This window comes from Corapipo altera, unplaced genomic scaffold, assembly GCF_003945725.1.
Source record: "Corapipo altera isolate COAL_440 unplaced genomic scaffold, ASM394572v1 180, whole genome shotgun sequence".
In the NCBI taxonomy this organism is placed as follows: domain Eukaryota; kingdom Metazoa; phylum Chordata; class Aves; order Passeriformes; family Pipridae; genus Corapipo; species Corapipo altera.
Genome location: NW_020884915.1, coordinates 6,408,011 through 6,480,099, shown reverse-complemented (window position 1 = coordinate 6,480,099; position 72,089 = coordinate 6,408,011).

The following is a 72,089-nucleotide window of genomic DNA, read 5'->3' as shown; positions in this document are numbered from 1 at the left end:
CTACAACCACTAAAAGACATGATTGTGAATTTTAAAATGAGGATGTGTTACTAGTTTGTTTTTTTTTTAAAAAGCACAAGGAGGACTAATACCCACCTAGGTTTTCTACAACATAAACTATCTGGTTTTTCTGCTTGGAAATGCTATCTAGGACTTTTGCCATTTGCCTGGATCCTGAGTCAGTGGTGTGTGGTTGCACAAAGGATGCCAGTCTGATCAAGAACTGCCTAAACAAGAGCTTGACTGCCTTGGTTTAACCTCCAGAGCTCACAAAGGAACCTCTGAGGTTGGATTTTGTAAGAGAAAAGCAGATTTATGGCACAGGTTGTTTTGTTCTTTCTCTCCTGCTCTGAGTCCTTCTGCCTTGCCTAAAAAGTCACACCAACTGAACTGGGCAAGAGTGGAAAGCAACCTACCCCATATAGCTAAATTGGCTGAAATTACCTTTCACACAGAGTTCTGATTCATTCTTGGTAGGAATTTGCTCACAGACATTTTCTTTATGGTCTCATGGAGCCCGTGTACCCAACCTGGTCAGCTCCCAAAGCTTTAATGATGGGAATGGCTTACCCTGCTTTTGCCATCATGGCCACCTAGAAAAATATGTCTGATAATAGCTAAAACAGGGTATTTTTTACTTATGAGCTGTTTTATAAGAAAAAAAAGTCAAATAATACCTTTATAGGCACCTGTGTGGTTCCAGTGATATGAAAAAGGTTTGAGCTGTTGAAACAGATTTTGGAATCAGCCAATGGGATATTTGGCAACAGCTTTTAGTTTGGTTTCAGATTAGAAGGGTTTTCTTTAGACAAACATAAGTGATATACTGCCATTGTCCTCTATCTCTCTGACATTGCTTTTTCTAAGCTCCCTTTTGCTGGGGACTGAATCTTCCTTAGTGCATCTTTTCTTAATAATAGAGTAGATTTATGTAAGAATATGAGGCTTTTGGCCAATTTGTTCAATTAATATTTGAGTGGAGGTTGTTTTGTTGTTTCGTTGGTTTTTCTTCAAACATTTGACACACATCCTATCAAGTTTCTGTAGCACAGTTTATTTCATTGGCAGGCAGCAGCACTTGCTCACCAGTCCTCTGCTTTTCATGAACTCTGCATTCTGCACATAGTGAAGGCTGACAAATATAAATGAGGAAGTTGTTTGATTGTGGAGTTGCAGTACTGGCATAAATAATGTATATGGAGGGAGGGAGGAACTAAGAATGTGTGCTATATGGAAGTAAAAGGCATGGTTTTCTCTTGAAAGCAAGAAATGGAAATATGTTCATGTACCTGCTGCATCAACAGAGGAGTGAGTGGCAGGTGGAGGGAGGTGACTGTGCCCCTCCACTCTGCTCCAGGGAGATCCTACCTGGAATGCTGCATCCAGGGCTGGGGCCCAAAATAGGAAGGAGCCACCAAGGCCACAAAGATGCTCCTGTGAAGACAGGCTGAGAGCTGGGCTTGTTCAGCCTGGAGAAGAGAAGGCTGTGGGGAGACTTTGGAGCCCCTTCCAAACCTAAAGGAGCTCCAAGAGAGCTGGAGAGGGAGTTCTGACAGGCCATGTAGTGATAGGACAGGGGGAAATGGCTTCAAACTGTCAGAGGGCAGGTATAAATTAGATATTAGGGAGAAATTATTCCCTGTGAGTGTAGTGAGGCCCTGGCACAGGTTGCCCAGAGAAGCTGTGGCTGCCCCATCCCTGGAAGTGTCCAAGGCCAGGTTGGACGGGGCTTGGAGCAACCTGGGCTGGTGGAAGGTGTCCCTGCCCATGGCAGGGGGTTGGAACTGGATGACCCTTAAGGTCCCTTTCAGCCCAAACCATTCTATGATTCTCTGACTCTGCATATATTGTAACAGCAGCTGTTGTGCCAACACAACTTCTAGGAGGGTTTCGATGTCCCCAACAACAGCTGAACTAAATGAAGACCTTACATGTCAAATGCAGTGGAATATCTGGGGAATGTGCAACTGAAATCCTTATCCCTGCCCTCTTCTCTTGCTCATCTTCACCAATTTGTCTGTCAGCTCCCAGGTTTGTGCAATATGAAGCACATATTGCCACTCTCACCTGTGGAGCTGGGCTGCTGCTGCTCTGGTGAGTCCTGTCCCTTTTTCCATCTAGCCAAGGTAGACTCAGAGCAGGGGGTGAAGCTCAGACACCAGCCTGGGCTGTAGAAGCCAATTCCCTGGCACTGGAGTGTGCTGAGGAAGAGAGCACAGATGGGTGAAGGGGTGGGTGGGGGTAAGGATGCTCGAGCTTGACTGCTGTGCAGGAGGAAGAACTGCAGCACCAGCTCCATCTGCCAGTGCTGTGTGGGTGTTCACACAATAGCATTCAGTCATCAGAGCTGAACTACACACCTACACCAAGGGCTGTGTGATAGAACAGATTATGTGAGGGTGGATTAGAGGATTGAGTATATGAGGAATTCAGAGCCAGATTTTTTTAGATTTGCTTTGTGTTGCAGCTAATCTTTGTCCAAAAAATAAAATCCATAATGGAGCCACAAAGAAACTCAGCCTGAAATCACCTCATCTAGGTTTGCTGGATTTCAGATGTTGAAAGCTGGGATCTGGGATGTAATTGTGTAGCATTACATGACACATCAGGTGTCCTAAATCCCCTTGAATTATAGGCATATAATTCAGGAGGTGCCTCAGGTGCCCTGTGAAGAAAGGATAGGCATGTCTAGAGAGCAGTTCAGATCCCATTGACGAGGCTGTGGGAAAAGGCTCCACAGCCAAGTGGCTGCATATGGGAGGAAAGTGGCCCCAAGGTGTTTCAAAGCAACAGAAGGTGTAAACCAAATAATTCGTCTGCACTAGAAACTAAAACCTTTGACAGGGCTTGCACTTAAAAATTGTGTCCGTGGGAGCTTGTCCATTTTTTGCAGTGATATCACTTTTCCTCATAAAATACATTACCTTCCCCTGCACACTTTGCCTCCCTTGCTCCTTCGAGCTCTCAGATAGGTGAGTAATCCTGTTGACTTCCAAGCTCTTTACTTGGAAATACTCAAAAGCTTTGCCTGGTCAGAGTCCAAACGTCCTTCCAACCTGCAAGCAGTCATGGAAAAAGTGCTGGTTGAATAGGAAAAAATGTGCTAAAAGATATTTAAAACCTCCCCTCTCCAAATATCAGTTGGCAAGTGCAGTGGGGCAAAGGGACCGTTCTGAACCCCAACTCTTTAGTCTCCCCAATTTACAGTCCCCAGTGTAGGCCAGTTGTGCAGAAGGAAGGCCATCACTTGTTTGCCACTGAGCAGAGCTATAGCCCAGCACTAACAGTGCTCTGAAAAACAGGCAGCTCCACAGAATGAAATGGTGTGTTTTCATATGCAGGCTGGGTTTAGTTGGTTTATGGCAGGTCATACTTGTCATATCAGTCTGATATTCTCTTGTTCTAGTAAGCCCTATCTACAAAGTAATGAATTCTGTGACCCTTATTCAGGTAATTACTTTTTAATTTTAGTTTTCAAGGATTTTTAATCTGAGGCAGAGTCTGGCCTGTCTGTCCCTTGGAGAACACATGCTTTGGCCCAGGCAGTTACACTCAGGGCTGCTAATTTTCCCTCTGGGACTCTCTCTCATGGAAGGTTTCATTTTCCTGTGGCAGGTTAAATCACTTTAGCTGCTTCTCATAGATGTTCACTACCTGTTTCATAGACAGCAAAACACTTTTGTTACCAAAGGAATAGCCTTTGGGAATCCAGAGACCTTGATCTGTCATAGTACAAGCTCATTTCTTTTTCCTTTCCTGCTTTCATTGTATGTTCTAGATCCTGCTTAGTAACCTTCCCTATCTAAAAGTTGCTCTTCACAAAGGTAGGAGAGATACTGCTGGAGTTCTCAGTTACAGACTTTACAGCTCCATCAGAAGAAAGGGTTTTGTTTTCACATAGTCCCCTAGAGTTACCACTTAGTGTTATTATGGTCTTTGCTCAGGGTAACACCAGTTTGACAGCTTCCCATTTATTAATGTTGTTAAATATGTTAATAAACATGACATTTATTATTATCATAACATTCTTCAATTACATTGGTGCAGACTTATCCAGCAAAAGCAAACCTGAGCCAAATACATCTTTAAAACGTCTGCACACATGCCAATGCCAGCCAAGGGTGTGACATTTTCGGGGGTTTATTTTTACAGTTTTTAAGAACACTTCACACTGGCAAAAGCTTTCAGGGAAACCCAGCTTATACTGGCACCAAGTGATTTTTGCTCATACAGCTTGCCTTGTTTGCAGAGCTGTTGAGGCCAGACCAGAAAAGCACTCTCTGGCCAGCACAAGCTGAACGTGTACCAGGGCACACAGAGCCTGGGCAGCTGCAGCGGTGTCGTGTCAACCCACAAACCAGGGCTTGATCAGGCAGCACTAATGGGCAGCTAGAGCCCCTTAACTGACTCTTATTTACCCCCAGTAAACCCCTTCTTGGTTCTCATTAGGAGGGTTCACCAGTATAGCCAGTTATTGGCACACTTTTCCTGCCTCCTGTTTTTAAAAGGTTCAGTTTCTTAACAGTCAGCTCCCCAAAATGTTGCACCAGTCTGTGCTCTTTCCCAACAGAGGGCACGCCACAGGAAACCAAACAATTGCTAATAGGCCTGTTTGTCTTGCATGACCTGATTCTAACTTCATAAACAAGGAAATTCCTTGCTGTTTTTTCTTGGTATCTCCTTGGTGCCGTCTGAGAAGCACAAAGGAAGCAGAGAGGACCAAAGGATTTAGGTGAAGAAGAAATGTCTGGTCTGGGAGAACAGCAGAAATCCATAAAGAAGGGTTTTCCATTTGATGGGGGGCATTTCTAAATCCCTTGTTGTGGAGATGCAGGGAGACATGCTGTAACATCTCTGCCTGTTGTGATGGAAAAAGGCACCATTCTTTGGCTTGGAAAATGTGCCATTTTTCTTTGGTATGGCTGCAGTTATTGTTCCCCATTTTCTGCACTGTTTTGGGGTGAGAGTGGTCTATCCCTTCTCTGAGGTCAGGCAGCACAAGAATCATCCCTTTCCTGAAACACTTTTGAGATGTGTTACTGTGATTGCACAAAGATCTTGCACTGAAGTGTTCCTGGGACATTTTTATCTCTGAGGTGCTGGTTTAGGTCTCTAAGCAGCTACTGGACTATGAGGTTCTGAGGTCTTGCCTTCAGTGAGACCAGCATCTCTCAAAAAGCACGTGAATCTGTAATTCCTGTGGCAATGTAACCTCCTGCCACACTCCCCACACATTCCTCTGGGAATGTGCAAACCCCACATGACAGACCCTGCAGATATTTCCACCTGGAGAACAGCAAGAACTTGCATAAACTTTCTTGCATTTTACATCCCCATCTTTCATTGCGAGATATTGAATTGTGACATCAAAGAGTTAATGTGGACAGAAATGTTTGATCTCATTCTACTTGAACTTATTACATTTTGAATTCTGATACCGTTACAGTGAAGCTGTAAATTTATCTTGAGGTAAGCCAGCAGAAAGGCACTATTTTCTAGTTAGTAGCAGCCATTCTGTTCCTTAAAAGAAATTTGGGACAGATGTGTCTGTCTTATTATTTCAATGAATGCAGGGAGAAAATGTATTTTATTTCTTATTAAATAAATTTGCCTGTTCATCTCAGTATGTGGGACTGTCAAAGTTTATAAATTTGGCAGTATTTTAACATGATCATTCTGTTTTTCTTTAAACCAAGTTATTAAATTGATATATTTTTATAAAAAGCAGAGGGTGATGGAAATTTTTTTTCCAGCTTCTGACATTTGATTTACTGTTAGGGGGTTTTAAGTAACACTGTATCTTAAATCAGAAAGATAAAAACTCTTCCAAAGACTGCTGAAAACCAACCAGATGGGTACTGGGATCCACTGGGTAGTTTGCTGCAATGCTGGTAAAATGGGATGTGTTTAGATTTTACTACTGGGATTTTTTGGTGCTAATGCATTTTCAGAGTTTCACTGCCCATGCTTTTCTCTGGGCAGCTCTCACCTGGCTGCAGGGGAACCAGAGACCAGCCATTCTGCTGATATTTTTCCAAACCTCACTCTCACTTCTGCCAGGGTGGCTTTAAATTTGCAGTCACCATAAAGACCCTTCACACCATTTCCAGCAGTGGTTAGTCTGCTGTAAGGGCAAATAGGGTGCAGTCCTGACTCTGAAAAGTTCCCTTTTTCATCACAAAAGGCCCCAGTTCCTACAGAAACTGTGAAGTCAGAGTTCCCATGCTGGGGTGGATGTTTTTAGCCATGAAGTCCCCCCATTTCCAACCAAAGCTCTCTCTTGCAGAAAACACTTGGCTTTGAGTCTGTTGTGACAAGTGGCTGTGACTGGGTGAGGAGCTATGAAAGCAAATCTTCAGACCAAGAGCTTAAAGAGGGACACGCTTCTTTTATCCCAGTCTTTGCAATTATGATGAGAGTGTAACTTTTTGACAAATGTAACCAGGTGTTTCTGTGGGGAAAGGGTGGAAATTGAGAGAAAATGGTTATTAATTTATGGAAAGAAAGATGCAGACATGGTAAAATGATGAAATCTGTTTTCAGTGAGCAGCAGGTCGACCCTTCTACAAGGAAAAGCAGTAGCTCCTTGCTGCTCTGCAGGACTGCACATGCCTCCCACAAAAGAAGGAGCAACACAAAAGGCAAAATTAAATCAGTGCATCAAGATTTTCATTTGTTCCATTGCTTATTGCAGACAGATCTGTTTAGTTATATCCTCTGCTACTTTATGTCCTTGATTCTCCACTAGCCTTCAACAGACTGGAAGGACCACTAATATGGGGGAGTTACTGAGTGCCTCCATGTGCATGGCTGGGAATGGAATCAGACCCACAATCTGAATATCATTTAAATCAGATGTTGCTAAGAGTTTGCCCAAAAGAGGTCTCTCTTCCCACTTTTCATGGATCAACGAGTTTGAGCTTAGATAAAATTTTTAAAGGAATTTCACACTGATGGGCAAGGTCAATATTTCAGCATTTGCTGTAATCCCAAAACAGGACAGGGTTTGCAATTGCTGAAATTTTCCATGAGCAAAACCATTTAAAAATTGCTAATTCAGTGACCTGGAAATGTTCCTTTGGGCATTTCTAATCAAAAGGTGGTGTTTCACAGGGTGGGAAAAAAGGTCCTCAGTGCATCATGAGTTGTGGTCTGGGCAAAGAACATGTCCCTGAGCTACAGCTGGACAAGCAGGAGAATCTAGTTCTGTTCCTTGAGAAGTAAGCCAGGCAAATTAAATTAGAGCTAAGTAGAGATAAGTACTGGGACCATGGTAAATCACTGCTACCTGTGAAATGCAATGTGTGTTCAGGAGGGAATATCAAGTTATATTTTAGCCTGAACTGGTGGTCTGTACCTTGCTATTAAATGCCCTCTCTTCTGCTGTCTTGTGATAGAGCAACATCTTGCAGAGGCCACTGGACGAAGTTTATCCCAGCACAAGCACTGCTTAAATACTTTCTAATGTTTATCTCATATCTGCCCTCTGTAAAGTGGGAATAATACCATTTGCCCAGCTGTGTGATATTCATTGACATCCTGTAGCAAAAGATGATCTGAAAAGTGTGCCAGATTTTTTTCCTTTTTCCCTCTAGTAAATGAGACATTTCTTTCTCATTATAGGACTTTTTAGCAAGGCCTGTTGCAATAGGGCAAGAGATAAGGTTTTAAACTAAAACTAATTTAGTTTATGTATAAAGAAGAAGTTTTTTACAATGAGGGTGATGAAACACTGGCATAGGTTGTCCAGAGAAGTGCTGGATGCCCCATCCCTGGAAAGACTGAACCTCAGGTTGGATGGTGCTCTGAGCAATGTGGTCCAGTTGAAGCTGTGCCAGCTCGTTGCAGGGGGTTGGATGAGATGACCTTTAAGGAGCCCTTCCAACCCAAACTGTTCTAGGATCTCCTTCAGCTGGGTAGCTCGTGTCCCCCAGGACAGGTAAGGTGAAACTAAACCTTAGGTCTATAAAACATGGACAGGAGCAGGTACAGAATGTCATGGTGTGGACAGTGATGAGAGCTGACTGCTCCTCGGAGCAGGGCAACGGTGAAGAGCATCATCTGTGCAGGGTCAGATGTGCTGTTGGACTCCCTGGAGCAGAGAGAGGAGGGACAGTGTGTCTGGGCCACCCTGTCCATGATCCATGATTGCTTCATGCCACACATACCCACAGCCAGCACTTGTTCAGTCACAAAAACAAAGAGCATTTCTGGGAAGAGGAGACCCAACTATTATCAACCCACTTCACTTTTAAGTGGCTGGCCATGCCATGCTGGTAATTTAAATGAAGAAAGAGTGATGATAGTTTAGCAGTGAGAACAACAGTTTTTCCACCTCTTATCTGGAGATAATGGTGCAACATTGCAGGGGTTTTTTCACCCTCTTCCCAGCACCTGTCCTTATTTGTTGAACAATTTATAGCTCCATCTGAAGTATTATCCTGCTAACAGTAGGAGGTATTTGCAGTGCAGCACAACATAATCCTCCCCTCAGAGATTAAGACTATTACCTCATTGATGCTCCTAGTCTCTGCCAGCCTTGGCATACCAATGTACAGCATGAATGCAGGTTTGCTGCATAATAGCTCACTATGCTACCAGCTAAGCCACTGAATGCTTCTACAGTCATTCCTTTTATTAGGAGAATGACATGACAGTAATAATGGGTAATGAATTCTGTTAATGAGATGACTTATTTCAAAAGTAAATAAAGCTCAGGTGTCACGTGAATGAAACATTTGAAATATCTGCAAATGTGATTTAGTCAAATGTTCCAGGGAAGAAAAAAAAACCACACAAACTCTCCTTTGAGGCAGCTGTGACTGAGTGGGTAGGACTGCACAAGCAGGGAAGGAGAGCAGTGAAGCTGTGCATGCACTTTAACATTGTCCCTGGCACAGGGGGTTGATAACACCATCACTCATGGTCCAGTGCAGGTGCATTTGGCCACGCTGAGGGTGTGTAACCTCTCACACACTGTGGCTGTGCTCCCATTCCCATGTGTGTTGGGGTGGGAGCAGCTCCCAGCAGGGGCTGCCTCGGGCTGCAGCCACTGGAACAAGGTCCCTGCAGCTCGGTGTCATCCAGTGATGGCTTTCTCTGGGTTTATCACAAGAAGCTCTTGACTTGGTTGAGCTAAAGCCAAGGGAAATGCAAATATCCACTGGTGTTTCTATTAAATTATATTTACTCCTTTTCCAAGTTTTTCTTCTTCCTATGAAGAAACAACTTCCACATCTTTTCATGTAACACAGAAATATTCATGTAATCTTCCTCTCCTTGTGTTCTCAAGTGATTGAACTGTGTTTTGCTTCATTTTTGCAAACCAATTCACTGTCAAGCACAAACCAGGTTTGTAGTTTGGTTTATCGTACACAAAAATGTTACCAACAACATCAGCATCACACAGAGATGCAAACAGACATCACTGAGGATGTGGGGGGAATGCTAGTATTAGAACTGTCAGACAGCCTCTGTGAAACTCAAGGTTTCCTTATTGCCCGTAAAAGCATTAAAGCATCAAAGAAAGAGACTACTTGGTGTCTACAGGCATATTTATCTTCACTAAGATTTTTTGCCCTGATGTGGACTCTGACTACTGCACATCTTTAATACATTTATCCTCACAGTATGCCTGTGAGACGCAGGAGAGCTACTATTTGCATTTTCCAGAAATTCTGACATTCTGTGAAACAGAAAGCTGAAACCCCGGAGGGGAAAGCAGGCAGGCCCATCTCCTGCAGGCAGGACAGCAGGAACCTCCTTCACGAGCTCAGCTGCCCAGGGAGCCGTGCCCTGGCTCTGCCTTGGCCTCCTCCTGCCACTTGCTCCAGCACAAGGACACAAAGCCCAGGGCTCTGCGAGGTGCAGTGTCCTGTGTCCCATGGTAACAGTGCCAGCGGGCTTGTTCGCCCATCTAGCATGTTCTGCTGATGGAGGGAAGATTTTAAAAAGAAAGGAATGAATGAAGAGTCCACTGATAGGTCCCATGGCTTTAGCTCTCTTCTTCTGTGGTGCACAGGGAATGACATGGATGTTCACCACCCGACCACTTCTGAGGGGCCTTGAGAGAAACCAGACTGTGCCAGTCCCTGTGGGTAGAGGCCAGGCAGCCATGGCACTGCAGAGGGTGTCATCCCAAACCCTGGGTACCTGTCCCTGTGTACCTGACCCAGCCCAGCCTCCCCCCAGCACAACTGCACCACCAGAAGCACCCAAGGCAGCTGCTTTGGTCAGCTTTGGGTATGGCTCCATAGGCTTCCTTCCCTGGGGACTCAGGGGACACTGTGGCTCTCACCTCAAGAGAGAGAGAAGCAAATGAAAGTCTGGTGCTTATATGGGAGAGGGAAAGGGGGAGAGGGAAGGTACAGAGAGATGTGAAAGTGGAAGAAGGTTTGGGTGTGTGACCTGATACATTTTTCAGCCAAGCCCTATGGAGTTGCTAAGCTGGAGCAAGAGTCTCACACAAAATAATCACAAAATCTGGGCTATCCTTTGCATTTCAGCATCGCTCCTTTCTGAACCGAGGAGGGAAATGTCCCAAGAGTATGGCAAAGGGGAATCAGCCTCCCTGGGAGGGCACCCTAACCAGGAGGGCATCTAGACGATGGTGAGACAACTCCATCAGGGCAAAGCTGGCAGGGCTGGCACATGCTGTGGCCTGAGCAGTGGTGCCAGCCCCGCACCAGCCTTCCCAGAGCACTCCAGGGGGATCCAGGCTGGAGAAGCTGCCCTGCTGTTTGGTTGTTTAGGCTGTGGTTGCAGAAGAAAAGAAAAGCAAAACCATGGGTTGATTTATATCTCTTGGTTATTGTAACTCATTCCCAAAAGAAACAAACAAACAGCTCCAAACATTCTAGAACTTAACCATTTTAAAAATGGCCAAGCGCTTATATCATTTTCAGTAATTAAAACATGGACAAAAATTAAAAGCTCCCCTGGCTCTTTTCATTTGATGATTTTCAAGCCTTTTTTTTCCCCCTTGCATACTCCCTGCATATTTCATTCCTCACAATCCTGTCCCCATTAGTGGTGATGACAAAGCTCCCATTGCTCCCCATGTGTGGGAGAATCACACTGTAAGTATGGATTTAATCACCAACCTTCAAAGTGACTAAAAAGGCAGATAGATGGGATTCCTGGGGAGATTTTCAAAAGTGAATTTTGACATCCTGACTCTTTTGAGAAACGTTGCTGCTCTTTTCTGAAGCGTTTTGTAGAGCCTGCCCTTCTGGGGCTAATTTCAGGTACCCCGAGGTACAGCTGCGTAACCGGTTCCAGCTCCCCGCGGGAGCTCTGGGCAGCCTGGGCACCCCTGGGCTGGCACCTCGGAGCTGCTGCCAGGCTCCAGAACCAGCTGCCGGGCTGCTGACTGCCAGGGTGGGAACATTCCACCCTGCTGCACTTTCCCACCTAGGCAGCAAAGGCACGGGGAGCCCTCTGGAAATGCTGACTCGGGATTTCTGGGGGGGAAGTGGCTGAGACTGCCTCGCATTCCGCGTCGGAAAGAGCAGATCAGAACTTGGCCGTTGTTCTCTCTTAAGCATCTCTAATTAAAACCAATAATGGGGTTAATTAAAATGCATGAAAGGCAGGATGTTCAGCACTGAGCCAACATTTCTTTCTCAGCTTGTGCTTGGTATGTGCAGGTGAGTCCCTTCATTAGCCCCTGGCCAGGGCCTTCCAGACCACATATGCCTGGCCAGGGGTATTGCTCTGTGCTCACAGCAACAAAATTAACATCACAGCTATTCATTTTCTTGATATTGTGCTGGTTTTTTTAAACCAGTGGCAGGTATTTTCAATCTTCTTTTATTTTTATGCATAGAAAGGAAAAGTTGTGAATAATATCTGCACAAAAGAACAGAAAACAGCTCCCTTATACTCATAAAAATTTTATTTTTATTTTAATTTACACATTTAGGAAGCTTATCTCTGAATACCAAATGAACCCACCTACTTTAGTTTGCTCATTAAGTATAATTTTATATGCATGAAGTAGTATTTTTTAGGCAATATTAGTATTGGCAGTTGGGTTCTGAATCCATATCTTTGCCTAAGGAAGTCAATGGAAAAATGTTCATTTATTTCAGTGACAGTAAGGTTGGACCTCAGTGAATAGTTATCTATCTGTGCATGAAAACACAGCAATGCCTGTAAGGAGATGTACAGATACTACTCCGTTCACACTTTTAGGCAATCTGAAGAAGCACTCTTCTTCCAGCTAAATTATAGGAGCACCTTACACGATACCAAATAACTTTCCAGAACAAATAGAACAGAAATATTAAGGCACCAGTGTATCTACTTATTAAGAAAAATAGCATTGCATGAAAACAATAATTGTGTTTCGAGAGGTGAATTTTGTTACACAGATTAAGGTCTAAAAATTAATGGCTTGTGCTGGTTTCTGTGCTGTCAGGGCTGGGGAAGGGCAAAATCCCTATTGCAGCTTGGCTGTGCTGACAGAAGTCCTGACCACTGATGCAAGTTCAGTGGTCAGGGTGTGCTTTTATCAGCCTGTGTTTTATTCCACTTGGTGGTAGTTTTACTCTGCTGGTCAAAAGTAAACTACTGCCTTTGTGCATATTAGCAGGGCTAATTATCAGGGCTTGGCTGAAGGAAGTACCAGAAAGTTAATATGCAAATACAGAAGGGATTATTTATTTCTTGTACACATTCCAAGGCACCAGTGCAGCCTGTACCGGCAGGAGCTGGGAGCTGCACAGACTCCCAGCACATCAAGCACTGGCTTCCAGTCCAGTTTCAGCCAGAGTTCAGTTTGCAGCACTCGTGCTCCTAATAAGCCCATGAATTAGAGACAAATGCAAATTCTTCCATAATTATGGATTACCTTAGTTTATTAGCTATTTATGTGTGCCTTGATAGTACCTGTATGAACAGAGAGCTGCGTGGTAGCTGTTTAAATGTCAGTCCCCTCCCGTTGACAGAGTGGTGTTTTTCATAAACAGTTTGGAAGTTTCTTCTTTTCTTTTTTCTTTTCTTTTTTTTTAATGGCTCAATGTTGATTGTATCAGCAAAGCTATTATGCTGAGCCCCTGCAGTAATTTGTCAAATAATCATCTCCTGACACATATTTTTTTTTCCCTACGAAGGTGCTAATGATTACAAGGATGATTAATAAGTGAACTCAGCTGTTATTGCCGGGAAGTTTTGGTACACTCAAGGAATCGTGACCTGTGTAAAAAAACAACGTTGGGAACAACAGAAGTTGGTCGTACTTCCCAGGAGGAATGTCCGACCTGCAGTCGTGTTTCCTTTCCCCTGCCATGCTTTTTTATGAGATCTTGGGACAGTAACCTCACGTGGGTCATCCGTGGGTCAGCTGCTCATCTCTGCTGTTGTTCCAAGCAGCTTCCTGAGCCACTGCAGGAAGGACTGGGTGACTTCTTTAAGGACTAGCACTCTTTATAAAATAAATATAAAATCACATCTCCGTTTTGCACAAGCGGCGAGTTACGAGGACTCCAGCAGCTGTATATTTGTTGAACACCCACCTCCTGTGAGTAGAAATTGCACCTTACTGAGGAGAAATAAAATACAGTCCACCAGAGACTTTGCTGTAAGGTGGAGCTGCTTGTGTATGGGCAAGTAATGACTTGCGTTTTCAGCTGCTCCTTAGTAAGAGCCTTAGTAATTGGAATCAGTTATTCAAAACATCTCTAAATGTGATTTAAATGGCAAGGATTTAATAACATAGAAAGAAGTCATTACAGAGGTTCAAGCAGGGGAGAAGGGAATTCCGTTTTTCAGAGCAGAGGGAGAAAAATAAAGCAATTACTTGATCTAAAGGCCAGAAACAGGACTCCTGCTGTCACAGAGAAATCAAATCTGTCAGCAATTAGTGGGATCTTAGGAGGCAAAGAACCCTTCAGTGTTGAACAGTGAATAAGGGGTTAGCAATTATATGAACTGATAAAAGTGTTCTGGTTTTCAAACAGCAGGTTAACAAGGCTTACTTTTTTCATAACTTCATGCAGATGTGATGAGTCACACTTTGTGACATTTTTCAGGGGGACTGTATGAAAAGGTAAGGAAATAACAAAGTACATTGCGTTGCTTTTGCATTTAAGATGCTGCTGACTTACTTATTGCAAAATAACCCGTGGCACAAGGATGGGACCTGCCTCAATGTCTGTCACTTCTCACCAGGCCAGGCAATCTCTTACTGATCTCTGCCTTTAAAAGCACTGTTTGTCTTCCATATGTGAGCACTTGTGTGACCAAAAAAACCTAAACATGAATATAGTCAGGTCTCATTCCATTTGACATCAAAAATACTCAGAAATCCCAGCGAAAGGTATTTATGCCCTGCAAGATTGATTCCTGAGCAGGGGAGCTCACACAGGGAAACGGAAGCAGACGTGATTATGCCCTTTTAGTCTCGACTCCAGCTAATGCTTTAAACACTGTATAGACATTACATGATTAATTTGCACAAGAAAGAGAATATTTATAGGAAACCAAAAGATGAGGGGACTTTGTATGTCAGAGAAGCTGAGGCAGAACTAGAACTGATCTCATGCTTTTATTGACTTCAATAGGGAACTTTAAGCAACAAGAAGCAGAAAGGGACTAGAAACTAGATATACACCCTATACCTTGAATAATGTATAGGGAAACAGTGTGCTTTGAAGAGTTCATCTTCATCCTAGCCTATCCTATTTTGTTCACAGGCACCAAAGCCCTTCAGAGCAGGAAAACAAAGGAGCTCTGGCAGTTTCAAAAGGCTTTCTCTCTCAAAACAGAGGGATGAAGTGTGTCTAGACTGAGATGCAAAATCCTTCTGGAATGTCTAAAGAAATTAGGGCTATTGAGATTAGCAGGGAAAGCCTTTCAGTGGGATCAACATTCAGAGAGAGCATTGCTTTGCAATCATCTCTGAGTGCCCAGTTCATCCACGGAAGAAAAAGCTTCATTGGCTTTATGTTGGCTGCTTGGTACATGAGGAGTCAGACTCCTACAGGCACAGACGGAGGGTTTCTGGGCTCCTCCAGACTACAGAAGAAATGGGAGTAGTTTGTGCCCTGCCACTGAGTTGTACTGCTCCTTTTTCCCAGTCCAAGACAGAAAGCAACCCGAACACTGGCTGCAGAAAACACGTGGTCCGAGGTGCAGCTGGGACTGCTCCATCCTGGCACCACATTCCTCACACCACACAGGGAGGCACCATGCCCACCTCTCATGATTTTTAAAAATATGATGCAGTGCAGAGCTGTGCTGGCATTGCATTGTGTATCAGCATATTGTTGGGTGCTGTCACAAAGGTAAATCAGAAGTTAAAGAAAACCAACCAAACTGAAACCCTGGTCCAGATCAAGATTTCTCTTACCTAAGAATCTTACAGAGGCATCCTTTGCAGATTGGGGAGTGGGGGAAATAATAGAAATTTCTGTTGAGAAGCTGATATCAGCTTCCAAAAGACATGAAAATCTTGTATCAAATCAACATGGGGCAGATGCCTCAAGGAAGCATCAGATCACCCCTGTATTCTAGTCACCTTGGAGAAAGAATGTTTCAAAACAAATTCAGATATATACTCAGAAAATTACTAAAAATCTCATGAACTTAATTGATTTTCCAAGTGATTTTTAATTTAGATTTTTCATTATATGTATTTTAGGTCCTAGGAGGGTTTGGAAACCACTTAATACTGAAGAATATAACAAAGAAAAAAAATGAAGCACTAGAGGATGAACCTCCATCATTATGTGAATACATATTTCTTTTTAAAATAATTCAAACTCTTTGAAAGAAAGTACAAATTTCAGGAGTTTGTGTGCTGTGCAGTGTTCTAAACCCCCTCCATTTTCCAAGTTGCATTGCAGATGAATTTATGTGAGCCCTTTTTTTGCACCTGGCAGGATGGGGGATGTACGTGGGAGAGAACATTTTTCCTAACCCTTAACCCATCACCCTGTTTTTCTCTCCTGTGCACTTGAAGGATTTCTTGAGCTCAGTATCACACTATCTGTGAAGAACTCCTCTCCTGATCCCTTGTGCCTTCTCTGGGATGAAGAAAAGCTTCCAAGGAGATTCACTTGCAAGGGAATCCATCAGGTTGCTCTGAGCTGGGTAAATCCTCTGGATACCATATCAAAACACTCGAGATAGTTCCCATTTCATCACCTTTTGAACCCAATCCTGCCTTGCTCTCTGACCCACACACTTTTGGTTCCTGGTGCTTGCATTGACACGTGATTACCTGTGAGCTCAGCAGCGATCCACGTGCTCCTTATCCTGCCAGATCAGGCTTGAGTTTGGGTGTTGCACAATCTCACATTAAGGAATTACTAAATAGCAAGTGCCTGTTTGAAAACAAAAGCATAAATCCCATGGAGGAGATTTTTACATCAATCTCTTTGCTGCAATGAGAAGCGATGAAAGAGTGATCATCAAAAAGAGAGGTAAAAAGAAGAAGAGGCCAAATCTTGGCCTGTGTGATGAACCTGGATGGGGTATAATGATGTGTTTGACACCTCCTGTTTTGCTTCCAGCAACTGGCAGTGAAATGTGTCTTCTAAATCCAAGTGCATGGAAACTGTCCACTCCCAAGGGAAGATCCCTGAGTGCTGAGAGCTGCTCTCTGGTGTGAAGGCTGGGAGGAGGGTTCTCCATGGGCTGTTGCAATGTCAGGAGCTGATGTCTACAGTTTCAGCAGAATTTTCTCAGTTTCTGGTCCATATCTTAGAATTTCTAGGATGCATCCTGTCTTATTTTGGAGTCATGTATCCAAAATGAGCAAGAATGAGATTCAAATTTCAGTTTGAAGTTTTGAGTTTCCTGCTTTTCTCAGAGCAGAGATCTGCAGGATTGAGTCATGAAGGAGCTGCCAGAAGCTAGAAATCTTGCTGGCAATCCAGCTGTCTCTACCTTCTTGTCTGGGGAAAATTAGTAGTTTCTAGGGAAAATCTTTGATGGAAACCAGCATGACTTCACATTTCTTTGAACTTCTTTCATTTGGCTTCAGGACCGAACGTGGCACAAACCCCACACTTGCTGCATTGCTTTCTGGTCATGGACAATTTTCAGATTTTTATGGTGGTACAGCTGTCATGGCTGCTAAGAGGAGTTAACTGCTCTGTAGGACACACAGTACCCCTTCCATGGATCAGAGAGTGCCTATGGATGCCCCAGCCATTCCTAGAGCATGCTACCCAAAAGCCTTTCCAAAACCAGCTCCCTTAAACTCAGTTCACTGATTTTTTTAGTGTACAAGGCAGCACCCATCTGTCGTTTCCCATGAAAATTTGTGTAGGTAGAGGGAGGAGAATTTATATTTGCTAAGATATTATCTTCCTTTTCTTCTTGAAAGAGAAGTGAAATGGATATACTTACACTAAATAATCTTATGCCAAATTCCATCCAATCTAGGGATGAATCAATTTGAGTCAGTGCCTTGGGAACTGCAGGCATGGGGAGGACTGTCGTGGAAGCAGGGCTGTGCTGGGACAGACTGTTTGGTAAATAGTTTCCTGTGGGTCCTGCTGGTGCTGGGTGGATGCAGGGGGTGCCTGGGCTCCCTTCAGGGAACCTTCGACATCCTCACGGGGGCCGTTTTCTCAATGGCTCTCCAGATTTCGGTGATTGAGATCTTATCTTGGGCAACTTTCCTCCTCCAATATCCACAAACACTTTGCAAAACAGCACACGAGGTATCCGTAGCTATTTACCACTTGGTAAACTGATTGCATCAGACTGGAGGAGGAAATTTGTTTCCTTGTGAAATATGATCTCATACAAATCCCTGGGATGGCAGGCATTGCAGTGCACCGAGCGTGGCATTGCCACCCCCAACAGAGGCTCCAGTTTTAGCTCAATTATGCTGCAGTTTGCCTTCAATAAAAAGGATTTTTCACAGATGAAAGCTTAAGTGTAGGAAACTGGGGAGACCCACTTTGTCCCCCCCCAGCTCACTGAGCTTTGTGGGGAATTTGAAGGGGGAGTTCCTCCTCAGGAACCAGGGGAGAGGAATTCCTTTCAGGTAAGTCAGCAGCAAAGTTGCAAAATAACCTGTGCTGTACAGAGAGAGGCCTCTCCATTTCAAGAATTCCTATTTGCTTTGTTGCAAACCTTACCCTGATTGCGGGTTTGAGGGATGATTTAAAAAAAAAAACAAACAACAAAACAAACTAACACACTTTCCCTGCATGTTCCGAAAATGCAATTTGCTGAATTTTACTGTCCTTGCCAGTTCCCTACCCTTGACTGGATTTAATTTGCCAACAAAGAGCATCGTGGTCCTGCTGACCCCAACATATTTGGCCAGTTTGCATCCGAAAGCAGAGGCAGAATCCGAGGGCTTTGTGCCTTTCTCAGTGGCATTGTTGGGCGAGAGAGTCACTCGAGGGCTGGAGCTGGAAGCAGCGTGTTCGGCACCCAGCCGGCTGCGGCTCTCGAGCCGTGAAAGGCGGCACTCGGGGTTCATTACCCGGCGCGGTGCAGGGGCTTTGTGTGCTGCGGGATCCCGGCCGCCTCCTGGCTCCGGGACAAGGCCTGGGTTTCTGCCTGGATGCTCAGGTCTCGCTTTCTTTCCATTGTCCAGAAATAAAGGGCACTCAGCACGTAGGGAGGAAGAAAGGAGCGTAATTTGTAAAGGAAATATTTCCACCGGCTAAAGTTTAAATTGACAACGTTGGTATTTAGCTGCTTCACTCTAGAAATCGTATTTATTATCTTATAAAACGTTTTAAATAATGCTAGTCCCTTCCTTTCATAGATTTTTATGTATTTTCATCATTTGCTGTTGACTTGACTGCCTCACTCAAAAAATAAGTTACAATTTTCTACATAAACATGATCAAAAACAGAAATATATTGCTTTTTGAAAAGGAAAGGAAGAGTGTTGCTATAATTATTTTGAGCTTGCTAGATTTAAAAAGGTCAGCTATTTTTGTGAGCTTTTAAATGAGTGATAAAACAATGGTTTTAACCTAGATTGTTTTAGAGTGATATTGAGAGCCCTCGTTCATATGAAAAACAAGATAAAAATAGTTTCAAAAATTATTTCAGATTTTTTTTTTTTTTAATGCAGAAGACAAAAGAGGTGTTTTTAATGAATGTTAACTTGTTGAAGAACATTAAAACCTACTGAAATGTCAGCAGCCATACTAGAGTCACAGCCACCGTTGGTTCCAGACAAGGTCCCAGCCAGAAGGCAGCAAGGGCATCACCCTCCTCAGGGAACGGCAGATCCAGGAGCCTCTGGGGGAGGTACCCACATACCAGAGCAGGGCAGGCACACAGCCACCTGCAAAGCAAAGGCAGACAGTCCTCACAGAAGCAACATTTATAATATATACCTCTTATTAACAAGTCAAGTATTTTAAATTAATACTTTGCCAGCTCATTTGTTTTCATTCGTGAAGAAACTGTTCCGCGTCTGTGTTCACGTAAATCACCTTTTTTTGATGGGTTCCTGATGCCACAGGGCTTGTTCCTGTGGAAAAGAATCCCCCTTGGCTCCAGGGGGCTTTGGTCGGGTCTCCACGTTTTCGGTTTCGAACCCAGAGCCCATCCATCAATCTGAGCCTTTGTTCCGGGGCTGAGGGGACGTGCTGGGGACACATCGGCAGCCGCGCCTGAGACAACAGCCAAGCAGGTGGTAATTACTGTGATTAACCACTGTCGCTTCCCTTCGGATCCTAGGACAACCTCTTTATCGCAGTGCCTTCCCTGGGCACTCAGTGCAAGCCCGTAACTCTGTTATGAGGGTCTTTGCAGTTTGTAAACCCCTTCTCTGCTCTGGATGCATTTACTTGTGGATTTATACAGCACCTAGAATGGCCTGGTAGAAGCCTCATCAAATATCTGCTAAATTATATCAGCCACTACAGCTGTAATTTGATATTTTCTAAGCAGTACCTGCAGTTACATTTTTCATCAGTTCAGACACTTGTTGCACAGACAGAAAGAAATTTAACCACAAGCACTGATCTTCCTCTCTGTTAACCTCAGGGCTTCCAGCTTAGCTCCTCCCTGCTTCTAAATCACGGTTTATTGGTATTTTTACAAGAGAAGATTAATGGACTAAATGGGCACAGGTAATTCTGCATTGTTCGAAGTCTCTTCAAATAGCACCTGCTGTAAATTCTTTAGTGCTTGTTATCTCTGCAGCAAATCTCGGTCTTTAAACAGTTTGTTCAGTGGAGGAAGGGGTGCGAAGGGTCACAGTGCCCCGGGAGCTTTGCAAAAGCATCTCTGAGGCTTTATGAATGCTGTGCTGTTGGCTGGGAGGTTTTTTTCCAAGGTTCTCAGCCGTACTGGGCACGGTGCACCTCTCTGAGCCAGGGCACCTCTCGGAGAGAGCTCGGGTTGCTGCTCCAGGGATCACCGGGGCTGCGGGAGAAGCGCCCGTGCTGATGGTTTGAGACATTAACTTTTGCTTTGTAATTCCGGCGTGTTCCTTACGTTCAGCTCTCAGCTGAGCTTTGTTCCAATAGCCTGGGGGGGATGTGACTTCACCCAGATATAAAGCACACAGGCACAAAAAGAAAATGCTTGAAAAATTGCAATGACATGGTTGTGTTGGTAGCTTGTGATTTTCTGAAATGGAATGTGCCCAGACAATGAAAATTGAGCCAAGATACCATATTTTCCAAGCAACCTTTTTAGCCTTCAAAGAGACTCCTTGCAGAAGCTGCACACCAGTAAGGTACCTTTGTGATGCAATCATTTTTTGCAGTCCTAAGAGGAGAAATGCCCAATATAGTGGCTCACAATGCATCAGGTGGATGAGCTTATGATGCAGCAGGTTGAGATGGATGGCAAGAAACAGAGATGGAAAAGCCAAGCAGCAGAAGGCACAGCACTGCACTGCTGGGTGGGTGCAGGAGAAGGGCTGCCTCTCCAGCATGGCACACAGGGAGGGTCTGGCCAGGGAGCTGTGCCCCATGCAGCCATGGATGCCTCTGGAATTCATCCGGGGATTTGGGGATGCAAATTAGCTGTGCCAGTGCAGAAAATACAGGACTTCTGTGCCTAACTAGTTGCAGGTGGAAAACCACGGGCAACGTTTCAAGAAGTGGCTTTGAAAGTTGGCCCGTTGCGACCATAAACAAGGAACTAAAGAGCTTTACAGTCTGTACTTGCAGCTTTTAATTTTCTCTCCCTGTTCACAGATATCCGAGTATCTCGCACGCTCGCAGACAAGCATTTTGATTGTTCAGCCCTGGTTTTACATTTAATAGCCTTGCTACCTTCTCCCCACAGCGATCACATTCTGCTCCCACATGTGGAACAGTTTAGGTTTCCCTTTTGCACAGAGGTGGAAGGCAGTGGGGTTTTCAGGGTGAGCAGGATGGGCTCTGTGGGAAGGCCACCAGGAGCCCAGGGCCACCACGACGAGCATGGCACGGCAGGGAAGGCATCGTGGAGAAACCACTGCATCCTGGAAACAAGATTTCTGCCTGTTCCACAGCTATTTTCCTGCCTGGTGGCTCCAGTCATTACCCACCCATGCAATTGTAGAGACTTGTATTTGCACATAAGGACAAGGACTCATTATCATCATCATCTCCATATTGTTGTTTTACATAACAGCTGCAGTAGAGCAAGTGCACTGTGGTCAATAGTTTCATTTATAATAAAGCAATAAATTAGGAATATTTTTCCCATGACAATAAGTTTTATGCCAAGATTTTATGTAGCTTAAAGCAAGTTGTCAATTAGGCTACTTAAATTAATTTTTGGCAGCAGTTAATTGGAGCCTAGAGTCTTTTGTCTTTAAACAGCTAATCCTAAACAAGAAAATACAATGATTAAATGTTTCTTAAACAATATTATTCACAGAATTTAAAATATAGCATTTAATTAAGATTTGGACTTGTTAATATTTTTTTTTATTATTTCTTTAGAGAGATTAATTTAAATTTCTTCAAGTAGAATTGCTACCATGACTCTGATTAAACTGGCTTACTGCAAGGCTACGGTCCGAGACCCTCCAACACTTCTACAGCTCTTATAGCCAAAGGCAAATTATTTGGATTACTTCCTGAAGAGACATATATTGTCCTTCCAGAGAAGCAGGACATTCCCATTTGGAACTCTGGAAGTCTAAGAGCTGTGTTCACAGGATAAAAATGCTGTATTGTTATACTCAGGTACTGGTAAATATGCTAAAGAAATAAAAGACTTCAATAAGGTTTCTCAGCGTGGTCGGCTTCTGGGCAGGAAACCAAAACTTCTTAAAAAGAGAAATCACAGAGTTTTACTTCAAAAAGGCCCTTAACAGAAAATTCAGTCCAAGGCTATTATTAGACTAATGTGCTTCATGTCAGTGAAAATGGAGAGCTAGAGATCTCCCAGTCTTGATATAAAATTTTTCCAGTTCTGGAAATCTCCTGTATTCCTGATTAAATGTACCATATGGTATCATGAATTGCAGAGAAATGAGTCCTGATAGAGTAATACTCCTGATTGAATCTCTTCTTTCTATCCACTATCAGTTATGGAGAGCGAATTAAGGCACAGTTCTTTGGAATGTTACACAGGAGTTAAGATTAGATAATTGTACAGCTTCCTATTATGAAGTCCTGGAAGCTAATTTGTAATTAATGAATTAATTAAAGAGCAAAAAATGCATTTTAAATGATAAATGTATCTGGTCACCTTTTCTCTCATAATTCTGGTCTTCTGTGCCTCCTTTACTGACAGGAATACACACAAAACCATGAAGTCACGGATTCATGGAATCATGGAATGGTTTGGGTTGGAAAGCACATTAAAGATCATCTAGTCCTGACCCCTCTGCCATGGGCAGGGACACCTTCCACTGGAACAGTTTGCTCAAAGCCCTGTCCAACCTGGCCTTGAACTCTTCCAGAGATGGGGCAACCACAACTCCTCTGGGCAACCACAGCTCCTCTGGGCAATCTCTTCCAGTGCCTCATCACTCTCACAGTGAAGAATTTCTGCCTGATATCAAATCTAAACCTGCCTTCTTCCAGTTTAAAACCATTACCCCTTGCTAGACTCCCTGATAAAGACTTCAGATATTTAGGAATATTCTGTTAGTTAAATACCCTGCACACACACAGTCCCAGAAAACCAGCCCCTTCTGAAAAGCAAGGCACAGTCATGGAGAGCCTTGCCACCTGGCCCTCCCATTCCTGCTGCCACTATCCATGTGAAAGGAAGGTCCATTGCTACAGAACCCATGGACCAGGACAGGACAAGGAAGCAGCCTGGAGTAATCCAAGCTGAACTGCTTGGATTTGAAGCCGAGAAATCGCTGTTAGGAAACCATCTTAATGACTTCTTTTGCCAGAGATCTGCAGTACTGCCAGTCCCAGAATTCAGTCCCATGTGTTCAGAAAGTCCCTCCTCATTTATGGGTTTTCAGACAAAGAAATGTTCAGATTCCTTACTTAATGTCTTAATGTGTTTGAGCTCTTGAACTCTGCATTCTTGACCACTTCTTTGAAGCCAAGTAGCTGGAAAACTCTTCCCTTCACTTGAAAATAAAATAAAATTCAAATGCATTTACAGGACTTTAGCAACTGGGTCTTCAAGAAAACCATCAAAATTCATGAGTCATCCTAAAACCACAGGGGAAGCTGAGAATGCTGCTCAGGGTCATGTGTCTCACAGAGAAAGAGCATTACTTTTGAAATGGAATAGCTGAGCCTGCTTGGGTTTTGAAAATTGATAGGAGGGCTTCTCTATTACAATGGTGTTTTCATATGTCTCAGTATGATCCAGCACAGAAGTACTAAATGAATATACAACACTCCCCCCCCAAAAAAAAAAAGAGGTGGGAATGACCAAAATCAATGGGACTGTTTTCATTGTCCAAATTGATTGAAACATAGAAGTCTTTTTTTCTCTTTTAAAGCCAATTTCACTTATGTTATGAAAAACTGATTTTTGATTTGAGACCAAATTATTTAACTTTTAATGAAAACCCACACGTTGAAAAGATGGTCATCAAATATAGACTCAAAATATAGCATCAAGATCAAATGTTTACTCGTGGGCAACTGCTGAAAACCCCCTGAACTACATAAATTAAAAACAGATGCTTTAAATTAAAACACATAAATTACCGATGCTGATATTACTATAAATTTCAATGATGAAAATACATCAGTCAGGACTTTAAGGGAGATTGTAAAGGTTACATATAGGAGTATTTTCCATTATTAAACAAAGTGTCACCTGAAGAAGTTCCCTGGAAGAATGTGGGAGGACCAGAGTAAAGTATCTCAGGTTATTGTGACATGGTTCAACTACTATTTCTGCTTTTATTCTGAGTCAATGTTGGCTATTTTAGGCAGTTCTTTGTTTAGTTTCTGGTGTGTATTCAGCCTGAACATAGAGCCCTGTGCAGCTCACTCTGTTTCCAGCTGGACATGTACTTTGTCCCCATGCCCTACACAGAGAACACAGCTGGAACCAGTAACATCTCTGCAAATCAACTGAACTTTTAAGTTCAGGCCCTGTATCAGGCTTCAGGCTGCTCAGGGCCTTTCTAACACTAGTGTAATTTGGTATTATTTCCACTAAATAATGATCAAATCTTGTATATATGCATGGAAACTTTCCATGTCCTCAGGATACCACACTAGTTAAAAACATCATTTATTTGGAGTAAACAGTGAAAACAAAAGCTATATTTATAGCTCATTATTTTAGAAGGGTGACATTTACCTCCAGCTGGAATATTGGAATTTTGCATTAAGCAGCTTTGGGTTTGAACAGTCTGAAACAGTGCAGCAGTGTTGAAAACCATATATGAGTATGATAAACAGATGTTATAAAAATAAAAAATATGTGTATACATGTAGAGCTGAACTATGTGAGTGCACAAACAGAGAGATATATTCTCACACATACATGCATGTGAATGTGGACATTTTCTTAACTACACACATATGAACAACATTTTATTAAGAGAACCCAAATTTTCATATATTTATTCTAGCTGTTTATATGAAGTCTTCTTTGGTTTCTTTTAAAACCTATTTCAGACTTTTCTGTTATGACTGCCCAATATTTGTATTTAATACACTGTATCTAGTAAACTGTTTCTCATCTAGGATTTTACCAGATACAGATGAAGCCTTGCTTAAAGAGAACAAAAATCAACCCATAAAAAATGCACCTTGTAAATACCATAAAGTATTTGTTCATGAGTTTCTTTGAAATCTCTGTTTGTATTATTATTTTTAACAATGATACAATCAGTGGAAACACAGTATCAACAACTGGCATAGCTGGAGGTGGAAGAGGCAAAAATTACAGAGATTTGCTGATATTTTTCCATGCTGTAATATTTGGAGAACATTTGAGTCACTCACAATCCTTTATTTATAAACTGACTGCACAATCTTTTTCTGATACTCCCCTGCCCCCCCCCCCCAACAATTTCTATTTCTGCATGAAGGAAGATATTTTTTATTGCAAATTGACATTAGCTTCTTGATGACTGAACTGCCTGAAGATGTTTTGTTGGTTTTGGACATCCAGCTACCATTAATTTATCATGGGATTGGGCATCAAACCCTACAGGTGTCTTTGGAAGTATTGAAAAAACTGTGTTGCAGAAACAATAATTTATACACAGGGGTGTTTTTGTTCATTTGAAACATTACCTGTAAACAGTAAAATCAGTTTCTTTGGCAGTGAAAATTCTGCTCTCTGTCTCTAAAGGCAGAACTAAAATGCCCTAGAATGGCTTGCACAGCCCAGATGAATGTCCGTGATGCTTTTCTTTGTGTAGAAAGGGGAGCCTAAAAAAAGCTTCCTACGTCAGGAAACTCTACCAAATTATCTTCAATGATAGGATTTCATCAGCCTCCCATATATTATGAAGAATTACTTCTTCTGTAAATCAGAGCTTCCAGAAAATGACCAAGCTAGAGACCCCCCAGTTTTCCTGGTCATTTTTCCCCCATAGATAATCACAAACACTGTTGAAAAAACATCTTTGCTGTAACTGAAGTTCACCCAGCTATAACTTCAAAGTCTTTCTTTTCATTCCAAAACACGTAGAAAAATGCCCAAGCCACAAAATTTTGAGCCTTCCTCACGCCCTGCCTGCACTTCACCCTCGTGGTGACCACCATCCTCCACATTTTCAGCTGAACAACCTTTTCAAAATAAGACCATGTATTTTCCTAATCCACATTTTGTCATTCTTCCTTTCAAGCTTATGCAGCAATTTGAAGCTGAGCTAACCTTCCTATGACCTTGAAAAGGTAAGTGAAACCCCTGTGTTAACAATTCTTCTCTCCCCTTATTTGGGTAAACTGGGAGCCCTGAGAGCCTTTTATTGACTTTCACTACAGTTTTCACCCTTGGCAGTACAACTGAACCTGCCCTGACCTTTTCTGACCAAGCGCCTTTGTCCAACAAACTGTTCAAAGCATCTTGCAGCCAGATGTGAGCCCCCACACCCTGAATGGATGGGCTTGACTGTACAGATCTCCTGCTGCCTCCCCTGGCTGCTCGCAGGGCCAGGATCGCCCCCAGCTCGCTGCCAGCTGGCCTGATCGGGAGATAAGAGCCACTGGCCCGGTTAAGAAAATGACACCTGATCGTGGGGCTGGGCTTGTTCCCATGAGCTGCACCCTCTCTGAAGGCTCAGTTGCCTCTTGAAGCAGCTGCTCCACGCTGGAGGAAATAAAAGCAGCACCTTCCACAGGCCACGAGAGGAACACGCAACACGCGCCGCTCCTCCCGCCCGCCCTCCTCGCAGGTTCCTCAGAGGTTGCATTTGTGACCACCCTGGCTACAAAGGGGTGCACTGAGGATGGGAAGAGACTCCTGAAGGAATGGATCTGTATAATGCAATCTGCCCATCTGCCTGTCACTGAATAAAATAATCTTCTTTCTCCATGGACAGTCATCTCTCAGCCTGCCTGACAACTTCTCACAAACGTCTCACCCATCATTCCATATTTTTCTATCTCAAAGACTGTCCATATAAACCCCTCTTGTCTTGTGATATATGTAGCACTGATCTGCCTAGAGCTTGGCTACTTGGGCAGCTAATTTTGATCTCATGGCTGTCAGAATGCAGACCAAACAAGGTGAATAGAGTTAAACACAACGAAACAAACCCACTCCCTCTGCCTTAGAACTCAACAGAGCTTCCACTGACTTCTGTAGGCTTTGGATTAGATATTCAGGATTGTGATTAGCTCTTGTCATATCTGAGGTTCTTTGAATCACACTTTACTTCTTGTGTTCATTGTATTATTTTGTCCTAGTTTTCTATGAGCAAGTACAGTTGGTCTCGTTTTCTGTTCACCAACCTTTTCAACCACTTTCCAGTCCTTGCAGTTCTATGGATGTATTTAGATCATGAGCTCTAACAAAGTACTGCTTTCAGTCCTATTTTGATCCCATTTTGATCTTATTTTGGCTCATTTCTCAATACACTTAAGACATCCCTCTGTCTGTCAACAACAAATAGTTTTTGTTTTTCTCTGGCTCAGTGTTGAAAATCATTGCTCATTGCAAACACAGCACTTTTGACTTTGTATTCATTCTGAGGTTCTCCTTATACTTAGCTGCCATCTCTGTCTCCCTGCTCCACTTGACTATATCCAACATCTGGAGAGCAGATCTACCCCTGAAGTCAATCTGACTCACATTATCTGGAAATAGCCTGGTTCCATTATAACAAGACCTTCACTGCCCCATTGCCTTCATGGCTGAAAGACAACTCAGCCAATGGGGGCATGGATTAATGTCCCGAGGGGGAAATGTGCAGACCTTCCAACCAGCCTTTTCTTCTCTGTGTAAAGAACCATCAGCAACCAAAGCTTCCTTGTAATTCTTCAATTAAGCGTTCAGGATTAATTTTTATTGCCTCCCAAAAATGAGACTCAAGCAATAATGAACCCACTCTAAAAATGCTTGTTTAGTAATAAATCCACCAAAAGAGAAAGGGTTGCTACCAAAGAAAGGGTTGCTACCAGGTTTGATCTACAAGTCACCCAAACTCCTGCCGGTACATCCTGACATATTCTCACCTGGCAAAAATAACAGTGGGTATTTTTAAGCTTAAATATTCGCATACCTATGAGGTTTTCAGCCAGCTCTCCAGGATGTAATATTGCTGATAGCCCTTGAAAAAAACTAACCAAAATATGAAACCTTCTTTCTCACCCCTCCGACCCCCGTCAACACTGTTCATTTGGATCAGGTGTTTTTGAAGTTTGCACATGGCAGTCTCATTTGCATTTAATGTCCTTCAGATTACTTCCTTTTTGTTGTGCTAAACACCTCTCTCAGTTGAGTCTAATTTGATGAGGTCATGCTGTGACTCCTGACCCTTTGGGTTCTAAATGAAACCATCTGACAAAAAAAAAGTAAGTGGAGTGAGTCTTTCGCCTGTTCGTGGACATTTGATATTTGCAGATGTGCAGCAAGTTTTACAGATGACTCTTTTGCCAGGCTAGCACATGATTGGAGAGGTGCAAATAAGTGAATTCCTAGAGAGAATAAAGCATTCCAAAAATAAATAGGTCATGGTAATCCAGTCTTCACCACCGTACTAGTACTAGCTAAAATAAAAATAAATCATGAGTAAATACGACCATTATCTCAGCCAAGGGAATCCTAAATTCCTGAAAAGCTTTCCTACCCCCAAAATTACTTAATATCTCGGTGTTTTCTTCAAATGTTTGTGGATGGAAACACCTGCATGGCTTGGCACGGAGACCCTGGGATTGTTTGGTGGCTCAGGGGCAGCCCCTCGTGCACATGGGAACCCTCCACCTGCTCTGGGTTGATGTGCTGCAGCACTTATTGAAAGGGTGAAGAGGTGCATATTTATTTCCAGTTGTCTCCAGCATGTGTTGTAGAGGAGGTCAGCCTGGATGATCCCACAGTCCTCATGTGGCCTTAAAAGTCTGGATGTGTTACCGTGGCTTTGAAATGCTCTCAAGCACTGATCACTTCATTCCAGGCTAATTTTGTGTAGAGGGAACCACTGGAACTTTAACACATATGGTCAAATAAAGAGCCAAAATGCTATTCCAGACTTCTTTGGCCTCAAAATAGATCTGTTTTTTTCACTAGAGTATTATGATATAAGCCTGGAAGAGGAAATAAGAAAGCATGGAAATTTTTTCAGGATACTTTATCAATGTTCTGCTGCTCATCACCCTTTACTCTGAGAGGCTGGAAGTGGGACCGTGCCTGAATAATATTTGGAGATTAGCCAAAATACTCTGAGACTCCCAGAAAGTCCTCATCAGTGAACATTAGCTGAGGCCATACATCTCTTTTGATTTGTAACTCTTCCTGTGCCAACCCTCCCCACTTCCACATACACGTGTAATTTCCCCTCTGAACTCTCTGGCTAATTATACAGCTGCCTGTGGTGTGCATGCCCTCCATGGAAACACTACTGCAGAGTTATCTGAGTGTAGTAAATCATCTGGAGATACACTGTAATTAAGTAGGAATATGCAAAGCATCAGACAGATTATCTTTGAAATGCATCAAAGTACATTATATTATAAAAAAAAAAAAATTAGGAAAAACTGCAGGTCATATATTCACTAAACTCCTCTACCTTATATGAAAATGAGTCATTTTCCACCATACCCTGGGGGTGAGGAGGCTGTCAGAGGAAGAAATAAAAGACACTGCTAGTTAAGAAGAGCAGACCATGCCAAATAACTAATTAAAATTTAGATTTTTTTGTGTAGAGAGCAGGTGCATACGGTAAAAGCTATTCTAGAACTGGACTAACTTTTACCTCACTTTTTCTTTAAATGTTATTTTACAAACCTGAGTAAGTGCCTCAAAGACTGAATGTCTTATTGAACCAAAGTCTTACCTGTACATACATAAAAATGGAGCACTCAGCAATGCACCCTGATATTCAAGGAACATAATTTCAATTAATCTGACAGCTTCTGAAAGAACAGGTTAAAAAAATCAATTTTCAAATAATTTTTAAAATCGTATCATTGATCAAATTATGTCAAAATACTCAGGACTAAGATACAGATATATGAATATCTTTAGTTACATCTTAGGACAGCCTTGATTCTTGCAGTCTTTTCAATTGTGCAATTCATTAACTGTGCACCTAAGAGGGGAATTTATTATCATTGCTGTGTTCACTGTGATAGTTCTGTGAAACTTTACCCACCTGAATCTGAGTTATGTTTTTAATTTTTATGGCAATTGAACAGACCAGCAGCCAAAACAGTTATTTTGCAGTAAAGCTGTTGTGAAGGGACAGGAGCAGTGGTGGGAATCACAGCCAAGCAGCCATGGCAGTCCTGGTACTCACCACCTTCCCAGCACTTACAGGATGTGAACTGTTTGGGACAAATCCATTTCTAGTCACACATCCCAAAATCCTCAAAAAAACCTGGGAAGAGATTTACTCCCACTGCCTTCAGCAGGAATCACAGGAGGAGCTGTACCAGGCTCTGAGAGGCTGAAAACCCCAAAGGAGAAGCTGAAGGACTCAGCAGCTCCAACACCCATCCCTTGGATATCCACAGTTCATGGCCAACCCTGAGGAGCAGCTCAGTCCTGGGGACACCTGGGAAAGGACAACGTTTCAGTGTCAGTGTTTCAGCTTAGAAAGGTGGGAATCTAAACCTGCATCTCAGCACATTCTGGAATTCAGTGTGAAAATGCATATTCATCAGGATTAGAGCAAATTTGGGCCTAAAGAAAGAGTGGGATTTTCCTTGTGCTTTGTGTGCGGTGAGAGGTGGGCCAGGAACACATTCCTGCCTGCTGGCAAATGAGAGCCTGCTGCTACCTAAACCACTGGGGGCTTTTTCCAAAAATGATTTTTCCTTATATTACTTGAAGATTACTCCTGTAATCCTGTTTGTGAAGCTGAAAGAAACTATAATGTGCTTCCTACAAATATTCATCTGAATCCTTAAACGAATTTTTTTCACTATGCTTATAATGCCTTTGGTGTTTACTTTTTCAAGGAATTCCTAGAAATTCATAGACAGGCTCTGAAAGAAACACTTTTGTAGTAAACATGCTGGGATACTATTTTTTGTCTGTGTTTTCATAATTATTGTTGGTGATACAGATGTCTTCAGAGCTGCCAATCCAGTTGTGAGCCCATTAAGGCAGATCAAATTATAATGACAATAACTGTACCAGGAACCTGATCCTGTGTACAATACTCTCAATTACATGTGTGGCTCTTCCCCATGGAGGCAAATATCAGCTGCCTTTGTAACACCCCCAGTTCTGGGTTGAAGGGGACATAAGACAATGAAGATTGTAAGTGAGAGAACAATGCACAGCACAAATATTCCTTTAGCTTTCAAATTTTACATCATGAAGTAATGTCAGATCAAATTGTCTCAACAGATCTTCTGTATCTCCATGACTTGAAATATTGAGGTCTTCATGCAGGTAAGGGGTAGGAGAAACTCTGTTGCTGGTGTATTGTGCCAAGCACAAAAAAAAGCACAGGGAGTGGAGAGCCAAGGAATTAATAAAACTTGTACAAATCAAGGCATACATTATATGAACAAAACCTGGCATAATTTTGTTAAGTCGGGTTCTACTCAATAATATACTGGGGGGAAAAAAATGGGGGTAACTCTTACACAAAACCCCACAGGGTCACTCCTGTCTGTAGTTCCTGTCCTGGAAAGGGCTGCTTGGCAAACAAAACAAACAAACAAAAAAATTGTGTCACATGACATGTATTTTCCTCAGAAAAAAATTCAAATAAAGATAAAATTTCAAACAGCAAAGTTGAAGTCCTGAGGAGATTGAATTTGGAAGCCATATCCATTTCAAAAACCCACCTCAAAATTCAATATAGTAGGCAGCTAGGAACAATAAAATAAGACCGTATGGACTTGGATCAATGTATTAAAAGTGTGCTGTGCTGAAGGGATGAAGACAGTTATTCAGCTATTATCTGTCTTTAGGGACCTGGAGATGTGATCATTTCATTGCACCGAAGTCACATTTTCCAGAATACAAACTCTCAAACAGTGAGTTTATACCCAGTCCTGCAGTGGCACAGACTGTGGCAAACAAAGTCTGACACTGAATTTGCAGCACAAGCAAGGCAGAGAGTGTGATGAGGAAAGGTGAAGTTTTTCTGCTTTGTATTGCAGGTCTGGTTTAAGCTGCTCATTTTTATCAGGGTAACTGAACTTTTTATTGACTTCTGACAGCATTTCAGAAGTGATTTCACTTCTCGGGGGGTTACTGGAAATATGTTCTTTGTTTGAAGCCCTCTTAGAAAGCCACCATCCTCTCCAAGAAATTACTGCACTTGGAATCACGTCTTGTTTAGGTCACAGTGCAAAAACAGCAACAGCCCAGCCTGTGTCAGTATGGACCACGTGGCAGGATTACCAAAAATCTGGAAAACAACCCTTGTTTGAAAAAAATATGAGCCTAAAGGCCCTATTTAGGTTGTGTAAAGTGACTCTCGGCTGGCAGCACCGCAGCCCCTTGTCGTGGAGGCAGCTCTGCCACAGGGTGACAGCAGGGACAACTGCACCTTTCCTCACCTGTGCCAGGGATGTGCCAGAGGATGGGACAAGCCCTGCCCTCCCTGCAGGCACTGCTCCTGGGCGGGGATGCTGTGACAGCTCTGGGGCCCATGGAGAGGTGTGAAGGAGATTCCACTCCATCCTCCCCTCCCCTGTCTGTGCCAGAGCAGCAGTGCCCCGGCTGGGCAGGGGTTGTCCTGTCCTGGGTGGGCAGGGGTTGTCCTGCCCCACAGCTCTGCCTGGAGGCCCCACAGCTCCACCTGAGGGCCACAGTGGGACCCCGGGTTCAGAATTCTGGCTCTGGAACAGCCCTGTTTTGTCAACCCTCGGGACACGCTGCAATGCACATTTGTTTTCCCAAACTGAGAAAAACTGGGAGAACTCTGGCAGGAGATCACAAAGACTGGAAATTTCTTTTCATCTGCTAGGTTATGATTTATGTTAACGATTGGGCAGAGGAAGGAGGGGGACTCGAGAGCAGGCTGCCTGTATGGCAAGGAAATCTCTCCAGGCAGTGGAAGGAGCTCTCAGCACCAGGCACAGGCACTGCTGCCTGCCCTGACAATAAACAAGCCACGAGAAAAGGCAGGTGGGCGCACGGCAGATCCACTGCACAAAATCCTCTTTCTGTGGAGAGTGAAGGAGGAGCAGTCGTTGCTACTCCTTGTAAATTGCAGCCAGAACAGTGCTGGAGTCTGCAGAGATCCCCTGGGAAAAAATATGTTTCTTCCAGTTTTGCTCAGAGACTGGGACTTGGCTGCCCGACACAGGCGAGAGTAAAAGTTCAAATTAAGTGGCAATTACATATGATAGGAAAGCTCTTTGATAGGAAAGCTCTCCTTGGAGTGAATTTTTTTCTGAAAAATGCTACTTATTTCATGATACACCAAGCTCAAACCCATTAACAGTGCAGATTTCAAACTCAAGCACAAGAATCTCACCATACGTACACACTTTCCACATGCCCACAGAGCTTACCCATGGAAGTTCAGCTGCAGCTTCTTCCCTAATTTGTTGACAACTTGAGGGTGGTGGAGGAAGAGGGGAGGGGAAGGAGAAGATGGGCATGAAAAAAAACACAAACATTGAAACACTTAAACCTGGATCTTCCAGGGATCAACAGCATCACGCCCAGTTTAGCAGCTGATGATCAGCATTTGTGCAGATGATTTGTCTCTGCTTGGGCTGACAGTACCATTCAAGTCCAAGTTCCCTGTTCATGATCTTGACTCTTTGCATGAAGATCTGATTCACTTGTCAAGCACTGATAGAAGACCAAGGACACTGTCACCACTCTTACCCCTCCATTTTCTAAGGGTGTTCTTGAGGGCCGCCTCAGTTTCTGCATGGCTGTGCACACAGTGCCTGACTGACCCTCTGCACCAGCTCTAGCTCTGTGTGGGACTGAGATGTCACTGAGGGGTGCCTGGATGACACACAACTGATGAAAATCTTATAGGGATTGAATGGTTGCTCAAAATCAACCTGCTAAAGGCTGATGCTGCACACTGCAGCCCTGTCTAGCAGAAGATATTATAGCAGAGGTGACCTTCCACTTAGAAAACTCTAAGGCTTTACTTTAGTAAAGACCCTTCCTAAAGCTACTCTGGAAAAAGCGATGAGAAACAAAAGTTACATTCAAGACTTAAGGACTTTCTGCACATTAATTAACCCGGCAGCACCCAGAGTGGGACAGGGAAGTGTAGTTAAACCAATTAAATTGCAGATGAAGGGGAGGATCTGGGGGTTAAGTGCCTTGCAGATGGAGGGATGGGAACCCAGGATTTCTGGCTTGTAGTCTCAACTCGACTTCCCGGGAGTACTGGAAGTGAAACTTTCCCTGTAGAGCTGTCACTCTCTGAAATCAGCTTGGCAGTGTGTGACAGACATAATCCTTTTCCCATATGTTTTATTTTCTATAAATAGAAAGACAACTCATTAGCATTCCATAACTTCAGGAGATAAGGAGAATGCACGAATAGACAAACAAATATCTGAACTATTTCCAGAGAATTGCCTGAAATTCCAGGCAGCCCAGGAGGACAGCACTGGATTCAACCTTCTGCTTTCTGGTTTGACATCACCTGCAATGCCAGTGACTGGGAAAATATTTCAGAAGTCTCTTTCTGAAAATGATCTGTCTGAAAATACAATGCTGCTGGGGCTGTTCTGAACAGTTTGCAAAATAGAAATTTATATGATCTGTCCTTGACATTAACATGTAATATACAAACCCTCAATTATTTTAGTACCAATTATTATATTGTTAGACTAGGGGGAAAAAAAGTCTATTCTGTATTAGATAATTGGCTGAAGTTCTCTTAAAGAGAGTAAGACATACAAGAACTGTCACACTACATTAGATATGGAATCATATTCTCTAGGGATTTGCTTAACAGTGGCTGGTGACAAACACCATAAAGTAACACGAACAGAAGCCTGTTAGGAAAGACTAGAAAGCAGCATTTGAGTTTCAGGAGAAATTTGAATTTTCAGAAATAGATTTTTTTTTCAGTTTAGAATGAAAATAAAACTTATGAAGGAATTCAAGAATAAAGAGAAGGAGAAAAAAATTTCCTCATGAAACAGACACTTAGGTAGGAGACACTACCTGGCATGAGTGAATTAGGGACTTCACCGTGGAGATCAGTCAGGATTTTTGCTTTTTCAGCACAAAAATCTTCCCTAAAATGTTTGCAGATATATTTTTATATATGACAAAATTGAACAATTATGGAACCCTTTAAGTCTGATTCCTTCCTCATCTGATCAAAACCTTGATTGGTTGCCTATCAATACCATTGCACTACAAATATCATCAATACTGTGTGAGAAGATACGAGGATGACTGATCTGTCTTTCCTATAGAAAGTACTGATTTTAGATTACCTGTTTATTATATCTGTCTAAAAAAGAAACCATCTCATCCTGCATCACACAGAGAGCTCACCATGATTCTGGCTGCTGTGGTTTCCAGTCCCCAGCCCACCCTAACCCTGCCACAGCTCCTGCCCTCCAGTCTGCCCAAGGGTGGGGTGAGCCCTTCAACCAGCAAGGACCTTGTGTTTGAAAGACACTTCAGGGTGCACACATCCAGTGACACAGCTCCTGTCCATGGGAAGTGGGAAAAAATTAGTGGAAAAGGGGGTTTGGAATGAGATGATCTCTCAGTTCCCTTCCAGCCAAAACCCTTCTATGACTTTATGAATTTGTAGACATTTAAAGGATTCTCAAGAGCCCAGGGTCCCACAAAAGAAACTTATTTCCATTCTGGTGCATCAATGACTCATTTCATCAGTGATTAAAAATAACAGACTGGGGACAGGGGATAAATATATGCTGGTTCTTTTTAAAATAAGAACCCTACGAAAATCACAGGGAAAGAAGAAATTTCTAGCACGCCGTCATACCCAAATTATATGAATGCCTAACTCCAGGAGGATAATTACAGCATAACACAACTTGAAATGTTTTTCATGTGTCTGTCAGGATCTTTTTCCCATAGCAATCTTTTTTTTGCCACAGGCCAACAAATGGCTTCAAAAAAACAAGCACTTTTTCTTCCAAGAGGATATCCATGATTACTGTGTGATCTCAAGAACAACCATAGAAGCTCTGGATAAGATTTAGCTTTGTCCCTTGCCATGAGGGCACGGTGCTGGATTTTGAAGGCATTCCATCCAGGCACCTTGCCTGGATCTCCATCACTCACCACCCATTCCAAACCCAGCTCCTTAAATGGGCACAGATTTTGAGGTGGCAGCTGCTACCAGGGTGGGCTTTTGGGCTGCAGCATCCCCAGTCTGGTCCATGGGTTCCCCCCAGGGGCTCAGCCCCCGCTGGGATGTCAGGTCACGTTTTAGGAATCTATTTTATACCAGTCAACATATCACCTATAACTATGTAAGTTTTACTTCACTCTGTCTAGAGCTGTGATTAATTTAAACAGTGAATCTCAGCACCTCAGAAGATAGAAAAAGGTTGGAAAGCATGTAGGAGGATAGGAAAGTAGGAACCAAGGTGCACACAAACATCTTAAAATATTACAATACTCTCTTTAGGAGCCAACACACAAGTTGGGCTTAGGGCACCAGCAGAGTATTTTCCAGAAATGGTAAGATAATTAAGTATTAAGAGCATCTCTAGGACCCAGCTAAGTCTTGAAGTTAAGCCATTGAATATCTCTATAGAAATGAACAATTACGGGTTTTATTAATTTTTATTAATTGTTTCCACAACGGAAGATTCCACGATCAACAGAACTCACAAAAAATGTAGCTGTTTAACAGAAAATTTTCTGTGCTTGAAATGAGTTTTCAGAGGGACTATCTTTACTTTGGCTAGCAAATAAATCATACCTAATAACCCATTTTAATTATTTAAAAAATTAAATAAATCATGGAACTCCCACAGTTTATTCTTAACCAACTGTACAACCGGTGGAACAGCTTCCATCAGATTTCCATTTTTTTTTTTGTTACATTTTTTGAGAAAATCCATTTCCCCCTCTACATTTAATGTTGTCCTTCCCCCTGTCTTTTGTTTTGTGGAGTGCAATCTGTCACCAGCCTTTGAGAGCAGATCACAACCGAGAGAGGGTTGTTTGTATGAAATTATGAACTCTGGTAAGCATCGTATGTTTGACTCATGTCCCAGCTTGCCCAAGATAAGCCTATTAAATAACATTCCAGGCAGCTGCTCTGCCCAAGGGAGACACTTGTCACTTCTGTGAAGGACTAGAGTGGGAGCCCATCAGGTCTGTACCCCTGTGCCACCCTGCCCTGCTGAACTGCCTCGGAAGGAACACAGTCCCTAAGCATGAGGTGCTCAAAATGCTGAGCAGGTCAGCAGGTTGGTATTGAAGCATGTGCCAAGGAGATAGGATGAGTTGTGATCCTTTCCAGAGTGTGAAGGGGTACACTCAGGCTGATTTTGGATACTCAGATCAGTGTAGGGTCTGCCCTGATTAGGTGGCAGTGTCCACTTCCCGTGCTCTCTAATTCGATGGATACCACGTCTAACACTTGAACAACTCCAAGGAGTCTCGTAGTTAAGAGTCATGTGCAAAGCTCATTGTGTAAAAATAAAAAAAAAAATCACATGCTAAGTTCATTGTTTTCCTGTAACATCATCCCAGAATAAAGCAGAAGACCAGATGATGCCCAGCCCCCGTGGAGCCCTGGGAAAGCACATGGAAACGACTGGTGGGAGTTTGGGGGATCCGAGAGGTCACAGCTCGGGAGGACCCGAGTGTGCCTCTCAGACCTGAGCCTGGAAATGGCAACTAAATTGTAGCCAGACACGGGGGAGGCAGCAGGACCACCTGTTGGATCAAATTGTGCGTTTAAAGGGTGATTAAACCCTCTCTGGACAGGAGCAGCCCAGGGGTGAGTGCCCGGCGTGGCCAGGCCCCGTCCCAGCACATGGCAGGGCAGGACACGGCGTGGCAGAGCCATCACTCCCCAGCACACGGGGCTCAGCACAAACGGGCACTTCAAAGGGAGCCCTGACTTTGATAGAGAGCGAGCAGGGGCTGCTGAGGAGGGACCTGTGCTACAGAACAACCGAGCATGTGCTTCACATTTCAGAAATTATATGCAGAAAAAGGCTTCACAGATGAAAAAAAGAAAGGAAGGGGGGGGGTGTAAAAAAGCAGCACATAAAAGTCCTGGGTATCAAGGCTCTCCTTAAGGTATTGCTGTTGAGCCCCAAACATGCTAGGATGTTGTACTCTGAAAATTGCAGTGCTTGCATTCAAATAAAAATTATCCTTTTTATCCCACTTGGACTGACTTAGCAACACCTCTCCTGAGATGTAAAAGAATGTAAATAAAACATCCAACCTGATCCTTACCAAATACAAATTACATTAATTTGTCCTTTGCAGAATAACCTTTAACCATCACAAAATACACTCTACTGGCTTTCTTGCTTCCCTCCCCCTGCTTTTACTCTTTTCTTGGACTTTTGAAGCAGATTTTTGTTGAATAGATCATACAGGATTATACAGTTATAGCTTGCTTTCATATATTTCAAAAAGAAAATCATAAATATGACCTCATATGTTAATAAATCAATTATGGAATGCTGTTTTACACATATGCTCAAAACATGACCTCTTCCAAGTTCTCTTAGAGCAGAAAGTTGGAGTTTAGATTTAAGGCACTTTAGCTTTAAAGATATTGGGAATAACATTATCTGGTAAATATTAAGTAATGCAGGTTTTCTGTTGAGGTTTATCTAGCCTTCAGTGGTTTATTAAAGTTTGCTCAACACCACTGTTTTAGTTACACATCAATAAGCCGTAACCTTACTTTTCTTCAATAACAAAAAATACTGCTCAGTAGCTACAATTTACTTAATCACTTTTGAGTTATGAAGGGGTAAAGCAGAAGGAGGCTGAGTTTTATATATGCTCTTTTGCACTCTCAGAGGCAATTCATGGCTAAAGCATTTTCATTTTATAAAACAAAACAATGCTGGTGACTCATGAGGACTTACATAATTGCTTTTTTGGGAGTTTGACAAGGAAAAAAAACGTGCAGCGGCCAATCCATGCAACTTTTAAATCTGTGAAACTAAAAGATGCACAGAACACTTCTCATTCTGGTTTAGGTTTAATTCTCTACTAAATTTCATCCCGGGCTCAATGTTAAACTCCAGTTTTATTTTTGCCTACCTGAAGGAGGCGAATATTAAAAAATAAAACCTCCAACAAAATATTCCTCATTGTTTTCTGTAGTCCCTCAATGGCTTCCATTGCCATGATAAATCAGCATTTTTCCTGGGTGACTCCCCCTCTGAGGCTGTGCCCTTCTCCCACTTTGGAAAGGGATGCTCTGAGACTGAAAGCCAGATGCGGGCAAGGGACAGAGAGCACTGCCAGGCTTGGACAGAGCAGGGGCTCTGCAGTCCAGTTTTTTGAAAATGAACTCAGTTGAGATCAAAAGAGGTCACAGAGTCGCTCTTCCTACCATCCATAGACATTTTCCTGTTCAGCCCCCAGGTTCCCACGTGCTGGGTGCACACACGAGCCGGGACCTGCTGCGGTTACACAACCTGTGGGGTGTCAGTGCTCCTTTTCAGCAGCGTCCCAGCAGCATTTCCCCATCCCTCTACCACACGTAACCTGTGGAAAACAGGCATCTGAGGCTGCAGGGAGGGCTGCAGCTGAGCAGAGCCACGCCTGTGCTGAGCAGAGGGTGGGATATCCCCCCCCATCCCCTCACCCGTGGGCGCTGCAGGGTGAATAGGGCAGAAGTTTAACAAAACAACTGATCCAACTCAAACTTCAGGTTTTCTCTACCTTCTCTGCATTAAAAGCAGTCCCTGAGCATTCAACACAAGTGTAATACAGTGTTTATGTTCAGCAGACCAGAATTATCCCTTTTGATAGGAGCTGCACCAGTTTGCATCAGCCCAGGGTCCGGCTTCTGTATCTCATCACACCTCATACCCACACACCATCCAGCTGTATATTGGGACAAAACACCTTCTTTGAGCTGGATTGCTCAATATTTGGCAGGATATATGTCTAGGTACTTAAAAGCCCTTCTGCCTTCAGAGCTGGATGCTGAGGAAATTAAAATGAGTGCGAGTGTATTGCTCCCAGGACACTTGTGAGAAGTGGAGAGCCTGTTACCGTGTATGTCAGAGAAAACAGCACCATTAAAGGACACAAACATGAGACTCAATTTGGATGTTTTCCCATGTAGATGAAAGGAATCACTCCTCGTGCAATTCTGAAAAAAACTGATTAGATTTATGCAGGCAAGTATCAGCTTGTGATTAGCATTTAGGTGAGGATGCAGTTATGTGCTACAGGAAATATTGCTGTGTGCATTTTCTGTTTACTTTCATTATCTAATGTGCTCTGCATTAGGCTGGGAAAGGCAGAAGCGGTTATTTCAGATATTTTTGAGTACTTGTAAATTTATTACTCTTTCCAGAGACGGGAATCAAACACACTCCCTCTCTGTAGCACAGTCTGTTTGGATGAGCTGGTATAAAATGCCTTCCAAGTGGTTTCAAGCCAATCTGTTGTTCTGCTTGGAATAGGTACAAAAAGATTTGAAGAATCAGTTTTCTCAAAGAAAAGTACATTTCACAAAAATATTTGTATTAAGAAGTTATGTTGGCTTTGCCAAAAAATTCAACCACAGAAGTGTATGGGGGGTTGCATATATACATGTAGATACACGTATGTGTATGCACACACACGTGTGTATTGTCTTTCAGTTGAATTGGGATAAAAGAAATCAGAGCTTTTACATTTTTCATTTATCAAAAAAAATCTGTTACCAAAATGCTTTGTTTTTTGGCAACATTTGTGTTGAATCCTACAGGGACATTTACCTTCAGGTAACCTCTGTGTAATTCATGTCTTCATTACAGCTAAGGGCAGATAGACTAGTTAGTCACTACCTAAAAAAAAAAAAAAAAAGGAAGAAAAAAAAGCAGCCAAGACTGTTGTATAAAAGCTCAGAAATCCTTTCATGCACTGTCTAGGCTTGGAATATAGAAGGAAATCTCTGCCAAGAAGCAGAGGATGTTGAAACAGAATCATGCAATGTGTTAATGCCGCAGGGCATTGGAAGTGAGATGCCAGGGACTTCAATCAGAGCCTGAATGATCTCTGTGATAGAGCAAAGAGGATGGAATAACATCAGAGAACTGTGCACACAATGGAAAGAAACAGCATAATCACTTGTCATCACTCCAAGCAAACGAGTGCTGGCAATGACGTTTTCTGAACCAACCGACTCGTGTCATAGTTTGAGGTTCAAACACCTTTCAGCAGCAGATCCCACCAGCAGCACCTTCCAATGGCACAGAAATTTGCAGCAATATCCACCTCATCTGACACTTCAAAGGACTCGTGCTCTGGTCCTCAGACAGTTAAGTGTGGATACGCTGAGGTGGCTATGAAATCAGATTAACTTAAAGAGCTTGTATAATTCACAGCCTATTAAGTTAACCCAATTTCAAAACTGGTTCCACTTTGCATGAGAATGGACATCTGTGGCCTCCAAAATCCTCTACTATTTTTCATTCTTTGTGATGTATTCTTCCTTCCTTTACACTGCTGCTGATCTCTAGCTGTGTCTTATAAAAACTCAGTGGAAACTGGTCAGATACTAAAACTGGTCCTGGCCCACTATATGCAAAATATATAATGATACTGAAATCTTATAGAAAGAGAGGTGCCAAAATGTCCTGTACATGGACAGAACCTGAACCAGAAACCCTCACTTTGATGCAGATAAACCATTTGGTCACCAGTGTTGGTTAACTTTCTACATATTTTGGCAACCAAGTCGCTCTGTTTCCCAGTGTTGAGAGGTCATTAGCTCTTAATAGTATCTAAAGGCTTCATCATATGGTGTCCAGCTCTTCTGTAGAGAACTCTACATAAGTGTTTGAAAAAACTCCTAACTTTAGGATTCTCTTTCTGAACTTCTTTCATTTAATTAACATTCAGCCTTCACTTGCCTAAAAATACAGAGAGAGAGAGAGAAAAATGGAGTACTACATACTAGAAACCTTACTTATAAATATGTGGAGTTTTAAAATACTGGGATTCATTCAGGGATGTGTGTTAAGCAGAGAGCAGCACTTTCAGGCTGAGGAGCAGTCAACACTTACACTTAAATGGTGAAACCAAAGTCTAATTATAAGATATTGTCTCACCAATATAGCTTCATATTTCCACTTTCAATACAGCATAATACAGTCTAATTTATAAGATGCCTTATCATGCAAACTTCCATAGGCACAGTAATTTAAAAGGGATTATATATAAGCCCCTCTAAAAGCAAATACCAAAAAGAAAAGATTCTTAGTCTTGCAATATTTCAAAAACTTTTATTGAAGGACCTTCTGTGCTTTTGGGGTGGTATGGAAGCCCAGAGAGAAGTAGGTACATGCCAAAATTGTTAAAATAGGATGCTTTCACTCTCGTATTTAAACCTGTATTTAGCATTCAAGAAAAGATCACAAATTCACCTTTTCAAAGGGCTGTGTCTTAGATCTGTGTAAATTAGTGTCATTTCAGCAACTTAAGCAGCTGGAAACAAAACCACTGCTTTTAGAAATGTTGTGGGAACACTTGCTTTGATTCTTCACATTCACACATACTCCTGAAAAAGAGAGGATTCTTCCCCCCTACATTTTTTTCACCTAAGTTTCTGAATGTCATGATTTTGTAATTTCTTTCTCACGAATTTTCTTAATACAAAGTGTCCCTGATTCCATCACTGCAAAGCATGTGCTGTGGGATGTGAAGGGAAGAAGAATTCAGCTGTCCAGGACAGGTGTCCAGCCAGTTTTGGTAAGAGTGAAAGGCATGGAGACTTTTCATGTTATGTACACTTAAGAACAGGTCATTATATGCCCTACTATCTACCTCTGCCACGCAGACATCTTTTTCCCATTCTTCTAATAAACAGGGTTCATGGATAAATCCCAGCTGATTGCTGTGCTCTGGACAGGGCAAGTGCAATGGAAATGCTGGCAAGTACATTCTCACCAAGATTTGCATAAGTATTCATTCAGGATCACAGACTTCATCCTGCACAGATGAAAACACTCAACATTTTCTTTGACTTTATCAGCAATTGGAGCATCAGTAAGATGGTTGACAGACTGCCTCAGAAAGCCAAACCTACTCTTTTCTTCTAATTTTTATTTTAAGGGAAGTTAGCCATTTGTAAAGATATTAACTCATGAACATTGCTTGCAGCTCATACAAGTGGAGATATCTTTGGTCAAGCTGAGATTCTTGTGTGCTTTAGATTTTGTTCTCAGGTACCAAGGGGATGCTTTTACCAGAGATCCTGAGGTACTGCATGTACAGACAGCCCACAGACAACCCTGGCTTCCAAACAGGGATGGAAAGGTAGTTTTCTTGTAGAGTTATGCCCACATAATGTGAGCAGCTAGTTTGAACACTAGGGCACTAGCTGAAAGTTGGGTAAATAAAGATAATTCCATTGCCATGTGGATGTTCTCCCCTTGGAGAAGGGAGGTGAACAGCTAACATGAGACTAAAAAAGCTTACCCAGTGTTTTCCTCAGGACATTCATCACTGTAAATGTGCCTTGAGATTAGTCTCTGCACACCAAAATGCAGTTCTTGGAAAGGCATAAAAAGAAACCTTCATGTCATATCACGGGTTGAAAAGGCAGACACATCGGAACAAACCCAGCCACCAGATGCTCCCTTTGGATATTATTCAATCTTTAACTATAGTTTTTAAAAGTCTTTCTCCAGGTAATTAATATGACCTATCTCAAGCCTACCACAACCTGCTTGATGCCCTTTACCCAGGAACAATCAAGCAATTTATATAAAGTAATTGAAGTGACCTTTTCTGTGCACTGAGCCATGGTAACTGATAGTATAGAAATGTACCAACATGTCATGACATCAACTTCATCAAGCTCATGGAATCCATCAATTATTCTGAATAGATTCCTTGTAAAATGAATGGAATGCTTGCTATTATGAGAAAATAAGTCAAAAGCACTCAATAGCATTAATCAAGTAAAAATAATGTGGAAATTTAGACTTTCAAAAAAAAGAGAACGGTGAATCATCTGTGAACTTGGCACTGCACCAAGCATACACCATCCATCTTCACTCTAAGGGCCCTTCATGACCCATCCACACCCCACCTATCATTTATTTCCCTGCTATCAGCATGCCAGTCCCTCCCCGGGCCAGCCAGCCACGCCTGCCATCACCCCCCTTTGCTGTGCTCACTTCTGCCCCTTCTCCCATGCCAGCCTTCATGCATGGAAGAGTCTCTCATAAATATCATCAAACCCTCATTGTTCTCCCTCAAATGCAGCTAGAAATGTCTCCTTCCCTGGAATTACTATAGGAAAACACTTGATAGTGAATATAATGATTTTTATTTTTTTTTTTTACTCTGGCTCCTCGTACCTAATTATTTCCTTGTGCTTCCCTGTCTGTCTGGTACAATTACCACTATTGTGGTACTGCTACTACTATTTCTTATCTTCGACTAGAAATGACTAAGGGCAGGAATTTAGTCCTTGGCTTATATTTACAGAGTACTGAGTACAACAGATTTCTGTCTATAACTGGGAATTCTTAACCATTACTGCATTATTAATGATAACTTCTCAAAACCCAGGGGTAACATCTAACTATATGGGCCCACTCCTTTCACAGTCTCAAAAGGAACCACCTTAAAGATTTTATTTTTTCCTACAAAGAGGCTATTTCCTAGAGAATACACTACCAATCAGTCTGAAACAAGTCATAATCTTTTCCAAAAAATTTTAGGGGAAAAATTAAGATCATAAAGACTTCCAGCCACCCTACCATCCACGTAAGTTAATTTTCCTTGTGACCTGAGGCTGCAGATTGAAGCCACCTATGTCTGGATATGTGCTTGGTGAGCTGGGCTGTCAGTGGAGAGGGACATTGCCACATCCTTCTGGGAAAGGCACTGAACTCTGGCCCTTTGCACTGCTTTGCTTTCATTGCACATGCCTGTCATGCAAGGAAACAAATGTGTTACTAGCTTAAGAAAAAGTTTTCTTTGACCAGCATTGATAATACTTGGTTTTCATTTAAATGCTTTTGGTTCTATCTAAACCATATTTTCAGATATTTTTTTCCTCTCACTGCCCTAATCTGAAGTAATAACTTAAGAAAAGCAGCAGAATTTAATATAAACCATTACTGGTAAGACAGGTAATAATAATAACAGTAAAGAGTGATTTCCCCCCCACCACCATGGTTATTCATCATTCTCAAATGCCTGAGGGAGAAAAGGTGAACTTTCTGAATGTCATGAAATTCAGGCAGTTTCAGTACAAGAAAGAATGGATTCCAAAGCTGTGAATCTGTTCTCTCCATTAGGGTTCCAAAGGAAATACAAGACCTTCCACAACATGCAAGGGAATAAAAATGTCTCATGGCTCTAGAGTTTACTGTGGTTAAACCCCAGACACTTGGTATTTACATTGAACAGGTTACAGTGTAGTGTGTGGTACAATGGTGTCAGGTAAATATTTATGGTTGTGCACAGAAAGAAAGACCCCAGAAATAATCAGTAGCAACTAGTGGAAATCAAAACAAAATCAAATATGTTTTCTTTTGCTGTTTGGTTTGTTTGCTTTTAAATCACCCTTCGTTTTGAAGTTACTTTTCATCACTTCTCTTACGAGTTTGTAGCTGAGACAGTTGTATGATACAGGGATACACATTCATTACATGATGGGGAAGGAATAGTGGTGGCTCTCTTACAAAACCAACGGCAAACACCCCATGGACTAAGCAGACATGACAGAATAACCCACAGTAAATGACACAGCACCTTTGTAAAAGGAAGGACACTGTCAGGGTCACTCTGGGCTGATGTTTCCAGCAAGACTTTAGAGTGACACAGGCAGCTATCCCACAATATCAGTTTCTGTAAAAAACAACCAACCAACCAATTCCTCCTCTTAACCAAGGAGGGATGAGAGCTCAGTGGTCATCTCTGTGTTCTTCAGAAGAAGAACAGGTTTGCTCTGTGGGGCACACAGGCTGCCAGCTGGAAATGGAAGTGGGGACTAAAAGTCCAAGCTCACAGCTGTTCCTGCTGCAACAGGAGACAAATCCAGACGTGCAGGGGACAGAATCATCTGTCTTCACTGGCTGGAGATGAGAGACACTCACAGAGTAGCCACCCAGAGTAAGAAATGAAGCAGGAAATCTTCAAGACTTTGAGCAATTTTAACACACTGCGTGGCAGTTTAAAGGGGGTTCTCAGGTGAGGACTTAGTTTTCATCCTCCCGTTGCACAGATTGGTACATTAAAGTATGGATGAACAATTATGTTTTTGCCAAGGCCCAGGATATCACATCAAACCTGAACCCCACTGTTTTACCCAGCACTCCTTCTTCACACCACTTAAAAGCTTTCTGTACATGGCATGCCAGGGAACAGATGCAAATACAGCTCAAGATACTGCACTAGACTCCTCTCACTAGACAAGCTTTTGGCTTCCTAATGAGTGATTTTTAATTAAAAGTGAGGTGGCACATGCAGATTGTCATCTCATCAGTGGAAGTTAGAGACACTGAACTTGGAATTCATTGTGTAAAATTTGACAAAGTCTTTTTCTCGCTTATAAAAGCACAAGCAAACACAGACATTTTATCAGCATCACATCCAAATGTATAACATACTAAATAGCTTATATATCACAGTAAAATGTAACAGCCTCATGTTAAATGTCCCACTGCAGCCCCAGCCAATTCTTCAAACAGCCACAGTCTGCTTTTCCCCTCACCTATGGGTCACTGGGAGCTCCCTCCAGAAAGGGGCAGCCCCACAGACAGTGCAGGCACACACTCAGCAACCTGCTCTAGCTCTCTGCAGCCCCTTTCTCTTCAGGTTTCCAGCTTTATTTCTTCCTAGAACAAAAGACATCAATTCACTTCATCAGCCACATCCCCTTTCCTCTGTTTGCCCAGGGCTTTGCAGACCCTCCAGTGTAACACCTGACCAGCTGCATTCTCTCCTACTCAAGCTTTCAATACCACTCTCCCTGTAACTGTACCTGGCCACTATGGTCCTGCTGTTTTTTAAAGACCTGACAACCAGGTGAAGGGCTGTAGAGGCCAGCTGACCCACCTAGCTTAGCTGGGATGCTTCAACTGACTGCATTTCAGAGCAGGGTCTCGTGCCTTTGTAAATGCCAGCCTCCATCTGACCAGGTGTCTGCAAAGATCTTCCCTTACTGTGGCTGCATGTCACATTTTTACTGAAGATGGGTCTGATCTAGAGGAAGGAAGCCGTGACAGAGCCAGCAGAGTGAATTCCCAAAGAGCTCAAGCGTTTCAGATCCTTGGTGCTGTTGCTGCAACAGGATGAATTTCCACTCCCAGCAGAATGGCAGCTGGGAGAGGAAGGACAGGTGAGAGAGCAGGGACACCTGGATTCACTTCTTTCCTCTGCCCCAGATTTCAGTATATTACTTAGTTTCTTGATCCCTTTCCTCCCCATCTGTAAATTCATCATTTCAGAACCTTTTCCTTAAACCTCATCTGGAGAAAAGAGTTCTTTCCCACTTCATTGAAATACTAAATATATAGAAGATGATGAGGTTCTCAGATGATGGTTGAGTATGGTGATATAGAAAACACCTAAGACAGGCTGGTAATATCTAGTACCAAATTTATTTTTCACATAATCAGGCATGGAATGATTTGAGTCCCTAACAAACGTCTCCTTTTGAGTGCAGCCCAAAGTCATGGCACCAGCTGATGCTTCATTCCCTCTCCTGGATAATCCCTGAACTTTTCAGCCATGTTCTAAATCCATTGTATCTGGTTTCAGCAAGATTAGATGCACTTTTAGATGGCATACTACGAGATTTTGGTAGGTTACATTATCAATCACACTCTAAGAACATTAAATCAATGGCTGGGCAGCACATATTAAATCAGCAAGGGGGATTATTTTTTTTCTACTTTCACCAATTTCATAGGAAACACCACCTTTCTATTACTATTACTTTCACTGAACACAGAAATCTGTGAAAATCTTATTCCTCCTTCAAATTTTGCCAATAATTTACAAAGACAATTTTGTTAAAAGTTTTTGTAAATTTTCTTGTAAGAAATAAAGTGAAGATAAGCAGGAGACTGTAGAGTTTTGGGAGCAACACAACGACCACAGCTATTTAGTCACCTGCAAGAAATTGTATTGGAGCTCAGGGCACTGCTTTTATCTGTAAGTACAAACCATGATTCTGTGGCAGAGCTCACAGACATTTGCAAAGAAAAGCCACGTCTGACAAACAGAGATCTCCTTAACCAAAGAGGTGGATGAAAGAAACGCTCCCAAGCGTGAGACTCTCACCAATCCCACTCCGGGTTTTTGCTGAAGGTGTCCATTCCTTGCAACACTGGGCCTAATCCTGCTCCACTAAAAGGGATGGAAGACATTTCCTGTCAACCACTTCCTAAGAGGAGTGAAGCTGTCATTACAGTGTTGAAACAATATTGCAAAATACCCGGTGTGTTTCAAAAAGATTGTTTTTTCTTTTTTCATTTTTTTTTTTTTGGTAATTGCCAGCAATTAAACATATTTATCAGATTTTAGCCTCTCTCCATCATTCAGGGAGGTAATTAAAGGTTTAGTCGTTGCATACTGGGGTGTTTTTGTGTTCCATTAGCTGCAGTGAGTCTCTGCAATCAGGCTGATGCTGTTCTTACAGTGTTGCAACGCCACGGAGCTTCCTGGGAGCCTGCAGGACATCATTCACTGTGCCTTCCTTCTCTTTTAGGAACCCACCTCCTCCAAAGCCCACTTCATCTGCACACCAAGCCCTGGCCCCTCTGGATCCCCCCGTGCCTGCTGGAGCCTGGGTTGCTGCTGCACCAAGCAGGGCTGTTCCAGGAAAGAACCTTCTGCAAGGTCCCTTCAGTCCCTGCTGCTGCTTTACCCAGGGACCTGTGCTGGGCTCACAGGGGGAGAAAATGAGGTGTTCCAGCCTCTCTGAGAAGTAAGTCATCTATCCAAGTGCCAAAGATGGGTTTGTGCTCATACCACAACACTCTGCATGAGAGCCAGGCACTTAAACACCATACCTAAGATTTTATTCCTTCAGGTCACAAAAGGTGGAAACTGCTGTTGTTTTAAGCTAAACACAAGATCACCTTTTGTCCTGGGTTTAGTCAGAGTCTTTAATCTCATATGGCTGCTGGTTGAATCTCTGTCCTGCTCCTCCAGACAAGTCACAAAATCTAACTATTCATGGAAAATAAGTGATCCTACCACTTACAAGGCTCAGCATCTCTGTGGAGGCTGTGGAACACCAGCTTTGTGCCATGGGAAGGCTGCCCCTTGGCTCCTCTGGTTTCTGCTTCCCCAGAGCTGTCAGACCAAAATTACAGCAGGTGGAAAAACCCAAAGCACTTCAGGATTCACTGTTTACTTTCGATTCTGCACTGCCAATCTGACTCCAATACATTCAGGTATCACAATTGCAATTTCTGAAGCTATTTACCTTGAAAAGTTTGTATTACAGTGCTAGTGGTGATATATGAAAATAAAATATTGACTCAGTTGTGGGATTCACTCCTCAGCTTCAGGAAGAGGTTTGCCTAAAAAGAGACAAAGCTTTTTACAGACCCAGAAGAGTGCCATTATAGCTTGGGGAAAAAAACATGAATCCTTTGCCTACATGAAATTATTCTACACTCTGTAGGAGATTTTCTTCAGCTCATTGAATCCCCACAAAGGCAATGTTGTCACGTTGTAAGTGAATAGACAAATAATAAAATAATTTTATAGGACTGTTGGGAGTCATTCTAAATAATTTTATTTTGCCATTATTTGGAATACCTGTATTAACTTGACAGCTGAGGAATCTGGGCCATGGGATAGAATTAAACAAATATGAATTTCAGTGATAAATATGCTGCAAAGATTGGTGCCATATAAAACAATAATGCATAACCTTAACACATGGTTTTTCTGCACTCTCAGCCTCACACCTACCCTGTTGCTCTGTCCTGATACTGCTTAAAGCATTCCTATCACACCCATAGAGAGTCCATTTCTCAGGACACATAAAAGAAAAAAAATTGTGAGCCTGTTTAAAAAAAGAAAAAGATCATTTTGTGCATGTTATAATTTCAAATTATTTTATAAAGTATATTTTAAAATCAGTAAGTTTGCAAATAATAAGCCAGGAATGCCTGTAGCCCTTGCTTGATGGAAAAGTAATGATTTGGCTGATAATGCTTCTAAACATGAATTTCACATGTGAGTACACTTGTTCAGATTAATTAATTTCTTTCTTGCTTAAGAGGTTTCACATTCATTCTCACATGGATTTTTTCAGCATCATCTTCTAAGCATTAGATGTCTCTGTACTTTTTTGCTAAAATACTGGATTTCAAGCACAGGGGTTTTTTTCCCCTATGCAGGCATTTCATAAATCACCTTTTAATTTTTCTTTGGAAAAATTAAGCAGTATGATATTTTTAAATTGGTTGATATAAGTCATATTTTCCAGACTATGCATCATCCAGCCAAGTAAATCCAGAGCAATTCCCTGTGACATTTTCCCCCTTGACTTAAAAACACACATTCCAGCCACTTGTTAACTTTTACTCACACAAAATCAAGATTTCACTGGATTCAAGTCATCCCAGCTCTGCAATTATGTTCTCTTCATTGAGCAGGAATGTTGAAGTTGGCATTAGTTTTACCCTACAATTGAATAAAATGCGATAAACTCACAATAACTGGATTTGGATTTATTTCCTGACCGTCTTACAAAGTCTGTTCAAAGTGCTCTCAACCCACCAAAAGCATCTGTAAAATGGAATCACTTTTTTGTTTCCCTGGAGCCTGTGAGGAGGGAGCAGTTGGGCTGTGTCATAGACAGGAGTGTTCTGCAGCAGGTATTTGGGCAGGTAAATGTTCTCGCAGTGGCCACTTGCCAGCACACACCTTTTCAGCTTCTCAAGCTCATTCATTTTGTTTATTCCTGGTACCACTAAGCCAATATTATAGTTATTTCTTGCTGTCCAAACTCAGTTCTTCTGCTGTGTGTGCTCGACATCCACACCTGACTGCTTGCAGCAAGCTGTAAATCCTTATGTAGCTTAGTTACCCAAGTTTTCTTTTCCCAGTTTTCAATTTAATTTAATTTCTCATCAGCTAGGACAGCCTATGTCCTTAAGAACTAGTAGTCCCAGGCAAATATAAAGTTGGATCACTTTCTGCAAGTGCCCTCCAAAGACATAAAATGCCCCAAACCTTTCCTCAAAGGACTATATTTTATTCATTTCTTAATGTATCCTTTTTTTCTTTTTCCTTATTTCACCAAAATAGTCCCTTCTTCTATTGTCTCTCACAGTTGCCACACCTCACCTCAGCATTCCTCCAGTTCTAGGTTCTGGTCTTACCTTCCTTTTCCCTGTCCCATGGCACTGTCCCATCACTCCTGCTTGTGTTCCTGTCCATTTGTCTTTTCTCTTTAGCAAACAAACCCTGATCCTGACTACATCCCTTAGTCAGCAGCCAATTTGTCATCACCTGAAATTATGTGCTTTTGTGTACCTTCAAACTTCTGATGGCTGTCTGTAAATGTGAAGCTGCAGTGACCTTTTCCTCTGTTCCCTTCTCCAGCCCCTCAACTCTGGCCCTGCTCCTTGCATCCCCACTGCTCTGAGCCCTCCTCTTTTAGGAGTCCCAGCAAGAGCCACTTATGCAGAAGTTGTTTTTCCCAGCCTTGCCCAGCCCAAGGCAATGTGTCCCCCAGCTGCTGTGGGCAATCCTTGTGGGATTTCTGCTCCTGGAGTTCACCCTCACTGCTCTCATCATCCCTCCTCCCCGGGACTGCTTTTAAGGAAGGCAAAAAGATTTCCCTCTGTTCTATAACAGGGCAGGAGCTGTCAGTCCCAGCAGGAATCCTCACTCTGTCTCCAGCTGAGAACCTCTGTCCCATTCCCCACTGAGGCAGCCCAGAGAGAGAGCACACTGTGAGCTGCAGCCAGACCCCATTTCCCACGTGCTGCACTCTCTTTCCTCCACAACAAACAAGAAATAAGTGTATTTACCTCTCTGTTCTATCCACTGAAGACTTCTAGCATGAAATCTTACTTGCTTACTCCTCCTGTCACAATCCTGCTGGGATGAGCAGAATTGCAAGCAGGCACCTAATGTGGTTGAGTGAGTAAAGACATTTAGGTACATTAGAAAATAATGCTTTGTATGACTTGGATGGATCTTTAACAACTTCTGAAAAATGTGTCTAAAGGAATTATATTATTGCTAAATTAATTTTAGTGAAATGCTTCTGGAGAGCATGCTTCAGGAATTTCTATAAGTTATATTTATCCCACCAGTGAGGATTATCTGACTTTTTATAAGCTAATCCTCTTGAGTGCTATGTCTCAATCCTATGAGAAAGCATGTAATATTTTACATTACAAGTGTTTTAATTTTATCTTCATTAATTTCCACTTTAAACACACATAAGAATTTCCAAACAAGAGCAGACAGCAATTCAGATGCAACATTCATAGGTTTTGGTATTTTCCATTATCATGCAATAGCATCTAGAATTTTTGAACAATTCCTTTGTTTTCACTTTTATTCCCCCTGCCTCTTATTTCACAGGCCATCCCCATTTTTTCATGTCTTGGCAAGTATCAGCTGCAAGAGTGATACACCTTCTGATGATTTTTTTTTTGGTCTCACTAGATCAAGGGAAGGTGCTTTAGTATTTATATTGAATTGTGTTCCTGTGGGTGGCCAGATTCTGTCCTTGACATGGTGCACAGCTCTCCCTGAGAACCCAGGAGAGTGAGTGTCCTGTGAGGGTGTTATGCCCTTGATGCAGTGATCCTTTTTGCCTTGCACAAGGAAATTAATATTTTTTTTAATGCCTACAAAATGAAGTAGGAGGTGGTTCTTTCTTCATTTCAGGGAAGTCATGCAGCAGCTATGGATCTGCCATAAATCTATGGCTGATACTCATTCAAAAGCCATGACTGGGACCTGACATAGGATTTTGAATAATCATGGTGCCTTTATAAGGATGTACAGAATCATCTGCCTTGGTAACTTTTCCAGTGAATACATTTGTAAGCAGGAAACATTACAGCATTTAACAAACTCATGACTGTGCTAATGTAACACACCAATTTTCCTTGGATAGGCCAATTAAAGGGATCACAAGTGTGAGTAAGCAGTAAGGCAGACCATAGTCACTGAATTTCAGAAAGGAGTAACATTACACACAGGGTGTTTGAACTGGAATTCTCCTGAAGTTGTTAGTACTGAGTCAAGAGAAAGCCTGACAAACCTGGATGGCACAGGTGAGACAGAAATGACTCTTCAGTGTCTCATTGTTTTTTCTGGGTAGAGCAGAAGAGTCAGAGCTTTGCACTTGATGAGCATCAGCCACTTCTGCTGTGATTCTCCACCCTTTTTCCTCTCTGGAACTGCACTGTGACTCCAGGGACAAAGAGGCAGCTTTGTACAGATGGGCCTGTGTGATTATTGTGCTCTGCCTGGGTCTGACCAGTATTATTGCAAGGCTTGAGGGGCATTTAAATCACACGTGGGCTTCTGTCAGCCTTCCACAGACAGGTGAGTTCCAAGAGAGAACAAACTGTTTGAAAGGGTGCACATCCCATGCCCCCTCCAGCTAACTGCAGAATGTTCTGGAGTTTCAGTGGTTCCTCTGCATCCAGGTGCCCAGCTCAGCAATGGGCACCAAGGGCTGCCATGTCCAAACCCAGTCTGGGCTACAGCACAATGTCAGGGGTGAGGAAGCTGAAAGTCACAGAGCAGCAAAATAACCCCACTGGACGTGCCTCGGTCTGTAGAAACACTACTGAATTTTATAGACAGGTGTTTCTGTTCATTTATAACACTGTAAAGGCTGTTTTATCCACCTAATAAAGCTTTACAAGGCAATACCATTATCTATTTATGTCATACAGTAACACCATTTATTTTTGCAGAATTCATTTGTCTTGGGTGAAAACTTAAGTGTATTTCATCTAGAAGCTTCTCAGCATATTTCTCTTCAGAGACACTTTCCTTCTTGTGAAATTGTAGATGCAGGTCTGAGAAAAAGGGAGCAATTTTGTCTTCCCTAACTTCAGCAGCATTGCAAAGAGCCTGTCCCCATCAGAATAGGAAAATGTTCCAACTGTGTCTGTACCTCTAACTGCTCTCTACACCACTGCTTTTCAGAGGGAGAGACAAATCCTCCCAGTGTTCCTGAGCAATACATTTTGCATTTGGAGCTCTGACTTGGCTGACACTTTGTAAAATATATATATATATTCAGAGTCAGACAGCTCCCTGGTGACTATTACACAGCTGCAGATGCTGAAGGGCACAAATTATTCCTGCAAAGGTCAACATTACCTTACACTAAAAAATTGTCTTCCTGACCATTCATTCTTCCTTGACTTCCACGCTGTGAACAAGTGATGAATTTTTATGATTTCAACACCAACCCCTGGTCATATTATGTACCTCTTGGGGAGAAGAAGTGAGGAGGTGGAAAGAGATCCCAAACTGCACATAGACACCTCAAGATGTGTCCCTTTTGTTTCACAGGATGGCATTAAACCAGACAAGGCAAAGTTTCCTTTGGAAGCTGTTCCAGGGCTCAGTAACAGTGAGTGTGAGGGAGCCACAGAATGAACCTTGTAAAAGGGCTGGAAGGATGGATCCAGACAGCCCAAATTTAAACTCGTATTCAAAGTCTACTGTTTCCTACTGACCAGCCAGTTCAGAAGGCAGGGAGCCAAGCAGCAGATCTGAGCCCTCTGTGGAAGTTAGTCAGGCAATTTTAATATTGCCCAGAGCTGCTCAGCAATGAGTGAAATTCCCCCGGCAGAACCTGCGTGGAGGGGAGACATTCTGCTTCATGGAGGAATATGCTACTTTAAAATATGATTAAATTCAGATGTGGGATGAAAGACAGAAAAATTAGAAGTTCCTTGTGACTTTCCTTTAGCCAGCTGAAATATTATATTCACCTACACTGAAAGATTTTAGTTTGGTTATTGCAATACTGAAAGCAGCATAAATTTAAAATATCTCCACTTCAAAAATGAAAGCTTCTTACTTTTTACTTCTGCTCCACATTCTCCTTAAAATTGATATCATTGCATCAAATGTTTTTATTTCAACTGAAGATGAAAAAAATGTTCCCCCAAAGCTTTTCCTATCAGCTTTACCCACTTACTACTGCACACACTAATTTCTCCAACAGAAAATGGAGGAACAAAGAATTGGTTGTTGTTTAATACTTTATTAAAAATGCTCAGCTACTCTAATACCAGAAGAGCTGTAGAATGGAACAGAATTCACAGGCTGCAGGCAAGAACTTCCTCCCTTTTTGTCAGAGCAGGCAGCATGTAGAGTCTGGCCCTAATCAGATTAGGTTGTGCATATTTATAAACATCTGAAGACCATAAAGAAAGACTCACAATTAAAAGATACTCTGGATTTGCTTCTGCAAGAGCTGCAGAAAAACACAGTGATTAGCATTTCCATTAGAGGCTGGGCTTGGCAGGAGCCACTCTTGTTGAACTGGGTCCTCTGCAAGTGCGTTTTCTACCAGAACATATCCTTGCCTTCTTTTCAGATACATTGAAAAAACGTGTCCCATTTGATCTGGCTGTATGAAATGACACAGTGCCATGTCACTGCATGGGCTGTAACCCCATGTAATGTAATGCACATTCAAGCAAAACTCTCTTTTCCATTATGGGCAGCAGTAAATTGCATGTAGGAGTTCACCATAATTAACCACAAACTGGCAATAAGGCCTATTTTCTGTCTTTGGAGATTTCTACCAAGATAGCTAAGCCCTTCTCAAGCTGACTTTTAAAAGCAGTTGAAAATATGAAAGATATTTAAAATTAATCCATTCCCTGGATAAACACGTTGTGTGAACCATCCAAGCTATTTGGAATGGAGAATGAATCCAAGATGCTGGTTAGGCGTGGTCTGTTTGGTAAATGGTCTAACCCTGACTACAGTTTTTCATAAAAATGTTTAACTTCTGTTTTATCTTGACCAGTTATTTCCCAATTAAGGTCTGTGCTGTTGATACCTCTCAACAATAACATAAGCCTGAACTCATGACCAGCAGCTGCCCACAATGTGTCTCTTACAGTTGAAATCACTTCATCATTTATTGTTCCAAAACACTAAATAAGGGCAGGCATTTTCCTAAAGAACTGATTTTTAAGGGCTCAGTATCAATCAGTTCTTTTTACCTTTGATCCTCAGTGATGAGAGCCAAACATTTATAGAGTTCAATATATATCAGCCCATTTAAAGATATTCTAGACATTCTGATGCTCCCATGAACCACCTATTTGCTTTAGACAATCAGCAAACTTTTTATTAACGGGGTGCTTTATCAGCATACAAGACAAACTCAGGGCACTGCTTCTCTGAGGAGGTCTAGAAAGGTAAGCACTCTAATTGGGCCATTTGCATGTTAATATTCCTGTGGCACCTCTGATTAGCTATACCTGGTTAAAGCACAGGTGCTGAGCCTGCCCTGGGCAAAGTCTCCCGTGTCACTCATGGCCCTTGGGTGCCACCCCTGGTGCTGCAGAATGTCCCTGAGCACGGGCAGGAGTCGTGCCCAGCTCCAGGAACACCACACTGCCTGCTGCAGGCCTGACCACAGTTTAATGCATGGCCACAGTTTAATTTTTGCCTGCTGGAGCAAAAGGTCTGATCTGTCTGCAGATCTCATCCTTACGTTTCTGGGTTCACACTGGAGAAATCCCAATTAATTTTTTTTTTTTGTTATACTTTTTGTGGGTTAGTTTAGCAATGATTCCAATCCTTTAAAGCAGTGCCTTTCCAAATCCATTCCTTGTTGTAAAGGGTGCCTTTTCAACTTCTCAGTTTTTTACTCTCAATATCATAGTACCCATATCCTCTTACTTTATTAAATTACTAATAAAGTAATCTCCAGCCACTATAAAATATTGTCATAAGTTGTTCAAATGCAATGTGCCCAGTGAGCAAGAACCAGGACCTCACAAAAGCAGCTGCATTTGTGTCAGCATTTCACTTTGGAAGATGCACCTTGACTGTCCTGGGATGTGCTCAGGTGGGGAGAGAAGAAATAAATATTTATCATAAGAATACAGTGGAGAATCCTACAGATAAAAGTTTCTGCAGAAAACATTTGCAAAGTCTTACTTGAAAAAAACCCTTAAACTGTGGACTTCTCTATTACTACTATTATTATTATTACTACTACTACTATTGTTATTACTACTATTACAGTTGTGGCCATGCCTGGGGAAGGAAGCCCATCTGATCCCACACAACACCTCCTGCTGCTGGTTCGAGCTGGATGGGAAAACCACCTGCTCACAACACAAAAAGGCTCTGCTATCACATATTGTAAAACAAGGTGCTGTAAGAGCCCTGGAGGAACTGCCTTTTCATTGATGAGTCCTGTTGTAACACTGTGCCTCGTGCAATTCTCACTCAGGCTAATAAGAGACAGTTTCAAGTCATATCCAGGCTATAACAAAAGTGGGAAAAGAACCTGAAGTAGTGCCACAAAGCTCCAGTGGTTTTGTGGACCTTAAGCCCTGTAGCTGGTTGTGTTGTGGAACACAGCTCAGAATTAAATGAATGAATTAAAAAGGTAATTCTTCAGGCTAGTTTTGATACAAGAATTGAGCACAGTCACAAGCACTGAAATAATTAAAATTTTAGTATTGACTTGAAATAGAATATGTGAAATACCCACCAAATATGTATCTGTTATATTACTGAAAACATAAAAAAGCCACCCTGCTACTTTTCAAAACAGCAATCACTTTCTAAGAAGTTCACAGAAAATCAGCAGAAAGTTGATTGTTCTCTGCCCCAGCCTGTTGTCAGCAGAACACCAAGAACATAAATCAGTGTCCATAAGTCTGCCCCCCTTCCTGAGATGAACCTCAGCAATAAAAAAAATATAGTTTCAACCTCAGCTTCAGCCTCATGGGCAACTCTAATGCCTCTCCAGCATCTCTCTATAACCCGTGGGTTCACAACAATAACCCCTATTTCTCTTATATTCAATGGAATAAGTAGGCCAAAATAAGCCTGGTAATTTTCTGCAGGATTCTTGAGGCTGTGGTGGGATGGGTTTGCTTCTGCACCAGTTGTGTTTATGTGCTGGGCATATTTCATAGACATCTAACTGCCTTCCAGAGAAGACATATCCTTCTGATAATGAATCTTCCCAGAGGAGGCTAGTTTGGAGATTTAGAAGCAAATTCTTGTGACTGAATCATCATCACTCAATTGTTCTCTATTAAAAACAATTTTATTATGTAAACAATTAAGTACAATTATACGGATTTAGAAAGCTTTTAGTCCAACTTGCTCTTGCAGTGGCATGTTATAATAGAAGCCTTAACACCACTTCTGACAGGACTGTACCCAGACAAACACTTTCCTTAGGTTACCATAATCCTGTGGGTCTGTACCTGTGGTGCCACCACAACGTCTGAACTGTCATGGCACACGTGAGAAGAGAGCATGGATGTGTCAGAAACATCACCTCTCCTCTGGCTTTCCAGTCCTCCACCTGAAAGAACAATGTCAGTCAGAGTCCCCTGGAAGGACCACGGAGGCAGCTCCCAGTCGGACATGGGAGCGGGTTGTTCCCCCCAGGCTGATCCCGGTCATTAGTCTCCCATCCAGAGAGAAATCTCTTCATTCATAAAGCTCAATTTTGCTTCATAAAGCAAAGAACAAAACAAATCAGCACTATATTCCCTGTTTTAGATGCCTGGTATCAGCCAGGAAGCTGAATTAACGTGGACTTGCACGGGACTGATCTCGTTTGTTGGGATCCAGGAACTGCCCTCTCTTGCCAGTTTGAGCACTCTGTTTCTCCTCTTGCAGCCTGGAGCACTTGCTAGCAGTTAATTCAAGTAGCTCTATGAAGGCACAAATATTTCAGTGACTAAAATAAAGTATTTTCATAAACACTCCAATACTGAAGGCTTATTCTCTCTGACTTCAGCTAAAAGCTCTTTTCTTAAAAAAGGACTCTACCTCTACTTAAATTAATTTCTGCAGCTTCCTTCTGGAGAAAGGGGGGGAAAAAACCCAACAAAAGAATGTGACATCTGTGTAAGTAACTAAACTAACTTTGAGATAAGTCCTCCAGAGGACAACAGCTGCTTTCTCTCCCCTCTCTTTATATTTAATATCACTGCATGACATCTTAACAGCTGTATTCACTACAAACTCCCTGTGAGTCTTTTGGGCCATTCACTTTCTAGAAGCACAACCCAGCACAGCACACCCAGGGCGTTAATGCTCATGTGCAGTCACCCTGGCCTGACTCATACACATGATGGCTCCTGGGGTGATCAGCAGTTTTCATCAGCAGGTCCTACAGGACTTCAAAAAAAAAAAAAAAAAAAGAAAACCTTAATGGCAATAAAAATATTAGGAGTCAGCTATCTCATCCTAATGACTTGTTAATGTAACATTATTGCTGGTGCTTTAAGTACTGCTGTCCTTAAATGCTGCACCACATTCATGAAGGACTTTTGGAAAAAGGAGAGTATGGTGCTGAGACTTATTGCATTAAGAGATCGGTTTAACAGATTGTTTAGTTTTGGTAATATAATTTGACATCTAAACATAAGCTGAGAGGGATCTCCCACAAAACCTTTGATAATATGATTCATTGTCAAATGTTTGTTTTGCCTATCTGGTACTCATTAATTAATTCTTTTTAATATATCTTGGATTTACTGATTTGGAAAAAGAGAATTATTCTTATTGATGTTGCTAAAATATCCAGGTGGCTTGAATTTCACCAACTAGATGGTATAATCTAGCACATTTGTGTAGACCTAATCAAATCTCTACTAACAGATGTGAAGAGCCCAGCATGGGAGCAAATGTTTGTGTCTAGATGATAATTAAATTACCTCAATAAAGAGAATAAATGAACAATGATGACTATAGTTTTTTTAAACCTAGGTTATCTTCCTCATGCACAGCCTCTGTTAACCCCTTTAGCAATTGGTAAGTCTTGAAGTTTTTCAGAATGAGCCATGGTTTTCAGGTAGTGCCTTTGATTAAATCTACCAACCAGGCAATATGACTAACTTGCTTAAGAATTCCTACACATCCTCATTAATGGAAATCAAATAAGTAAGAAGTTCTACATTAAAAGTATGCAGTGTATAGTGTGTATTTAATTTCACAGAAACAGTTGTGACACGTCAGTCTTCATTGTAGTTCCTTCTTTGGTTCTGTTGTTGTTGGGAAATTGCTTTGATTATTATCATAGCATTCTTAAACATCTTTTTCCAAATTTTAAATGGGCTCAGATGTGTTAACAAACAGGCTCATGTCCTTCATATAAGCTGGATGTAGCTGTATGGGCATTTCTGACAGCCCCAGTAAGGACTTGAGTGAACCACATGCTGCCAAGCATCTTGAAAATCTGGCCCTCTAAATCCAGTTTGCAACAAAACCAGATAACTTCATTTCAATTCCTAAAAAGTACAACAAACCCCTCTATTGTGATCCATTACCGAAGCTTCATTTCCCTATAATTCACTTTAGAGAGACCTGTAAAAACAAGCTTCGTGAGATAAAAAGACATTTTAACCCCATCTTTGTTTTAAAGGTGGCCTTGTGGAAAGGAGGTGCTTCCCCAAGAAAGGGCAGCCAGCCCTCCGTGGCTGCACTGCCCCGATATCATCAGGCTGAGCTGCAGCTGGAGTTCAGATCACTTCTGGCCATGTTTTTGCTACAAACAGGGGAACAGTTCTTTCTCTGTTCCTTCCCTGGTGTGCTCTGACCTTGCTGGAGGCTAAGTAATGTCACCAGCTGCATGTGTAACGTGGTCACTGGTGATGAAAGGTGAACCAGGGGAGCTCGCCTGGGGATGCAACCCCTTTTAACATATCTAACATTCCTGCAGGTGTGGTGGCTTTATTTGTGTGTTTTACTGTGTTTGTTTATTTGCCTGACTAACTAACTCATGTCCTCCTGCCCACTGCAGAGAGAGCCTTCTTATTTAACATTCCTGAAACTTGGAGTGTTTAGGATATAGATTGTTTCCAGTCTCAGGATGTAGAAGACATGGGATAGAAGTAAGAGAGATTAGGGCTTTTTTCCTCAAAGTTAAACAACTAGATTGGTTTTCAGGCAATGGGGCCCTGAAACAGCTAAATAAAAATAGTCCTGTACTTACAAGGAACTGACAGATTGTATTTCAAGAAGACCTGACCCAGGAGCTGATTTGAGCAGCAGCACTGGGGAACAGCCCAAACACATAAACCAGTTACCTCCTGGGGTCATAAAGAGATCTCTAGTCAGCTGAAGCGAGGTAGCAGTGGGGCTGGAGTAATTCGGGAGGCTAATTATATCCTCTTTGTATTTAAATGAATCTTTCTACTGAGCCTTCTGTTTTGTGGGAGAGAAACAAAGTCCAGAAATGGACCAGTCCCTCCCAGCTCAACACATCCCAAAGCACAGACCATTTCTGAGAAGACCTGCAAAGAGGAGATCCTTTTTACTGGACTTCACTGCATGCACAGAACAACAGTGCAGCTGGAGCTTGGTGGGAAAGGGGCAAAAGCAACTCCAGGAGTAAAAGTCAAAAATATTTTCTAATTGTCCACAATCACATGGAAGTCCACGTGATGTGCACACGCAAAGTCTGTCAAGCAACTTCACTCTTTTCAACCTGTGTAGCTGTAACAGGAATACACCGGCAACTATTTGCCTATTTCCTCCTTGTCTAACTTATTCAAAGCAGGGCCTGATAATAGTAAGGTATTCTCTTTTGAAATATTCCCTTTAAGGAAGTATTTGGGGAAGTTTGTTCTGATAAGATTTGGATGCAAGCCCACAAGAAACAAGTAGAGATAACAGTCTTTTGCTGCCCTGCAATATTCCCAGGCTTCTCAGCCAGAGGCACAGCTGAACACCAGAAATGACCTGTGAAAATGCATCATAAAATAAAATAAAATAAAAACCCTTGTAATAGGGAATAGGAAGGAGAGCTACAAGTGTGTTAGGGTCACCAGCACAGCTATTTGTTTGTTTTGGAGCATGGGAGCAAAGGGGATAAAGCGTTGGTGTGGTCTGGTTTTTCCTCTTCTCGGAGGGCACAGCCTTTGTGGGTCAGCTGGGTGTTCCACAGCACTGCTACCAGCACAGTCACTGCTCCTGCCACCTGAACAGCTCCTGCACTCCAAGGGGTCTGGAAGGAAACCCAGGCTTAGCAGGAAGGGTGCTGGGCTGGGCTCCAAAAAGTCCCCAAGACTCAGAAGTGCATTTAGGGCTCAGTTGAAGCTGATTCACAGCTTCACATGAGAGACACAAGATATCTCTTGGGATATCAGTGTCCTTCTGCAGTCATTTCAGTGGCTTACTTCAGATTTTTCAGATGTTTTTTATCTTTTCACTTCCATCCTGTCTACTTTCATTCAGCTTTTTGTTGTCACAAAGACTCAGAAATCTTCTCAGGACAAAAAATATAGCTTCTGCTTTTCCCCTTTACTCTGCTAAGAGTTCCCCATGAGTCACTCTGTGTTTTCCTTAACCACCCTTCAAAGTTCCTCATTGTGCAACCAGGTTTTAGCCCAGTTTTTCATAAACACATATGAGTTACACAAGTGAGATTTTTTTTTTTTTAAGTGGGAACAGGCCCAGTAATTTGTAAATATGCTTTGGTTGAAAAGGAGTTAAAAATACAGTCAGAGAGACTTTGCTTCCCTCCTTTCTCCCATGGTTCATGACCTTTGCTTTTTTCAACTTCCTCAATTTAGTTTCAGTAAATTGTCCCAGAATGGCACAACACCTGCCTTGGGTACTTGAGAAATTGGCTTTTCCTGCAAATTACCCTGATCAGTGACCTTGTCTGGCTACTAAAGGGGTTTGCAGAAGCAGTGTAGCTTTATGTGTGGCCATCTTCCATCTTCTGATTGGTATTTAGCCCTTTGAAGTTCACTTATCTCCTTAATGTGCAGCTACCTTTTGGGGGAAAAAAAGTTTAAAAAAAAAAGAAAAAAAGAAAAGAAAAAAAAGGAAATAAATGGTAAAAAAAGGCCATGATACACTTGTCATGCCTGAAAGCAAAATACTAGTGCTAAGACAAACTGTACCTTATCCTGGAAGGTGCACAGAGAAATGTAAGCTGAAAGGCTCCACTGATCCCCCTTTCCAGAAGAATGTCTAAGATTTCTTTTTCTCTTTAGCTGTTCAGTGTTCAGATACTGGCTGGCATTGATGCAGTGTAGTGGTGTTTACTAAAAAGGATTTAACAAGGCTGACCTTTCCTTCCTTTCCTTTTTCTTTTTTTTTTTCTTTTTTTTTTCTTTATCTATTGCAGAAAGTCACTCCTCTGAGGAAAAGGCAGATACCTGCTCCTCCACATGCTGCACAAGTGTTGAGGCAGAGGTTACTTCTGGAAACCTAAAAGGTAAAGTTCTTTTTTTTATGCTGAAGCTTTGATTTCACAGTGACATGTAAAGGGGTTATTTGTTTAATTAATTATTAATTGCTCTGGTGGCTAACAGGTGCCAGGTCTCAAGTGTGCTCCCTGGGGCAAGCAGCCCAAGGGGAAGTGTGATTCACAGCAACCTGGAGCAAATTGGCCCAGGAGAAAGTTCTGGAGCTACTTCCCATCTCCTTGTCAAATATCAAAGAAAAACAGTTAAAATGTAAACTCATATTAAGCATTGTACTTAATTCTGACAAGCTTTTAGGATCGAATTGCAGACTTTGGTCAACAAAGGGGAATTAGGCCCAGCTCTTCCATGGAGGGGAGGGTGGGACAGCTGTTTGAGAGCTATATATGCATAGCTCTCATCTTATTTTTCACATCTGCTCTGTTTAATTTAGCTAAGCACTTTGAGTCACAACTTGGGGCTGAAAACTCGAGTCCTATTTTACCTGGGACTTGAACTGATATTCTAGATCTTAGAAGGAAATTAAAAAATGCCTGAAAGATTACATTATCTAATAAATTTCCCCCATCCCACTCTCTTTATTTTTGCAACTGGTGAAGATTTATTGCTTAATTGCAATTTAAGAAAAATTTCAATGCAGTCAAATGTAAATTCTGTTTGCACGTGTGGGAGGATTTTTCATCCTTTCCTTCTTTTCCCTTTATCTTTAAAAAATACTCTAACTGAAAAAAGCATCCAGAAATAATTTTCGAGTGTTTTCTTTATTTATGTTACCCTGTGTTGCCTGATCCCCTCTCAAGATTTGTGATTTTAACCTTCTAATATCATTCTGAACTGCGGAAATATCACCCTTGTTTCAGAGGAAGGGAAATGGGGACAGAGAATGGATTACCTAAGAGGTCCATGGACACACTGTGTATTTGGATCACTTCTGATCTTCAATCTGCTGCATCCCAGAAGGGGATGCTCTCAGCTGCAGGACCAGACAGGCTCCTTCATTAGGGATTCCTGGCAGCTCTGTGGTAGCACAGGAGCAGCACCACAAGAGCATCACAGCACCGGCTCCTCCATCAGCTCCCTCCTGCCACTGTGCCACAGCTCTCCCCAGGCTCCCAGGAAGCTGCTGGGTGCTGCAGGCCCTGCTACTGGCACTGGTTCGCTCCCAGATTCCTCCCTTGCCTCTGCAGGTTGTGGCTGTTCTGCCCTTGCCAGCCTCGGGCTGTACCTTGTCTTTGAGTGAGCTGGCCAGGGGCCCCCAGTGTCACAGCTAATGAGAATAACAAACCACGGTGACACGGGGCTCCTCTGCTATTAGAGAGGGCAGGGAGATGAAAGGGTATAAGGTAGGAGAGTCCAAAAGCCTGATGCATTTAGATCAGGGGGATTTAGCTGTGATCTCCCTTGCCCTGGGGTCAGGAGTGGCACGTGAGTTGTCCATGATCTCTGTGAGTTATCCATGATCCCTGTCACTGCAAAGTGAGTTATCCATGATCTCTGTCACTGCAAACGGGACTGAACCACATCCAGCACTGCTGCTCTGACCCTGCTCCCTCAGCACCTGAGCACGGTGTGGGGACACCAGCACTGTGGTGACATCCCCACTGGTCACAGCCAGTGAGTGGCTGAGTAGCTCAGGTTGATGAGTTGCTGGTTGACCAGGTTATAAAGCTGACAAACCTCAATACGAGCACAGGCTCAGGACAGAACTTTGCTTCACAAGCAGCTCAGTTTGAGAGAGAATCGTTTGTAGTTTCTCACTGTCTCACAACAGGGATCAGCTGTTCAGAAAATCAGTACCCAACACCATGTTTTATCATAATTTAAAACAATTAAAACACAAATCACATCTTGAATCTGTTAACTTTCAGATAAGTATAATTAGACCCCAAAATGCTTTAAGTAGTGTTTACACATTTATTTACCAAAAGACAATTATTAAAACAAAGAAACATTTCCAGTTAATTGATAGAAAGATAGGAGAAAATGTAATTAATCATCATTAGAGTATGCAGCCCTTTATTGTTCCATGGCATGTCTCTGTGGGAGCTGCTAGCTGTGACACCACTCCTGTCTCTAGGACTTGATCTGGGAGGAAAAGGGAGGTGGTGGTTGTGCACTGATGTGGACTTACATCCAGCATGTCCCAAAAAACTGGCTGCTGCAGCCCTTGCCCAGGAGAGGAGTGCTGGTGGGGACCACAGCAGGGTGCAGGGGAAGGGTCCCCTAAACTTTGGGTCCATCCCCAGTGGGTCTGTGTGGAGCTGCAGAAATCTGCCTGAAACTGTTAAACAGACAAGGAAAGCCTGTTCCTCAGCCCCACACTGACAAACAGGAGAGACCAAAAGGACTCAGTGCAAACAAATCTGGTGGAAAGCAGAAGAAATTACACATGTCAATAGAATTACACCAGTGAGGGAAGAAGAAAGAAGCCCTATATCCTTAAGCTATTTGACTCTCCAAAGCACAATGCAACAATATTACCTTTTGTGGGATAAGAGAGCTTTTTATTCCAATATGATGTGAAGTAGCTTTGCTTGAAAGATTTCTTCTGTGTTTTCAGAAATCCTTCTGGTTTCCCAGAGGGAAAATGGGGATTACACCAGTAAACCCTGAGCAAGCACGCCCATTGCAGGAGCATTCCTTTAGAACAGAACCAACACTGGTGATTTCTTTAATTGCAGCAACTGGGACAATTACTTCTCTCAGAAAGCCTTTTGGAGCTGGATGAGCTGCCTCCCGTAAGACAGGAACCTTTGTAAATTTGGGGTTTATCCTCCAAACTACTTGTGAAGGATCTCCACAACCTTCTCCATTGTTCAGAAGCAGCTTGCAAGAAAATTTGTGCTCTGAAGTTGAGAACTATTACACTTTTGCTGTCACACGCCTACTTTCTTCTTAGCTGAATGGGATTCCCAACGTGGAAAATTCAAGTTTTTAAAAAAACCAGCTCTTTTCATCAAACACAGCATATAAGTTTGAAATGTCTCTTTCTTTGTTCAGCTGTAGATGTACAGGCCTTACAAAATACTCTGTCTAAAAAGGGCCATGAAACTGCAAAATAGATGGTAATAATATTTTTCTAGTCTAAAATTCTGATATACTCTTCTGCTTTTTGTGAGGTCAAGTGCTATAGGGAACAGTGATTCTTGTCAAAATTCTATCCTGAAGGATTACATCTAATTTACCTGATTTCTTCTTTCACCCAGCCTCCAGACCCACTGCTCTGTGCCCTGGGATGAACAGCAATGTGTTACTGTGCTGCAGGTACAGGTTTCACTGGAGGACCCTGCAGTCTTTTATACCAGGAGACACAATAATGTCTGTTGTGTTTCACTGGGTTCTCACTCGCACATGGATAGTTTCCTTTCTGGAAATAAATTTCATTTCCTCATTCCTTTTTTCCCTTCATTGCTTCCCAAGATCTAATCTTTACCCTTATGCCTCATGACACTCCAGTCAGTCTGACATCTCCACCAAAAACCCTCCTTATGATGCAGATGATCCACAAATCACAGCTGAGATGCAGCAGCACTCCAGACAACTGACACATGTCAGGAGAAAACTTTTTCCCCTCAGGAAAAACCCTTTAGGACTCTTTAATCTGAGAGACAAAAGGTATCCATAAGTCCTTAATTGAAAACCAGATACCTGGTGAGGCAGTAAAAGGCTCTGGAACGAATCAAACCCATTTACCCAGCTGATAAATTGACAAATTGATAAGAGAACCACTTGGGCAGGCAGAGTGGGGTATCAGGGTCTGCTCTCACCGTGATCACTCCCACTCCATGTCACTGTAACGAAGAAAGGAAACCATAGATAAAAGCTTTGGCCTGTCCTCCACTTCAGCAAGTGGTAAATGAGCTGGTGCTCGTTAGGCAGAACAGGAGGAGGAGCTGAAATGCATTAGTGGTATTTGATGTGAAAAGTTTGATATAATAAAAAATTATGCTTTTTGTCATACAAATGCAGCTTTCCATAAACAGCCTCAAGAACAGGAAGCACATTGTTCAGATTTCCTGCTTTTCCTGGGCTTAGATGATCTGGTTTTGCTTTTTATTAAACACAAAAGATTATTCTTAGAAGTACAAGATATTTTCACGCATAAGTAGTAAAGAAGAGGGCCCCATATATTCAGTGCCTGGGAGGAGATGCAGTAAAACATGAACTACGTTAATTCTAAATACTAATTCAAAATTATTGATGTTACAGTGCCACAGAGTTCTCTTGACTTACTTGAACATCTTAATCGCTAAACTAATTGAGGACTTAAGTCCTTCCCATTTTGTCAGTTCTTTCATCCTCAAGAAGCACATTTCTGGAGCTGTGGATCAGTCAGGCCTGAGCATTTTATTAAATACATCACTTGTGGAGTCTACATTTCATTTATAGCTCTCATTCTTCCTTTCCCTCTCCCTTTTCCTTTTAAAGTCACACTATCCTTGCTCATTTCTCTGTAACTATTTCTAATTTGCTTTTTCTGACTTGGAACAGAAGGCATTAAAAGGTGAAACCCATAGACATTGCTGCAACACCACCACTGAGAAGAAAAAACAAACAAATAAGAATGAAACCTGACATGATCCAAGGAGCATTTAGAATCTCTAGTAAGGAGTACTTGATAAGTGAGGAGAAAGATAAAGCGACACAGGATTGAAAATATTTTGAATTTACAGTTCTGTATGTTAGTCTTCTAATGCAGACCATGCTGCTTATTTTACCTATTTTAAGCAAAACATGAATATTATGTCTGTCCAGCTCCTGCTGACTTAGTTTTAATGGGACCAGGATCTGTCACTTTCCTCTCTGCTTTATTACACTTGACAACAAGATTGTATATGAAGGGACTACCCACTAAAATGGAAAGAATATCTGAATTTTTCATCCTTGAACTCATACTGTGGGCTAATTTCTTCTCAGACACCAAAGGGCTCAACTAAAATCACATTTTAAAAGAGGAAGGGGAACTGGGAAACCCTCTTTTTTTCAATACAACATGCATAATTTTCATCAAATGAAAATTAGGATCATTAAGCTATATTCTAGTTAAAAATAACATTTCAGTGGATGTCTTTCGTCAGTCCTAGTCCCACCTGGCTGTTCAACCAGAGAATAAACATTAAATTCTCCTTCTCAAACACAAACAGCATGGAGATTTGTGGCATGTCTCCTACACCGGGGTCCAGAACACTTCCCTTCAAGGACTGTGTGAGTCAATAATCACCCTGAGACCCTCAATTTATACCTGCCACAACATTCACTTACAGACTTAGCACCCAAATAGCTGCTCCCATTCTCTACACAGGCTTTCTTCCAGAAGATAACTAACCCTTTCAGTGGCTCCTGTGATATATAATATCCACTGCAGTGTGCTGGGGGAGGCAGAAAGTTTATTTCATGGATTTGACTCCATAACAGAACTCCATTCAATTTTCCCCGAAACTATTTTTATTTTTCCTTTCTGTTTTCACTCAGATATAATTTCTTCCCCTGGTGAAAATAAGATTTCCTTAAGTTTCTGGTCCTCAGGGCAGTCTGGGCAGAGCAGCAGTTGTGACCAAGCTACAGGTACCTGGAAGATGTGGATCCAGGGCCGTGGTATACACACAGATCTGCTCCCAGCCAACTTCCATGCACACAGCATCCAGGATACCTGCACAGTTTGTGCTGACTCAGGGGTCCTGCTCCTCCCAGGACACAGAGGACCTTTTCCATGCCCCTCCCAGGGCAGCCACATGTGCTCAATTAACCCACCAGACTGAGGATGATGCTTCTCACTGTGCATGGGGCAACCTTTGGGCTGAATGTATTCACTGTTCTCCAAGAAACCCCAAACATGGCAAGACAAAGGCAGCAGGGGACCACAGAGTTAGCATAGCAGTGGTGAGAGGCAGCTCAGAATCCATGTACATCCTTGCAAAAGCATTCTCCTGACACTTTCCTGTCATTTGTTCTGTAGCACAGTAATACTCCTGATTTTCATGTATGAAAAACTGCACCCTTTTCCACAGGCTGGTATATTGATAATAACACAGTACCTGGCACTCAGCTTGAATTTTTGGCTCTACCTCTCAGCTCTGTGTCAGTGTGCAGCAGACATGCCCCTGGAACTCCACTGCTGGAGGTGCTGTTCATTCCCTCTTGTGGGGATATGCACATAAAGTGTTATATATGATGAGATGAGCTTGGAAAGAAATGGGATGAGAAGGTAAATAAATAAAAATTAAACACAGAGATGAACAGGGAGAGTGAGGCATGTCAGGAAAGGGAGTTCTAGTCCCTGGTGAAGAGAAGATCTAGCACTCAGCATGAGCATTCAGTCTGAAGCAATAAGCCCTGTGATCTTCACTGGCTTTGAACACAAGTACAACTACAACTGAAAAAGCACCTGAACAGTTGGACTGTCACACAGAGAGATTTAGAGAACACCAGAAAGTATGAGCTTTAGGATTTTACTGAGATCTCCAGGGTGAGCTGAAAAGAGAGGATTTTTGTCTACCTAAAGAAGAGGACTATTTCAAGTATTGCTGTGGTAGTCAAGTAATTATTGCCAAGTATTGCCATGTCAGGAAGACACCCGAGTGCAGCCCCAGTGCAGCTTCAGAGTGACTGCTCCCTAGATTTGTGACAGAAGTCTTAAAAGGCTAAAAATGCTTGAGAAAATAAACTGCCAGATCTCCTCTACACACCAGCTACCCTGTCCAGAGGGCAGCCCCGAGCTGGTCACCCAACAGGGCCAGCTGAGAGTCAGGAATGGTACCAGTGTCACCCTGGAATCCTTGTTCCAGGTCAGGCTGCCCTACAAATCCCCCCTGCCCCTGCACAGGTGTCTTTGCCAAGAGGAGGTTGGCAGTTCTGTCTGCCCAGCACAGTCCTCTTGGTCTCATGACCAGGGCAGACGAGGCAAAGATTTCTAGGAGAGATGGAGAATGCTGGGGCTGGTCTGTCCCACATGAAGGCACACAAACCACCTACCCCTTGCAAATACTGATTGCAGAGCCAAGGATGTTGTTGCTGGGAGCAAACAATGTGTGGCCAAAGCAGCCCCTCAGGCCTGGGACTGCTCCCACCATCTCACAGGCACAGAGGGTCACCCTCAGCAGGTCTATTTTTTACTGAGCAAGAAAAGCATGAGCCTTAATAACATTTCTAGACTAAGAATGTTGCCCATAAAACAACTTTCAACTCAAATTATGCTGGAGAGAGAGGCAGAATTTGGCCCATGCCTTTAAGAAAAGAGCAAAAGGAACCTGCAAGCACCTACGAGATGAGCCAGGGAACAGTCTATAATTTTATACAATGAACTTCATTCAAAATTCAGTTTCTTAGTTTCCAAGTGAGAAACAGAGAGCAACATACTGGCCCTCAGGGCAGTTTTTTTTCTTTTTGCATTGTTTTTGTCACAGATCATTAAAAAAATAGCTCTTAGCAGACCATTTTCAAAACCACAGCATATTCTAATGCGTCTCAACATATTCCTACTCTTTCCTCCCTTCTGTGACAGGTATTTAATTGAGCTAAAACTTTGTTTCTACTAAGATGCAAATTTGGAAAAACAAGATCACTGCTGCCTCGGGCTTGGTTAGCTGAAGATAAAAAAGCAACACCTGTTTCAGGTATGGCCACGTTGAAATACAGGTATTCCTCAGGCAACATACCCATGGTAACCAACTGCAAAACTTGTCCTTCTTGTTTGCTTCCTGGAGACTACAGCACAGATATGGATTGAGAAGTCTGTGTGTAACAAGGGTTGTTTTTTTTTTTAAATAATATTGCCTTGTGAAATGTTGCTCATTATCATTTTTAATGTGACATAGAAGACAGCTTTCCATTTAAGTTGCCCGTTAGTCTGATTAATAACTTATTTTTATTTTACATTTTGTGTTTTATGCTGCCTGCAAGGCAAATATTATCAGTGTTTTCCTACAAGAAGTAAGACAATTCACAGAACACATTTTATGCCCTGAGATCAGAGAAATAAGTTTAGATTTATAATACCCAAGGACTGTGGCTTTTTATGAAGTGCATAAAAAGGGCATGTTTAATTATGTTTTGTTTATATCAGTGCTTTGTCTGCGAAAATAACATGAATTAGCATACTTTCCTATCATTGGCAGTTATTTCTAATGATTGATTAAATTTCTTAAGTGCAGAATGGATTAAATCGCAATTTCTTGCAAATAATTCAGGAAAGAAAAGACAGAACTAACTACCCAATTAAAGTGTGAGAGATCAGAGTCTGACCACTCCAGGCAGAGTCCTGTCCATCTTTTACAGTGACAACAACCACAAAAAAAGCCACCCAAAGTGCTTATCTGAACCTAAATATGGAGAGCTAGACCCTCAACGCTGTATTTTGCAACCTCTAGATGTATTCCCAGAGGCGGCCCGACTGGAATTGTTTTTCTTTTTTTCTGCCAGCATCAGGTCTGTCCCATTTGGGTAGCTGCCCTCCTCTCGGTGGGGCAGGCCCATGTTTTCTGCCTGGGCTCACAGCGCTGAGCTACACGGCAGCTTTTGAGAAAATCAAGGCATGGAACACTCAGAAGTGGCTGAAGCTTTGCAACAGCAAAGGATGGTATGACCGGGATTGCCATCCTCGAAACGATG